This window comes from Lissotriton vulgaris, chromosome 3_1 (assembly GCF_964263255.1).
Source record: "Lissotriton vulgaris chromosome 3_1, aLisVul1.2, whole genome shotgun sequence".
Lineage (NCBI taxonomy): Eukaryota > Metazoa > Chordata > Amphibia > Caudata > Salamandridae > Lissotriton > Lissotriton vulgaris.
This window is the reverse complement of record NC_141689.1, coordinates 1,357,462,885-1,357,534,973: the sequence shown is the minus strand read 5'-3', so window position 1 is coordinate 1,357,534,973 and position 72,089 is coordinate 1,357,462,885.

Here is a 72,089-nt window from a genome sequence, read left to right as displayed (position 1 = left end):
CTTCTCCTCCACACCGCCTTCACGGGTTTCACCTATAGATGACATTTCTACTTTTACTGATGTTCTGGGTAGGGGGGGGCAAAGAAACTTAACATCTCTTTGCATACCCCAGTGGTTCCCACATCAGTCATCTTCGATACCCTGCACCACCAGACAGCTCCCAGACCTCTGCTACCTCTGGTGCCCGGATTCCTAGAACCGGCAATGGCCACCTTTCTTACTCCTGTGACAGTGGGTTCTGTGCCCTCCAGAATCGCCAAGAAGTACAAGGCTCCAGCGGAGGACCCCTTGTTCCTCAGGTCTGATCCACCAGCTGATTCAGTCATCGTGATGGCCGCCATGAAATCCCACTCTGCTTCCACCTCATCCGCTGTACCACCGGAAAAGGATAGTAAGCAGATGGACTCGTATGGGAGGAAGATGTGCAACACTTCTGCTACATCCATGAAGGTTGCCAGTGCCATTGCCCTTCTCGGGCGATACGATCAATCTCTCTGGGACTCTCTTACTCGCTTCACTGAGAAGCTTCCCAAAGAAGACGAGCAGGATTTCACCAAGATCCTACAGGAGGGAGGGCTCGTAGCTAACCAAGTAATCAGCGCAGCAGCGGATGCTTCCGATCTTGCAGCTCATGGTTACTCCCATGGAGTCTGCTCACAACGCTCGGCTTGGCTATGTTTTACAGGACTCAAGCCTGATGACCAAAAGAAGATACTAAACCTCCCTTTCAATGGCTCATCTCTGTTTTGGTCTCACGCCGACGACGAGATGACGAAGATGAAGGCAGAGATGGACACGGTTAAATCTGTGGGTTTGGAGAAACGCAAGGAGTGCAAAAAGCGCTTCCGTCAGGACGACAAGCGGTCTTACCAACAGAGGGTTCAAACCCCTCAATGGTCTTCCCAAACACAGCAAAGATCTCAGTTCCAGCAGAGACGCCCTGGTAGAGGCAGAGGAAATAACAACAAACAACAGTCCACCTCCAAGCTACCTCCCAAACCTTGAGTCGCTGCTTCCTCCTCAACTGTTCGCTACTCCGGTGGGAGGGAGTGTAGCTTACCACCTGGAAGAGTGGAAATCCATAACAAAGGACAAATGGGTGCTAAGTATTGTGCAGCATGGTTACTTGCTGAGATTCAAGTCCCCTCCTCCACAAGTGTCCCCCCAACTCAAGCACTTTCCTCGACCTCAAAGCCAGATGTTGAAGGACGAAGTTTCTACCCTTCTCAAGAAAAAGGCCATCGAGGAGGTCCATTGCATGCAAAGAAATCAAGGTGTACTGCCGCTACTTTCTAGTCCAAAAACGAGGAGTAGCGGCCTATCCTTGACTTACGTCTGCTGAACAGGTTTATCAAAAAAGAAACATTTTGTATGCTAGCCCTGCACCAGATCTTTCCACACCTTCACCAGGGAGACTGGATGTGTGCCATCGACCTGCAGGACGCTTACTTTTACATACCTGTCTCAGGAAAACATCGGAAATCCTCAGGTTTCAGATAGACAGTCACCACTACCAGTATCGAGTGCTGCCGTTCGGCCTCATATCCCCCCCATGGACATTCTCCAAGTGCATGACGGTGGTGGCTGCCTTCCTCCGCAGGCGGAGGATCTTCGTCTATCCCTATCTAGACGACTGGCTCCTAAAAAGCTCCACACCTGTTCTGCTTCAGAGCTATCTATCGTACTGTCTCAACCTGATGCATTCCTTGGGGTGGCAGATCAACTACAAGAAGTCAGTACTCAATCCCACCCAACGAATACACTACCTGGGTGCCTCCTTAGACTCCGCGGAGGCAAGCGTATGTCCTTCGGAGGAGAGGTTGTTATCCATGCTTCTGAAGTGTCGCACCCTGCTAGACACTCAAAGTCCCACAGCCAGGCAAGTGTCGTCTCTACTGGGATCAATGGCCTCGTGCATCTACATCGTGCCCAATGCACGCCTTCACATGGGGCCTCTGCAGCAGGCTCTCGAGGACCAATGGTCTCAGAGATCAGGACACTGGGAGGATCGTGTGTCTCTCAGCCAAGTTGCCAGAGACTCCATAAGATGGTGGATGAAACATTCTTCTGCAGGGAGTCCCATTTCATCAGTTGCCTCCATCACAGACAGTGGTCACGGATGCCTCAATGCACGGCTGGGGTGCTCATATGGACCAGCTTCAAGTACAAGGTCTCTGGTCCGACGTATAAAGAGGCTACCACATCAACTGCTTGGAGCACCGGGCTGTCTATCTGGCGCTCAGATCCCTCTACCCGTCTCTGCGCACCAACCACATTTAAGTTCAGACAGACAACACAACAATAATGTTCTATTTGAACAAGCAGGGAGGCACAAGGTCACGAATTCTGTCCCTGGAAGCTCAATCCATTTGGCAGTGGCTTCTGGCGAGAGGTCTCTCCATCGTGGCAGTTCACCTGCCAGGAATCCTAAATGTTCAGGCGGACGGCCTAAGCAGAGACTTCGTAGAAGCGCACGACTGAGTGCTCAATGAAGAGGTCACGCAGGAGGTTTTTCGGCAATGGGGAGTACCAGACATAGATCTGTTCGCAGACTCAGCAAACGCAAAATGTCCCGTCTTCGCGTCCAGATTCACCCAGCAGAGATCCCGGGGAAACGCACATTTGATCAGCTGGTCTCAGACACTGCTGTACGCTTTTCCTCCCCTACCTCTGATCCCGGCGGTGATACAGAAGTTCCACAGGACCAACACCAGGATGATCCTGATAGCGCCGGAGTGGCCACGCCAGTGGGGGGCCCCGGATCTCCTCCAGCTGTCAAAGGTATGTACTGAACGCCATGTAGCCCCCTTACAAATCTCAGAGATTGGAACGTTACGAAGGAGAGCTGTAGTAGAAGCTTTCCCTCTGGTAGAGTGTGCATGAGGTTTGCCCTGTAAAGCTTTGTTGGATAATTGGTAAGACGATTCAGAAAAGGGGGTGGTGATGGACAGAGTATCTGAATTAAACAGAACACTCGTACCCAGTCAACAGATCAGGGCTTGATCCATCACCTTTTTTTAGCTCACTGCACCATCCCAGCTCAGAACCTGGCTACATGCAAATTAGTCTGTCCCTGGCCCAGTGCATTTTGGGAACATCACCACCCCCTTTTCTGAATCGTTTTTGGCCACTATAGGTGTGGCAGGGTATACTCAGACATGAGTCCCTTGCTCACTGCACCATCAGGATTCAAGCAAGCCGGGCCGACGACGGCTGAAATGCCAGAAACCCGTCCTCGGAAGCTTGTTTCCTTCCCAGTATAAGAATTGGCTTGGTAGTTTGGTTTGCCCTGTTCCCATCATGCACTGGGACAGGAACAGACGAATTTGCATGTAGCCAGGTTCTGAGCTGGGATGGTGCAGTGAGCTAAAAAACGGTGATGGATCAAGCCCTGATCTTTGGACTGGGTAAGAGTGGTCTGCTTAATTCAGACACTCTGTTCATCACCACCCCCTTTTCTGAATCGTCTTACCAATTATCCAACAAAGCTTTACAGGGCAAACCTCATGCACACTCTACCAGAGGGAAAGCTTCTACTACAGCTCTCCTTCGTAACGTTCCAATCTCTGAGATTTGTAAGGGGGCTACATGGCGTTCAGTACATACCTTTACCCACCAGTATTGCCTAGATTCAGATACACAGGCCAATGCCCAAGTGGGACAGGCCTCTTTGAGGAATTTGTTTGCATAACTGCATTATAAATATGATGTTGATTCATGTTTTTTGCTGTATACTTGATTGCTTGTCCTCGAGACTTTGGGTATGGGCTTGCTAATCTGTGCATAGATTATGTTTATTGATGAGTATCCCCTGGATGAGAAGGATTAGTTACTTACCTGTAATCCTGGTTCTCATCCAGGGGTATACTCATCAAAGTCATAAGTGACCCACTTACCTCCCTAACAACCATTATTGCAAAGTTATGATATGTTCCTTATGGATTTACTCAGGTGTTTATGCACCTCCAAAACGAACTGACCTAACTGCCACCTGTGGTGCATCGTGGGAGCAGGGGGTCTCCTTCAGGTCTTAAAGGCACAGTACCCCTATTCTAATGCCTTAATGGCAAGGTGTCCGTTTTTCTTTGTTTCTTTATACTCTACTGCAGCCTACTGGCAAATGCCTCCAATTACAGGTTTTTCTATGGCAATAGAGCATTGTTGTATGATGTATGACAAATGTTTACTGCTCTCTTTTTTCCCTAGGGGTTCGGAGAGTATAGCCTCTACTATACAAACCCATGTAATTTTAGCATCTTTGCCATTTTGGAAATATTTTAGGCTGCATGTATATGTTTTCACATATGTGTATATGTATATATATTACCTACTGGCGGTCGCCAGTAGGTATATATAGTTAGGATTTTTTTGAATAGGGATTTCTGAAAATTCTATGTTGAATAACTTTGGCGTTGATGGACGGACTTGGCTGAAATTTTCAGGAACATTGCACATTTCGTTTCTGAGCGTCCCCTGAAAGTTTGGGGGGGTTTCGTTAAGCGGGGGCCGAGAAAAAAGGGGGGTCCCAAAACGTGTTTTTAACATTGAGTTTTCCATAGGGCGGTTGGACTCACTTTTAGCTCGAACGGCTGAATGGATTTCCACAAAACTTGGCAAAATTGTAGGGACTGGTAGCCCGATGTGCCTTTGCTATGTCTCAAGATATATGCTCCAGTGGTTTTTACGAAAATTAACTTTGAAAAATATATATTGGGCTACATTTGGCTATATATATGATGTAGCCCAATGTAGCCCAATGTAGCCCAAAGATGGCCACCAGAGACAAAACAAACAAATATAGCCCAAATATCAGCCAGATGTAGCCCAACTATAGCCCAGTGACAGAATGTCCCAGAGTGTTCTAAAGAACAACTAGAGCGCTAACAGTCTTACTTATGACAAAAGTAGGGCACACCTGAAGTCATCTTGATTGGAATAAAGTGTTAACACTTAAAACATTTAATTTGCAAAGGAACAAAATGAGGGGGTTCATTTTGCCATAGAAATTATGATTAGTGCTGAAGAAAGAAAAATGAGGGCACCTTTTGAGTGACTTCTCAAATTCTCTTATATTTCATTAAAAAAATTCTGATATGCAGTCTCCCAAAATGGCCACCAGAGACAAAAGAGCCCAAATGTAGCCCAAATATCAGCCAGATGTAGCCCAACTATAGCCCAATGACAGAATGTCCCAGAGTGTTCTAAAGAACAACTAGAACGCTAACAGTCTTACTTATGACAAAAGTATGGCACACCTGAAGTCATCTTGATTGGAATAAAGTGGTAACACTTAATACATTTAATTTGAAAAGGAACAAAATGAGGGGTTTCATTTTGCCATAGAAATGTTATATATATATATATATATATATATATATATATATATATATATATATATATATATATATATATATATATATATATATTGCCTACTGGCGGTCGCCAGTAGGTATATATAGTTAGAATTTTCAGAAATCCCTATTCAAAAAAATCCTATGTTGAATAACTTTGGCATTGATGGACGGACTTGGCTGAAATTTTCAGGAAAATGGCACATTTTGTTTTTGAGCGTCCCCTGAAAGTTTGGGGGGGTTTCGTCAAGCGGGGCTGAGAAAAAAGGGGGGTCCCAAAACATGGTTTTAACATTGAGTTTTCCATAGGGCGGTTGGACTCACTTTTAGCTCGAACGGCTGAATGGATTTCTATGAAACTTGGCAAAATTGTAGAGACTCTTTGCCCGATGTGCCTTTGCTAGGTCTCGAAATATGTGCTCCAGTGGATTTTGAGAAATTAACGTTAAAAAAAATATATATATCTGTGACAGCGTCTCGGTTAGCGCCCCGGTTCGCGTACCAGACGCGTAACAGATTGGCTCTCCGGTGACTGTCAACATTCTAAACAGTCCGGAGCGGCCGCCATCTTGTCTCTCGGTAGGATCGAGAGACAAGAGGTGGAAATAAACGAAGGGGGAAATTAATGAAAGGGGGCAAGGCAGACCCCTCCTGACCCCCTAGGATTGACGTGGGGGCTATTAAAGGGCCCCGCGGGGCAAAAAAATAAAATAATTTTTTTTTGATTTTTCGCGGTGGAAGCGCACCCGGTACGCGAACCGGGTAGCTCACCGGTAGCGTAACGGGAGTCCGCCATCTTGTGTTTCGGACGAATTTAGTCACAAGATGGAGGATAAACAATGTTTGGAATGGGTATAAGGGGGCACGGGAGACATATCCTGACCCCCTAGGTTTTCTGAGGGTGGCTGAGGAGGCCCATATATGCACGATTAGCGCCCGGTCCGTGCAACGGGTAGCGTTCCGGAAAGCGTAACAAGGGGAAAACCAAGGGAAATAGTAAAATAATATTTTAGAGTGCTTTGAGGTAGGGTAGCTCTGAATAGAGCTGTTGTGTTGTGTGGGTGATGTAAGTACCAACATGTAGGTACCAATGAAGAGTTTAAAATTCAATGTACACCGTCTCCTCTGTAGATATTTTGTATGTTCTAATATGGGTTATTTAAATGTAAATGTGTGGAAAAGCACTTCATGCTTTAAAGCAATTGTATTTTTGAAAAGTTTGTTCTTTCCTCTTAGTCCTCCTCTTTGTTTTTTTTTCCCCACACTCTTCTTCAGCATGATAGTTGATAAATTCGTTCCCTCAAAAAATGTATATACATAAATAAATTATATTAAATACATTTAAAATATATTTTTCCTTTAAAAGAAGAATACATTTTACAGCTTTTGATATTTGCTATTAAAAAACTATTGAAATTCACTGAAAAAACCATAGGTTATAGACCATATATAGTTAGGAATTAGCATTTACAAAACCTTGAAAATTCACTGAAAAAACCATAGGTTATAGACCATATATAGTTAGGAATTAGCATTTACAAAACCTTATTTTACTCACACAAAACCATTGAAATTCGCATATATAGTTAGTTGCACTAACTATATATCGCGCACCCGCAATCCACTGCTGATCATGTCACATATTACATCATTCATGACATGGCCAGTGACATCACTGATGACAACATCCAGTGACTGTATGTTTCTGTAAAGTTAAAATATGTCTTACATATTGAAGAATGAGTGGATGTATAAGTGTCTGGATGAAGGATTTAGTAGGTGCATGACTGACTGTATGAGTGAGTGATTAAATGTCTCACTGAGTGCATGGGTTAGTGACTAAACTGTCTTAATTTGTGCATCATTATGTCTGTTGTTCTGTAAACTGCTGCATGTGTGGATCAGTAGCTATATGAGTAACTATATGGGTTATTGATTGGTTGCCCAAGTATTTGTATGGGAGACTGGGTGTGTGTGTGTGTGGGTGGCTGGGAGGTGTATGACTCTGTGCATAGATGTGTGAGCAGTTGATTCACTAGATGTATGGGTTCAAAAGTGCATGTGGAAACAGCTGTGTGGGTGGTTGACTGTGTGCATGAGTGTATTGGTGAGTGAATGGATATCTCAGTGCTACATGTCAAAGTAAGTACATATGTAAAACACAGTACATGTGAGAGTTGACATATATAGATAACTGTGCATAAGAGCCAGTGAATGTGTGAGTGGCTGTATGGATCATTGTGAACTTGTATCAGGGATTGTATAAGAGAGTAAATATGTGTTAGTATATGTTTGAATAAGTAAGGTGTGTATAACTGTATAGTTGAGGAAATGGAGGTGTGATTGATTCTTTGCATGACTGACTAGGTGTGTGAGTAACTCCATGGATGAGTGACAGTCTGTGAGTGTCTGTTTACACTGAGTGTATCTAAGGTTATATTAGAGTCTGAAGAGGTTCATCGTATAATCACATGAATGATGTCATCAGTGATTTCATCAGTGATGTCATTTGAGATGTCATCAGTTATGTCATCAGTGATGTCATTTGAGATGTCATCAGTGATGTCATTTGAGATGTTATCAGTGATGTCATCAGTGATGTCATTTGAGATGTCATCAGTGATGTCACTGACCATGTCATGAATGATGTAATATGTGACATGATCAGCAGTGGATTGCGGGTGCGCGATATATAGTTAGTGCAACTAACTATATATGCGAATTTCAATGGTTTTGTGTGAGTAAAATAAGGTTTTGTAAATGCTAATTCCTAACTATATATGGTCTATAACCTATGGTTTTTTCAGTGAATATATATATATATATATATATATATATATATATATATATATATATATATATACAAAAAAGAAGGAGAGAACTCTGGGTAGTTCTCCAGTTTAGGTGGAAAGCAGCTCCTGTTAGAGCACTCTCAACACCAGCGACACTCTAGATCTGCTCACCTCAAATGTCTGTTTTTCTATCAAAGTTTTTAAGCATAGGGTTAGCACAGTGCTATCCACACGGAGATAGAAATTGACAAAGTATTTTGCCATTCATACAGCAAAGTCTTTAAGCATAGGACTAGTACAGTGCTGTCCTTGCCGAGCTGTAAAATGACAAAGGCCATTTATCACTCCAGGCACAATATTACAGCATTGAATTGGTAAAATACCAACTCAAGCCAACCTGAAATGAGTAAAAGCAACCCCTGACACAGTGTTTCGCTCTAATTAGAGCTCTTCAGAGAGGTATAGCTTTGTCCGGACACAAGGGAGCACCCAGTATTAAGTCAAAACAAAACCCTTTCAGGCATAGAGTGACGCATAAATCATGCAAAAAAGAAGGAGAGAACTCTGGGTAGTTCTCCAGTTTAGGTGGAAAGCAGCTCCTGTTAGAGCACTCTCAACACCAGCGACACTCTAGATCTGCTCACTTCAAATGTCTGTTTTTCTATCAAAGTTTTTAAGCATAGGATTAGCACAGTGATATCCACGCCGAGATAGAAAATGACAAAGTCTTTTGCCATTCATACAGCAAAGTCTTTAAGCATAGGACTAGTACAGTGCTGTCCTTGCCAAGCTGTAAAATGACAAAAGCCATGCATCACTCCAGGCACAATATTACAGCATTGAATTGGTAAAATACCAACTCAAGCCAACCTGAAATGAGTAAAAGCAAACCCTGACACAGTGTTTCGCTCTAATTAGATCTCTTCGGCGAGGTATAGCTTTGTCCAGACACAAGGGAGCACCCAGTATTAAGTCAAAACAAAACCCTTTCAGGCATAGAGTGACGCATAAATTATGCAAAAAAGAAGGAGAGAACTCTGGGTAGTTCTCCAGTTTAGGTGGAAAGCAGCTCCTGTTAGAGCACTCAACAACAGCGACACTCTAGATCTGCTCACCTGTACTAGTCCTATGCTAAAAGACTTTGCTGTATGAATGGCAGAGGACTTTGTCATTTTCTATCCCGGCGTGGATAGCACTGTGCTAATCCTATGCTTAAAAACTTTGATAGAAAAACAGACATTTGAGACTAAATATCTTGCTGAGGGCTATAGACAATTGAGCGATTCTACTTGTTATTGCAAGACTACGAATGATGAAATACTAAGATCTAATGTTGCTTTTAGAGAATATCTAGTGCAATGGAGAGAGAGTGGTTTAATAGAATGGGAGGAATTTTACTACCTATATTGTGCACATCCTAGGGTACCCATACTATATCTCCTCCCCAAACTCCACAAAGATCAAAGCAATCCGCCTGGGAGGCCAATAGTGTCCTCGATTGGCTCACTATTGGAACATACGTCAAAATATATTGACCACTATGTGTGACCCTATGTAGTGGCACTCCCTTCTTATCTGAAAGATAGCACCCATTTTTTGACAGTTATTAATGGTATACATTGGGAGGAGGACTTTATACTGGTCTCCCTTGAAGTAAGTAGTCTATATACTAGTATACAACATACAACAGCTGTCCAACACTTTCTGAAAACAAGATCGATATCTTTACTCAAGCATTCTCAGATGATTTTATCAATGATTGAATTTTGTCTCAAATTTTTTTTTTATCGCGTTGTGGACAGGCGGTCACAGGGCACGGCCATGGGAACCTGCTCCGCCCCCAGCTATGCAAATTTATTCATGGGCTGGTGGGAGGAGCAGGTTGTCACTGAAATGGCCGAATTTACCAACGTTGTCCTGTGGCTGCGGTACATTGATAATATTTTTTTCATTTGGTTTGGGGATCTTTTTTGGGTGAAGGCTTTCATCGATAAGTTGAATTGCAATTTAAAATTGACACAGGACGTCAGTAAAACCAAAATAGAGTTTTTGGACGTCGTGGTGGAAGTACAATGCGACCAGTTAACTACCAAACTGTTTCGCAAAAGCACGGCGGGCAACAGTATTTTAAGTGCAAGAAGCTGTCATCCCCGTAACCTATTGCAGAGCATTCCTTATGGCGAGCTTTTACGCGCCAGGAGAAATTGCAGCAGTTTGATAGCTTATAAAAAAGAGGAAGAGGTGATGTGCAAGAGATTCCTAGATCGAGGATATGATAAACGCATGATCAAAACAGCCATTACAAGAGTTGAGACGAAAACAAGAGAGGAATTGTTATATTCCAATAAAGTACCAGAGGAGGAAAATAACACAAAATTTATCACCACATTTTCAGGCCAGGCCAAAGAGATCTAGAGAATATTCAAAAAGCACTGGCATGTTCTTCCAACAGGTGACCATCTGAAGAAAGAATTAAGTGAAAATCCCCAAATTAGCTCTAGGAAAAGCAGATCTTTGCGGGATGAATTAAGTCACAATTATGTGACTAGCACTGAAGGCGATTGTAAGGACAATAGGGTTGAATTCATGTGCTGCCGAAAATGTAAAACTTGTAAGGACAGTAAGGATGTAAAAAAACTGTTGGTACCTAACTCCTCAAGGGAATTTGTCATCAGAAAAAGACTCTCTTGTAACATGGTATATAGTGTTTTATGTCTTATGCCCCTGCTACAAGTGGTATGTGGGGAGCACTAAGCATGAGGCAAAGACACGGATACTAGAACACTTACGTGCAATACGGAATTGTAACAAACAATATCAGATTGCTAGACATTTTCAGGAGATGCATATGCAGGATGAAAACTTGATTGAGATGGTCGTGATTAACAGTGTTGACATGGGAATAAGAGGAGGCAATAGAGAATTATCCTTAAGGAAATTTGAGTCCCGATATATCATCGATTTTGATTGTTTAACTCCGAAGGGGCTCAATGTTAGCGAAGAACTGTCAGTACATTTATATGAATAATATGAATATATTGTTGGCTGCTATAATTCCGTAATCTGCTTGTTTTTAAAGTATTTTTTTTAATTCAATTTTACAGGATGGGGCACATCTACTTATGACATTGACGGACATTGAGAAAATGTATTGTATTGAAACATTATGGTGATACGTAACAATGGCGACAATATGCCAACTGGGGCGAGATCACAAGAGAGGACATTGTCAAATAACTATATGCCCACTGGGGCGAAATTGTCGGAATCAGTATTAACGTGCAATAGTGATAATATAAGCCCACTTGGTCTATGAATTATATGGGGGCTACAATGACGTAATATTGTAAACCTACGAATACATATTGGTTCCTTAGCAACCGTTGCTCTGTACTTGGAGCCAATCAGTGAACTGGATACATGATCAGGTCTGATTTGACCAATGGTAGCTAAGGTTTCTTGGATTGTAAAGAACACGTGATATGCAACGATTGCATACATGCCGCCAATACATAAATTACATGGTTTCCACACTGTAAATGTAAAAGTTTGCCTTATGAAAGCATTGTGACGAACAGGTTTGACATGCCATGAATTATCAGATCTGCCACAAACGAGTAATGAAATGTTTGTATAATAGAGATTGACAACGATTTTATCAAAGACATATAGTTAATTTATATTATAACGTGAGAGTTTCATATAAGAAAAAAAATGTGGCATACAAGAGATGATTTTCTGAACCTTGCCTTTGTCTCGAGTCTATGCCAATATGTCCGCCATGTTTACATTGAGCACATTGGTGTTTTCACTGGTTTGTTTGTTAAATGGTATTTAAGATGGCGAATCGTGATATATGGTGAGCGTGAGCAAGCCGTAAAGGCGAAACGCATCATTTTCCACTTGCCAGAAGAATAAATTGATTTTTGAAAGTCAACCCGGGTGTCCGAGCCTTATCTCTGCATTGGAGGTAGTTTGGAGAGAGAAAAAATAAATAAATATATATATATATATATATATATATATATATATATATATATATATATATATATATATATATATATATATATATATATATATATATATATATATATATATATATTCACTGAAAAAACCATAGGTTATAGACCATATATAGTTAGGAATTCGCATTTACAAAACCTTATTTTACTCACACAAAACCATTGAAATTCCATATATAGTTAGTTGCACTAACTATATATCGCGCACCCGCAATCCACTGCTGATGATGTCACATATTACATCATTCATGACATGGTCAGTGACATCACTGATGACATCACTGATGACATCTCAAATGACATCACTGATGACATCTCAAATGACATCACTGATGACATCACTGATGACATCTCATTTGACATTACTGATCACATCACTGATGATATCATTCATGTGATAATACGATGAACCTCTTCAGACTCTAATATAACCTTAGATACAATCAGTGTAAACAGACACTCACAGACTGTCACTCATCCATGGAGTTACTCACACAACTAGTCAGTCATGCAAAGAATCAATCACACCTCCATTTCCTCAACTATACAGTTATACAAACTTTACTTATTCAAACATATACTAACACATATTTACTCTCTTATACAATCCCTGATACAAGTTCACAATGATCCATACAGCCACTCACACATTCACTGGCTCTTATGCACAGTTATTTATATATGTCAACTCTCACATGTACTGTGTTTTACATATGTACTTACTTTGACATGTAGCACTGAGATATCCATTCACTCACCAATACACTCATGCACACAGTCAACCGCTCATACAGCTGTTTCCACATGCACTTTTGAAACCATACATCTAGTGAATCAACTGCTCACACATCTATGCACAGAGTCATACACCTCCCAGCCACCCACACACTAAGCATGGGCGAATTTTGCGGATCTCGCGTTCGCGAATTTTGCGGATTTGCGAACTCGCAATCCGCAAAATCCGCGAATTCCCGCGAATTTGCAGATTTTTTTTTTGTGTGTTCGCCCGTGTTTCTGCCAGTTCGCGAGGGTTTTTACAATTTCGCAATTTGCGAACTTACCTGTCGGGTCGCAAGTTTTGCGAACTTGTTGTTTCTACGTGTCCAGCCTGTTTGGGACACTCTTCTTCATCACTGCCACTCTCTGTCACCACTGCCACTCTCTGACTACTCATGCCACCCTCTGGCCCACCCATGCCACCCTCTGTTTCATCACCACACCCTCTGGTTGTCCAGTGTACATTATTTTCGGCAAAGCAAAGCACACCTTCCCTGCCTCAAGTGACCTGAATTAATTTGGGGCTGATTAATGTGTCACAGAATATTTTTTTAGCTGGCACCTGCTTCCTTAGTGCGCCCTGATTAGTGATCTTTCGCACTTGCTAAGTGCTTTCATTGTTGCAAAATTAGTTACAACACCTGCCCTGCCCCAACTGACAATAATGAATTAGGGGCTGATTAATGGATTTTAACTTCCAGCCTGGCTCCTGCTTGTCTCCCTTAGCTGTAATTCAGGACCTTTGTGGCATATGTGTAACTATTCTGAGGTTCAGAGCAGGGTCACATAATAGTTGCAACTGGCAACTGAACTCTGGAGGGGCCCCTCAGGAAGCACTACAGGAAATGGCTACTAATGATGAGCCTGAACTTTTGAACCTGGCAAGTAGTTTCAGTTTTGCTAAGATCGTATTTCTGCAATTTAGCACTTATTCGCGGGGCGCGAAGTTGTACTGGGAAGCCGCGAACTCACGCGAACAGTGCGAGCAGTGCGAGCAAAATCCGCTGCTCGCGGATTTGCGGATTTTGCGGGAGATTCGCGAATCTCGCGGATTGCGAATTTCCCGAAAATCCGCAAAATCCGCGAGCGAAACGGATTTTCCGCCCATACCTACCACACACACACTCAGTCTCCCATACAAATACTTGGGCAACCAATCAATAACCCATATAGTTACTCATATAGCTACTTATCAACACATGCAACAGTTTACAGAACAACAGACATAATGATGCACAAATTAAGACAGTTTAGTCACTAACCCATGCACTCAGTGAGACACATTTAATCACTCACTCATACAGTCAGTCATGCACCTACTAAATCCTTCATCCAGACACTTATACATCCACTAATTCTTCAATATGTAAGACATATTTTAACTTTACAGAAACATACAGTCACTGGATGTTGTCATCAGTGATGTCATCAGTGATGTCATTTGAGATGTCATCAGTGATGTCATCAGTGATGTCACTGACCATGTCATGAATGATGTAATATGTGACATCATCAGCAGTGGATTGCGGGTGCGCGATATATAGTTAGTGCAACTAACTATATATGGAATTTCAATGGTTTTGTGTGAGTAAAATAAGGTTTTGTAAATGCGAATTCCTAACTATATATGGTCTATAACCTATGGTTTTTTCAGTGAATTTTCAAGGTTTTGTAAATGCTAATTCCTAACTATATATGGTCTATAACCTATGGTTTTTTCAGTGAATTTTCAAGTTTTGTAAATGCTAATTCCTAACTATATATGGTCTATAGCCTATGGTTTTTTCAGTGAATATATATATATACATACATATATAAACATATATCATCTGTATATCTATATAAATACAAACATAAATGCATGCATACATATACTTATATGCATACAGATGCATGTTATTTACATGAAAGTTGAAAAAACACTAATAAAAGCAAAGCTAAAAAGCCACCTCATTACAAACAGAATGGCTTTAACTTAAACGAGGGCGAGATCTATTGCATTTTCAATGCTTGTTTACTTTGGTTCCATCAAGAAGGCATTCAGATGTGTCACACATTTGCCATAAAGTCTGAATGTTAGCACTCTAGTTGCACATTAGATCACTGTAGTAAAGCTACTGCGCACCGGGATGTCTGCTGCTGGTATTCAAAGTGCATGTTTCAGTCTGCATGTCAGAATTTTTTTAATGAAATAGAAGAGGATTTGAGAAGTCACTCAAAATGATCCCTAATTTTTCTTTCTGAAGCACTAATCATACTTTCTATGGCAAAATTAACCCCCTCATGTTGTTCCTTTTTAAATTGAGTGTTTTCAGACTTACCACTTCATTCCAATCAAGATGGCTTCTGGTGTGCCATACTTTTGTCATAAGTAAGACTGTTAGCGCTCTAGTTGTTCTTTAGAACACTCTGGGACATTCTGTCATTGGGCTATACTTGGGGTACATCTGGGTGATATTTGGGCTACATTTAGGCTCTTTTGTCTCTGGTGGCCATCTTGGGAGACTGTATGTCAGAATTTTTTAATGAAATTGAAGAGGGTTTGAGAAGTCACTCAAAATGTGCCCTAATATTTCTTTCTGCAGCACTAATCATAATTCATATGGCAAAATATACCCCCTCATTTTGTTCCTTTTTAAATTAAATGTTTTAAGAGTTACCACTTTATTCCAATCAAGATGGCTTCAGGTGTGCCATACCTTTGTAATAAGTAGGACTGTTAGCGCTCTAGTTGTTCTTTAGAACACTCTGGGACATTCTGTCATTGGGCTATACTTGGGCTACATCTGGGTGATATTTGGGCTACATTTGGGCTCTTTTGTCTCTGGTGGCCATTTTGGGAGACTGCATGTCAGAATTTTTTAATGAAATAGAAGAGGATTTGAAAAGTCACTCAAAATGTGCCCTAATTTTTCTTTCTGCAGCACTAATAATACCTTCTATTGCATAATATACGCCCTCATTTTGTTCCTTTTTAAATTAAATGTTTTAAGAGTTACCACTTTATTCCCATCACGATGGCTCCAGGTGTGCTATACCTTTGTAATAAGTAGGACTGTTAGCACTCTAGTTGTTCTTTAGAACACTCTGGGACATTCTGTCATTGGGCTATACTTGGGCTACATCTGGGTGATATTTGGGCTCTTTTGTCTCTGGTGGCCATTTTGGGAGACTGCATGTCAGAATGTTTTAATGAAATAGAAAAGGATTTGAGAAGTCACTCAAAATGTGCCCTAATTTTTCATTCTGCAGCACTAATCATACTTTCTATGGCAAAATATACCCCCTCATGTTGTTTCTTTTTAAATTAAATGTTTTAAGAGTTACCACTTTATTCCAATCAAGATGGCTTCAGGTGTGCCATTCCTTTGTAATAAGTAGGACTGTTAGCGCTCTAGTTGTTCTTTAGAACACTCTGGGACATTCTGTCATTGGGCTATACTTGGGCTACATCTGGGTGATATTTGGGCTACATTTGGGCTCTTTTGTCTCTGGTGGCCATTTTGGGAGACTGCATGTCAGAATGTTTTAATGAAATAGAAAAGGATTTGAGAATGCACTCAAAATGTGCCCTAATTTTTCATTCTGCAGCACTAATCATACTTTCTATGGCAAAATATATCCCCTCATGTTGTTTCTTTTTAAATTAAATGTTTTAAGAGTTACCACTTTATTCCAATCAAGATGGCTTCAGGTGTGCCATACCTTTGTAATAAGTAGGACTGTTAGCGCTCTAGTTGTTCTTTAGAACACTCTAGGAGGCTGCAGTAGAACACAAAGGAATCAACTGACAGTCTCTGTCCTTGTTGGATGTACATGTTTTACTGAGAATGTCAGACTTCATTTTCACATGACTGAGAAAGATAATGTGAATTTACAGAAAATATGCTTTCAGTTTAGCTTATAGATCCCCTTCCAAACCACTGTGGGAAAATTATGAGATATTAGTTTTCTTTCAAACAATATTCATGATATCACAGCAGAAGATTTTTTCACATGGTAAAATCACCTTAGAACCCACCACAATTCCTAAAACGAGTATGGTACCATCAACAAATGATTTATAATGTAACTAAAGTCCTAAAACCCTCTATTAACTACAATGCTTTTTAATGAGGTGCTATCATGTATATTGGTCCCAAGATGGCTGCCAACACTTCTTGGATGAAGTGCTGACAGCCAATCAGATCAGATGTGTGGTTAGGCTCCGCCCAGATATCTATCTTTTTTTGAACCTAAATTACTCAAAATCCACTGGAGCACATATATTGAGACCTAGCAAAGGCACATCGGGCTAACAGTCCCTACAATTTTGCCAAGTTTCGTGCAAATCCATTCAGCCGTTCGAGCTAAAAGTGAGGCCAACCGCCCTATGGAAATTAACATGGGAAAAACGCGTTTTGGGACCCCCCTTTTTTCTCGGCCCCCCCTTGATGAAACCCCCCCCAAATTGTCAGGGGCTGCTCAGAAACAAAATGTTCCATTTTCCTGAAAATTTCAGCCAATTCCGTCCACAAACGCCAAAGTTATTAGACATAGAATTTTCAAAAATCCCATGGAGAAAAAATCCTAACTATATATACCTACTGGCGACCACAGTTGTGGCTGAAACGCGTTGGTGGGGTGAAGTCTAATAAACAGACTTAAAAGTATCCTGGTTGTGCCGCCTCTTTTGTATGACAAAAATATATATATATATATATATATATAGATATATAGATATATATGTATGTATTTTCTATATGCTCCCGGATCCCGCACATGGGCGGGGATTATTCATAAAGATAATGTGGAATAAGCACCCATCAAAAAGTATCATCCATAATGTCTGTTGTTCCTCAATCAAGAATTAAGTTGTTTCCAAATGAACAGGTCCATACTTGAGTGTGGTTTATTTTCAGTTCTTTATTTAATGTTCAACAATAGATAAAAACGTTCCAATGTTACAGCCAGTTTGTCTCTTTTTTTAGAAAAGGGGGTGGTGATGGACAGAGTATCTGAATTAAGCAGAACACTCCTACCCAGTCAACAGATCAGGGCTTGATCCATCACCGTTTTTTAGCTCACTGCACCATCCCAGCTCAGAACCTGGCTACATGCAAATTAGTCTGTCCCTGGCCCAGTGCATCATGGGAACAGGGCAGACCAAACTACCAAGCCAATTCTTTTACTGGAAAGGAAACAAGCTTCCGGGGACTGGTTTCTGGCATTACAGCCGTCTTCGGCCCGGCTTGCTTGAATCCTGATGGTGCAGTGAGCAAGGGACTCATGTCTGAGCATACCCTTCCATGCTTATGGCGGACAAAACGATTCAGAAAAGGGGGTGGTGATGGACAGAGTATCTGAATTAAGCAGAACACTCCTACCCAGTCAACAGATCAGGGCTTGATCCATCACCGTTTTTTAGCTCACTGCACCATCCCAGCTCAGAACCTGGCTACATATAGTTAATTTATATTATAACTTGAGAGTTTCATATAAGAAAACGAATGTGGCATACAAGAGATGATTTTCTGAACCGTGCCTTTGTCTCGAGTCTATGCCAATATGTCCGCCATGTTTACATTGAGCACATTGGTGTTTTCACTGGTTTGTTTGTTAAATGGTATTTAAGATGGCGAATCGTAATATATGGTGAGTGTGAGCAAGCCGTAAAGGCGAAACACGTCATTTTCCACTTGCCAGAAGAATAAATTGATTTTTGCAAGTCAACCCGGGTGTCCGAGCCTTATCTCTGCATTGGAGGTAGTTTGGAGAGAGAAATTAAAAAAAAAAATATATATATATATATATATATACCTACTGGCGACCACAGTTGTGGCTGAAACGCGTTGGTGGGGTGAAGTCTAATAAACAGACTTAAAAGTATCCTGGTTGTGCCGCCTCTTTTGTATGACAAAAATATATATATATATATATATATATATATAGATATATAGATATATATGTATGTATTTTCTATATGCTCCCGGATCCCGCACATGGGCGGGGATTATTCATAACGATAATGTGGAATCAGCACCCATCAAAAAGTATCATCCATAATGTCTGTTGTTCCTCAATCAAGAATAAAGTTGTTTCCAAATGAACAGGTCCATACTTGAGTGTGGCTTATTTTCAGTTCTTTATTTAATGTTCAACAATAGATAAAAACGTTCCAGTTTGTCTCTTTTTTTAGCCAACGCGTTTCGTCTCATGAAAGAGACTTCTTCAGAGCTCATAGGAGTGTTATAAGGAAATGTAGTATAAATGGAAGATCCCTCAGTTCAGATATAATTTTAGAGAATCTGTCAATTCAGATTTTTCTCCTGAAGAGACAATAAGGCATGGTAGCCTACGAGTATTCGGTCATCCGACATGAAGCAGCATCTGAGACGAAACGCGTTGGCTAAAAAAAGAGAGAAACTGGCTGTAACATTGGAACGTTTTTATCTATTGTTGAACAGAAAATAAACCACACTCATTCGGAAACAACTTTATTCTTGATTGAGGAACAACAGACATTATTATACTTTTTGATGGGTGCTGATTCCACATTATCTTCTTGCATTTTGGGCTTTGCCCTGAACGGAACAGACAGGGTTGTGTTCCTTGAGCACCATCACAATACTTCAAAGTCACAGACTGTAATAGGTGCAGGTCTATTGCCTCAACCCTTGTATATATAAGGGGATTATTCATAGATTATGACTTTGATGAGTATACCCCTGGATGAGAACTAGAATTACAGGTAAGTAAAGAATCCTTGTTAGTGAGTACTTTCTTGTATAGCGCATGGCTACCCTAGAGCATCCCTAGAGCATCCCAGCTCTGTAAGACCAAAGGACGTTAAAAGACATTATTGCAACAAAAATGTCTTTAGTCGCTTCCTGAAAGCCAGATGATTAGATTCATGCCTGATGTTGTCTTGGAGTTTATTCCATCCTTTAGCTGCTTGGACAGAAAGTAGGCGGCCGCCCATCCAGGCCAACTGAGATGTATCTGTTGTCCTTGCGACCAGGTAAAAGTGGTAAAATGATTGTACAAGTACCCTTCAGTCCAACCACTGGAACCGGTGCACTATAAGAGGGACTAAATTATTTTTTGTTCTCCAACTTTTCTCGGACCAGATCTCGGACTTTTGGAAGCCAACCGGCAACTGGAATCAGCAGTGCTGCATCAGGGAAGAGTGTAAATGTTCAGTTACATAGTTGTAATCTGTCTGTTGTAGATCCTGTAACACAGTAGAATGATTATCTACGTCAAAGGTTGCTGCAGCTGCCATAATGTCTAGACCCTCAAGGTCTGGTAGAAACATTTTAATACTGAAAGCGAAACCCTCCACAAGAAGGGAAGAATTTTCACCTGCCTATGTATAAACCAGAGCACAGTGCGTCTCTCAATGACTACAGGTCAGTCTCAAATCTGGGGAGCAGAGTCAAAGATACAACTGACATTCAATGATGTGCTTAACAAAAATGATAAAATGTTGTTTAATTTATTCAAAATATAACAATTTTCAAAATGCTTAATGCATTTTGAAATCTTATTTTATATACATGAAAATCGTAGCAAACATAATAACAAAATTCTATTTACATCTCATTGAGACCAAACAAGAACGAATGGACATATGGCTCCCTCCAAAAGGATAAATACCGCACATCAATAAAACATCCTCATACCAATTGCATCTTAACACAAACTAAACAATCAAGCATACCAAAATCACATTCACACTGCTATCTCACTAGCACATACACGCATTAAAAGAATTGCATAGGTTTAGAGATAGAGAAACTTGAATAGAGAACAAAGTGGTATCTTGCACTGTTATTAAGGGTAAATTAGGGAAAGGCATCTCAAATGAGGCAATGGAGTTCTGAAAAATAGTTGGAATGAACAATTAATTAACTGTTACTCAAGAAACATCGTAAACAATTGATAGTTGGTTTAGAAACATCAATTTTGCATTGAAAACTTTGTTCCCAAAGAGAACAATTTCCTCTCAGGAGAAGCCGGTTACCGGGGACATCCGTTGTGGTATAAAACCAGCGTCTGAGAGGTGGTTCTGAGGCAAGATGGCGTCAATGTGATTGGTTGCTGAAGGCAATGCTCCGTGGACCTGGTCCTGCATCTGGCCCTGCATCTGCTGAATCTGATGTATCCCAGGCATAGTCTAATGGAAAAATAATTGGAATACTGGGATGCTGTCGAATATGTCGAATTTGTGATCATGGCTTGGATATGACCGTTATCTGAAAAGAAACGCTCTCTTTCAACTGCTAACGAACCGGAGTGACAGAGTGCTAAGATACCATGAAACGTGAACCGTGAAGCTTACTCACTGTGTGGCTCACTATGTGGCTGATCTGACCTGCTGATCCAGCTTTGCGAAAACCGTCCCCCGCTGGCCTCCCACGTCTGGTCCGGGCTCAGAAAAGAAATACTTGGCAACCTTTATCAAGTTCACCCATGTGGGCTGAATGCTCTCCAGCTCCTGCTCCTGCTCCTCCGACCGGAACACCCCCGGTAACTGGACAATTGAGCGACGCAGGGCTAATCCCTCGACAACCGCTGTTGCTGCCACTGCCGCTGCCTCGAGGGGAATCCACGTCCTCGAGGCTGACGGCTTGATGCTCCGCAGCGCATCCAGCGCATTCAGCGAATCCGGCCCTCCGACCAGCGTTACTCCGTTGCCAGTGACAACGCAAGGGAGACGCTGGTTAGCTGCCGCTGCCTCCTTCTCCACTACCTGCTTCAATCATCCGACGCTCATCAGTATCAGGATTTGTGTATCCTGTGGTGGTGGTTCGTGGACGCGAAAAAGGCCAACGACCTCGAGGAAGATCCAAGTAAAGCTGCAAATAAAAGCTGAATGTGATCGTGATAGAGGGAGAAGCAAAAAATAACCAGGATCTCGACAGAAGCAAAAACAAGCACAAGCACAAGTAAGAATGGCGGGGCAGAGGGGGACAGGATGCGAGCTAGCCAGTCAGGCAGAGGTTTCATTTGAGAGCTCACACGGCGCACAAGCTACACAAAACTTACAGAGCACACAGAGACGACCCGAGACAAGGGGGTCTAAAAAGCAGAGACAGAGAAGATAAAAACAAGGACACCGTCAAAGATAAAGATCAAAATAAAGACAAATACAAAGATAAAATTCTGGACGACATGCAGTCTAGTGACAAGATGGAACTGCTAGTAAAAAAGGCAAAAAAACTTCAAACAATAAAGAACTTGAAGTTGGCCACCAAAATAAGTGGGCAAGTAACCTATGCTCAGCCACGGAATTCTCCATCTTTAGCCCAATGATCAGAGAAGAATGCAACTTAGAGTAAATGGGGGGTCTGGCAAAAAGCTAACCACCAAAACTAAAATACTGGGGGCACCAGGAATAAATGCTTCTGCAAAAACGGCCACAGGGAGACAGGGGGATCAGCTAGACTTGTGAGCAATGGAAACAACAGAGGCAAACAAAATGGCTGAACTCGCAGTAAAAGAAGCAGAATTAGCAAGGAGGTCAGCCGCCTTAGCCTTAGCCTCAGCCGCAGTCCCAGTTCCATCTCTCCTTCGGGAAATCACAGTGGGTATAAAACTAGACACTACTGAAACCGATCCAGGTGTAGTCCATGACCCAGACATTGTGTATTTAATATCAGAGATAAACTCGGCCATGAATATATCAGAAGAAGGCTCAGGGGAGATCACGAACCCAAGTCAAACTCCATTATTCAATCACCTCTCGCTCACTAAGACACCCCAGCCCCAAATGCAAGCTACCTCTAATGATTCAGATTCTGACTCTGAAATATACGAAACAGGCGCGTTTACCTCGAGCGCAGAATCCTTAGACTCTCCAGATCCAGACTCAATGAAGCTGAATGAGTCTATGAAAGATAACTTTGCAAGAAAGAAGCATGAAAAAACTAAAAGAAGGCAAAAAAGACAAATGAAAATAATATACGAAGATACTACTGACCAGGGGATTAATACAGATCAGATCGATCACAGACGGAGGAACCCATCCTCACAACCGACTCCGCCCAGGACCACAATCCATGTTTCTCAGGCAACTCCAAATTGATCGATCATAAAGAATCTGATAAACAGGCAGAACCGTCCCTATGTGATGTGCTAAACTCTATCAAGAACTTTCAAGAAGACGTCAAATCAGACAACAACAAGAACCACATTGCCATCCAGAAACTTCAAGGAGCAATACAAAAAGTGGGACACACATGCCTGGAAATCTTCGACAGAATGGCTTCGGTAGAACTACGTACTGAGAATCTTGAGAAAGATGTCTCCCTTCTCCAAACAAAGGGAAAAGAGCAAGAGGGAATAGTAAAAGATTTGATGCTAAAGGTTGAAGATCAAGAAAACAGAGCTAGGCGCAATAATCTACGCTTTCTCAGAATCCCAGAGGGAGCAGATGGGAATAACCCAGGGGGCTACATGATATCTCTTCTTCAAGAATCATTCCCAGAACTACAATCTTGGGAACGGGAGAGAGAAGTACAATGAATATATACCGATAAAGAATTGTTAAATAAAGGAACCCTTTGTTCTTTGTAGTTCTTTTACGTGTACCACTGTGCGGTTCCTATCAGGCACTGTGTCGACACGCGTTTTGGTGTAACGCTAGGGTCTAGCCATCACCTTCTTCAGTGCACAACGCTAGGGTCTAGCCATCACCTTCTTCAGTGCACAACTAAGATGCAATTCAGCGAGTAAGCCGTGAGGTTCGGGGGAAAAAAGAGGAATATATAAATATGAAATGGAGTCCAAGGCTTCGTTAAGAAATGGCTCTCGACACTGAATAGTTAATCCGTTCTAATTCCAGAGTTTGGAATCTGCTGTAGAGTTCATATCCAGATATGCACTCGAGTGGAGAACAACTTCCACGTAAATGATGAGCACGGTAACTCAAAGGGCAGGTCAATGGAGTAACGGTTCGAGGCAAATCCAAAAAATAAAGATAGCAGGAGTAGGAGGCAAAACCAAGAAGTGGTGCCTATCTAAATGCACTCCATGACCTCGAGACTAAATCTGGGGCGGGGCCCACATAGAAAGTATAGCGGCCTCAAGAACTGGCTCGTCCGTCGCTCGGAAGAGTAAGAAGAAATTTCAATGTGGTTGGCTAAGCGTAGAGGGTCTCAATCCTCAGCATTTTTAAGAAAGTCGTCGGGTAACGATCACTTCAAAAGAGTCACAAACAGTTTAATGCCAAAGAGCAATTCGTATGGGGTTCACCCACCCAGAGATCTTCTAGGGAGATTATTAAGTGCACGTTGAACCACATACAAGTGGGCCAGCCAGTTCCTGCCAGTACCTAAGACTTCAGCTGTCAAGGATTGCTTTAAGTCACGGTTCATTCGCTCCACAATTGAATTGCCCTCAGGCCTGTATGGAGACGAAAACTGCACGAGCATCCCTATTGACTTCATCCCATCCTTGTACACCTTGGAGGAGAACGCTGGACCTTGGCCAGACTGTAAGGTGCCACTGGCAAACATCCCAACAAAGACACGCAAATCCCTGATGACATTTCGAGTGTCAGCACTGCGTTGTGGCCAAACCCAAGAGAATCTAGTGCACAAATCAACTGCAACAAATTTATATTTATATGCAGTATCAGAAGAGAGTGGAACCCAGTGATCAAGATAGACACGGCCAAAAGGTTGATTAGAAATACACAGCTGTGTTTGCGGTAGGTGTATGACCGTAGATGGCTTGATTTGCTGACAAATGTTACTAGAAAAAACATAATTTCTGTTTAAACAAACCACACCACCAATAACTTTGCTGTAAAATAGAGAATGACGACGGCACACCGGCATGTGCTGCGGCTATGCCTTTGTGTGTGGCTTTGATCAAAGGAGGTCTGCGGTCCAAGTTGGGATCCATCCGATCTCCAACAGAAGGAATCAAAGCATAAGGAACTTGTTCTGGAGTGATATGATAAGAATATTTTGAAGGGAAGCAGTTCCCACCCTCATTGCAGCTACCGCTGCCAGAATCTCATTATCTATTTTAGTCATGGACCTTGTACCTGCTGCTGCGGAACATGCGGCTACTGCAGATTTCGCCTCTTTCTCAGCCAAAAAAATTACCAAGAGCATGTGATCCCACATGCTGATGGCCAAGAGTATGTATAACAAGTGTGAGGGGCAGATGTTGTTTAAGATCTGCCACTCGAACCCAAAGCATTTAATGCTAAATAGCGCTGCCTTTAGAATCTCGATAGTCATTCAGAGACCAAAAGAATAAGTTGTCATTAAAAGACTGTACACAGTAATAGGAATCGCACACAATAAGAGTATTTACATATGGATCAGCAAATTTGAGAGCAAGTACAAGAGCATCTAGCTCCGCCAATTGTGCCGCACAGTCTCCAAGTGCCTGACTGTGCACAACGGAAGACATAAACTCTTCATTAACAATTGATCCAGCATCAATTGCTAAAGCCGCTGAATAAGCGTGTTTGGAACCCATGGCCAGTTGAGCCGAGCCATCAGTATATATGATGCAGTCCTACTCATGTAGAGGAAGCAGAGACAAGGAGGGAGGATGAACGGGTTCATACTGTAAAAAATCCTGTGTCTGAAGTGCAGGATCAAAGTTAAACGTAACATCAACCGATGTTAAAGAAGTAGCCCATTGTATACAAATGGGGTGTAGTGCCTTTGAGTTAGGTACACTTGCCTTAGTCACGGCTTCCAAAGCAGGGAAGGGCGTTTCCATAAGAATCCGTTTGCATTGCACCAGTGAGTGTTCGTTCCAGAATCGCCATCTGTACTGCCGTCAGGATTTTTGCAACAGTTGAAAAACGCATTTCAGCAGCAGTGTATAAATGTGATTTGTATGCAATAGGAACTGTGTCTCCCTCATTGAACGTCAAGTAATTGAAACCCATTGTCCCAGAAACGATACGTATTACCAAGTTTGTGGTGTTATCAGGGGTCAACAAGTAGTTAGTTGCAAGCAAGTCAGATTGAAAAGAATTTCTAATGGAGGTATGTCCTGAAAGCCATCTGGCAGAAGAATATGTAGGTTGTATCAATGCATAAAGCAGTTTGAAACGCTGGGCATAATCAGATACAAGATTGTTCACCAGCGCAGAGCTGTGTGTGTTTTGCACCGCTAAAGTGTGACAATGACTATTTAAATTTTGGCAATCCAATACAATCCGATATGAACCATCAGGTTTTGATACCATAAAGAGAAGATAATTCATCGGTGACGTACATGATTTAATCACTCCTTGATACTTTAACTGTGTTCATATATAACAAACGGAAGCCTTTGCTTCACATCTGATTGGATATTGAGGTTGTGGCTGTGGCATAGAGTGTAAAGGTATTTCATGAGCCGGTGAATCAACATCCCAACCCACCTGATTATGATACACTGCTGGGGCAAGGGCCAAAGCCCACTCAGCTGCAACAGCCTTTGCATGCTCCTCAGGGGCATAACGTTAAAAACTTGGAAGTATCACGTCTTACCTTCTAGAAGCGGTGGAGGCCAATCTGCCTCTGCTAACAAAATGTCATATAAGGAGGTTAGATTCTTCCAGAAAACCGGCTTGATTGGATGAGGTATATCACCTTCAATTTGAGGAATAATCTCATAGAGCCTATCCGGGGGGGGGCAACACGGGTTATCACAGTCTCTACTGTAATGAATGTTTCAGCTGCTGTCGCTTCCAGACATGGACGCAGAGCCTCCCTTACTATGGTAACCTCCTCTGCGCTGTCGAGCAGAGTCACAGCCCATGTCCAATCCAGGAGTCGCGTTCTCACCGTCTGAGACATATCTCGCTTTTAAAGCGCAAACTTTTTTCTTCTGAAATGGGGGTTGAAAACGAGGGAGATCCTCTTGTTTTCCTTTGACTTAACCCCTTCGATGCTGGTGACGGAACCATTCCATCATCAGTCACAGTTGAGCTGTGCTGATGACGGAATGGTTCCGTCATGACCACACCCTGTTCTGGAATGTCCACCACCGGGTAAGAATCTGCGCCGCACGGAAGGTGTTAAAACTGTCAAGGCTGATCTTGTCCCTGTAGCGCAAGTTGACTTTTGCCACGATCTTGGCATTCCTCTCCACCGACTTGAGAGCCAGATGTGTCCTGTGAAGAACGAGGAGAACGCTGACCAGGGACTTGAAATTATCCGGAGACTTTAATTTTGAGCGGTTGCGCAAGTCATAAGAGTGCTCAGAAGACTCAGGTGTCCATGAACCAGCACGCAAACCTTGCTTCTGTTGTTGCTGCCCCTGTTTATTATTCTTCCAGTTCTTCTTAGGAAAGAACGGACGCCCATCTTGATCAGTCTGGGCTTTTTTGGAGTTTGAGATTGAATTTGTGTAAAAGGCTTAACTCCCAGACTATTGCAACCTATGGTCTTACAAGCTTTTGCAATAAACTTTGGTAATTTGCGTGGCTTGTCCGCATCTTGGTCAGCCTCCGAGCGATTTACCACTCGAAAGCTTACCGCATCGCCCTTGACATTGGCAAGGATCATATCAGCAACCACGTCGAACACCCCCACCAGTCTCATCCCCAGCTCTACAGCCACTTTGGCATTGTTTATCTTGAACAAGCTTAATCACAGAGGGGAGTACAGTCATTGAGGGAGTGCCAAAACACTTTGAATATACAGCTGCAAACACTTTGCCCCTGGTGTTACAATCAGCTAACTCGGGAAGTAAGTCTTTAAACTAATAGTCAATATCTTCTGTTTCTCCGCGGGAGAGGTATTTGGAAAAACAGCCTCTAGTTGTCCAAATAGGGTAACTCATCCTTATTCTTAGGATGCTTGCCCATCACTGTATTAAACATAACTGGACTGATAGTTACACCCCCAGGTCCAGGAGGTTGCGCAGCAACGCCAGGTGATCCCACCTGGAAGTTGAGCTACATGAATTGTATAACCGCTCTATGCATGCATATTAAAGACGTATGTAACACGCAGAGTTCTCAGACGACGCGGGTCGATAAAGGGCCTTAAACCTACCGGCGTTATTGGGTGAGGAAGGGCGCCATTAAACGAAATTTGGAGTTGCCTAACTGTGAGCCGAATCTCAAGAGCCCTGTAAGGCAGACAAGCTTGAGTAGGGCGTGACAGTATGTTCATGAAACAGGTTATCCATTACATTCACCACCAGAAAGGTGACCCAAAAATAAAACACCTCAAAATGGTTAGCAGCATCCGCTTCTACTACAAAAATGAGCGCAACATCAGCATTCAAGACTACATTTTCAGTCAAATAAGCCGTGAGTGCAGCCCAATTAGTTGGAGGAATTTCGGCCGCCATAATGTAAAACAAAGAACGACAACCTAAAGCGGGGCAGTGCAATAACGTGTCAAGAACAAAGAGAAAGAACCTTTTAAAACTTCAAGCTTTAAAGAACCTATAAAATATCAACATAGGAGGTTACACCGGCACAGCTGTCTCTGGACACAGAAGTAAGGGTATTGTGGACAAGCACAAGCACTACTCCAGCATTTCGCAGATAAGAACCAGACCAAACGTTGGCGGTGCAAAGTTGCATGGATTCTGCACATACACAGAACTTTGTGCCGGCAAACAGGACCTCAGTGAATAGGGGTGTACTAACCTACCACATTAGTACCCAAAATCCCAAACCGACTAGCTATAGTGTCGCATTAGTACTCCTCCAAATATCACGGAGCTACAAATGATTATTAGAGAGCCCAGAACACAACACTCCCGACTCTCATGAACCGCCGGAGCAAGACATACTCATGTCTACTCAATTGTACTTGTCCACAATAGGAATATGCAGTCATCTAAATAGTTCAAAATATTTATTTTAACTATTGTGCTCTACAATGCAGTATACACGCCACAACCAGCAGCAAAATGCATAATATTAGCACAGTTAGCATGTCACAATTCCATAGAATACAAAGGGAGAAGTCATTATATAAAGACTCTGGGAAAAGGGTATTTAGGACTAACCACCCTCCCCTTGACTAGAAGAAGTTTATTTTGTATAAGGTAAGATCTCTGGGCTTTGACAGCAGACCCCATACCTTAAAGCCTGGATGTAAGGTTTACATCATAGGAACAGTGGAGCTCTTCTCCATGAAACAGCTTTCTCCAAGTGTGTTAAAACAACATTCAACAACGTACTATCAAAGCACGAGTCTTCAGTACTGCAGCTATGTGTAGCACGTTATGTCTAGATGCTAGGGACTGACCAGAACAGAATAACAAGGGGCATTGTTTATCGACCTTGCACATCGTGTTCAGACTAGACTCCAGGAAAGGCAGAGAACGCGAAAAGCAGCCTGTTCTCATGTGAAAGGCACAAACAGAGTCTGGCAAAACAAAGTCATGTAGTAACATACGCAAAAGCAGCATCACAGCAGCAAAGCTCATCCAAACTTAGCAATGTCGACAAAGTCCCCCAGGGCCATAAAACCATGCCACTGCATCAGAATGTGCAACATATAAGGGATGTGTCTTTGTTGATGAGATAGCTCAGTGAGTTAATGCTGAGTGTATGGACATTTGCAGTAATCTGAAGGTTGTAAATCTAAATCGGGACAACAAGCATTCCATCCTGGCAAGGTTGGTTAATTGAGTACCATCAAACAGGCTATTAGTAAGATTTGTGTTTTACAGTTCTTGGAAATTGCACAACTCTGGTATGAAGTGCTATATGCCAACACTTCAATATTATTGTTGTGCTCACTTGTTGTACAGTGTGGCTAACCAAGTGTTTTTTATACTCTATGAAAACAGCTCGGGCACTAACGCTTATTTTATATAATGAAAATGTTCTTTTATCATGGTGAAAACACTGTATCCATTATTTTTGCGGGAAGTAAAGCTCTGACACAGAACTGGCAATTACAATCCATTAAGTAACAATAGTTTATTTCACTAATTCTGTTGCGCTGATGAGGACCCAAGGTACCGAATTTCCCAAGGCCAACACTTTTGGTAGCTTCTCTGTATCCTATCTGTAATAGGCAAGTATACTTTCTAGGCCCAAGCAAATAACCAAGTTGATGATTTTTCTGCCGAATAGTTTTTTGTTTTAAATTGCACTACCCTCTGCACTTTGCAATGCTCCATGTAATTAACACGAACGTTTTTTGTATCTGTCTGAAAAAGTGTCCCTGAAATATAGCCTATTTCTCTCTATTTTGATACAACAAAATTATATTTTTAGTACTTTGTAATGTTCTACTTTACATGCTATAACCAAACTTCCCGGTTTGATTTTGTGTGTGGCCCTTGTCTGTTACTTGCATTATGTGGCTTCATTACATTTCAGTGGGTGTAATACCACCTTCTACAGTTTAAAATTGCTTGCATTGTACCTGAAGGTCCTAGACTGTATCAATATGTCAGCCTGCCTGCGTCTTGTATATATCTGCATGTGTGGATCTGCATGTATGGGTGTGCCTTTATATGTCTGCGTGGTGCAGTATTTATGGACCCTATGAATGAATTGAGGAGTGGCTTGCTAGTATTAGTATCGTAACTTCCGGCCTAATTTTGTCATTATTGCTAATGTTGCGTGAAGCAAATTATTTCTGTTCCTGTCTTGTAGTGCTCATTAGGAATCCTGGTTGATGGCTGTTCTCATTCTAATTCTGCATTGTTAATTTGCAGAGTAATTATTGCTAGTAATTGCTTCATATGATCGTTATTACACATACTTTCATGATTTAGTAACTGGTATATTCCTACTTCCTTCCTGATATCATGTATATTGCTAGTTTATGTCTTATAATCATTAATGCTACTTTTTTGAAGGGTGGTCAATGTATACGTGCTTAACCATGTCAGACGAGTTCCAGGGTACAAAGGCTGAGGGGACCCCAAAATGAAACTTTCTTTAATATAGAAAAACAATTGCACATGGACTTTGGTACAGAAAAACAGCAGCGGACCTTACAGTGCCGCACCTAAAATCCAGTTCCAAATTTTTAGTCCTATTTCCTTTTTATATATGTTTTTTTTTTTGTGCTGCCAACCCCAACACCAGCTGCTGTTTGGCGTTGCTGTGCTCTCCAGATCAGTAAAAGGTTTTTTCTATGTTCACGGGGGCGCACCATAACAGAAGTCCAAAGAGAAGTTATATAGAAAAGTTCTTTATTTATCTTAGTCCATTAAAATACAAATACAACAAATTCAGCCAACGCGTTTCACTCCCACCAAGGAGTTACTTCAGGGCACTAAGAAAAACTCCCCTGTCTCCAATTAGATTTTCCAGTCAGTCCTGTTCCTTTGGTTAGTTATATATTTGTCTATTTCTTATATCTGTACAGTATGTGTCTTCCCTTGTATATTTCCACGTTCCCAGTGATTACGGTTATTAGTACCCAAAGCGATTCAGAAAGGCCACGTTGCCCTGAAGAAACTCCTTGGTGGGAGTGAAACGCGTTGGCTGAATTCGTTGTATTTGTATTTTAATGGACTAAGATAAATAAAGAACTTTTCTATATAACTTCTCTTTGGACTTCTGTTTTGGCGCGCCCCCGTGAACATAGAAAAAACAATTGCACATGCCCTGGTTATTTGCTCCTTTGTATCATTAATAATGAGTGAAGCATAGCTAAAAGATGCTCACATTTCAATGCTTTATCTCCATGATCAGTTCCTCGGTTCTTATTGGACTTGTGTTTAGCTCCGTGAAGTTGGCCATCATCACCCAAGTTTTAAAGAACCAACTACAAGTAACCCTAGCTTACTACCGTTTAGTAATCTACCCAACCCCAGCAAATCATGGAATAGGAAGTAACGAAACAACTTCAAGCACATGCTGGACTAAATCATATTTATGGCCATCTGTTAGGATTTCGGCTTATAAAGATCACTGTGACTTCCATCTCAAATTTCAAAAATAATTTTTCCTCATCTTGATTAAAGACAAGAAATCCCTGTTGAATCTCATCAATTGTGCAGTACCTTGCAGCAAAGGGGCCAATGGCATACTTCTCGGAAGGCTGCAAGAATAGAGGACTGTTTTAGGTCCTCAGTGGAATGTATCTAATCTTTCTTATCCACTGCGGTCAACATGTTTGAAACCCGTCATCCGAGTCAACCTCATGGTGGAAAACATTATATACAAGGTGGTGTTTGGCCACAATATAAACGTTTTAATATTAGGCTGAATTATATTGACTCCACAGTATCGACTAGCAACATTTTGTCAAAGTAAGTACATATAATGTTAAGAATGGCACATTTATACTTCACTATATGTGCTTATTTTAATGATAGGTTGGTAATCAATATAATTGAGCTAATATGTGTGCAGGTCAATGTTACTGGCCCCAACATTGTGTCATACAACCCCTAGGATTAATCCCTATACTGTCTACTGTACAACATCTAGGTTTAGCCACAAGTGCAGCACTTAGACCAGAGCAGGAGTCTCTTTGAAGAGTGCAATGATCACACAAACTCCATTTCAATGTATAAATTACCTTTGGGGTCCAAGCTCACATCAGTTCATGCCCAACATGAATTTGGCTGCATGAGGGAGAAATCAGTGAGAACCATGGTTCTGTTGCTTGCTGAAGTGGGGTAGATTCACCACATTGATTTATTATTCCCACTTCAAAATAATGAGACGCAGGGAAAGTGTAGGACATTTGATGGGCTAGATTGACTATGCTCACTCCAGCCTAAGAAACAGGCAGGAAATTGTTGGACTTTGAAGGGGTTAGATTTACTATTCTTACTCAGTCAAAGAATCTTTATTCGATTTAGTTAAAAATCATACAAAGAGCATAAAAACATTCATGTACAAGTAAAACACAAATTAAACAATTTCATATCAATCGAATTCATATGGCGAAGTATATCAGCTAAAACAGGATTAAAAAGGAGTATAAAAAACAATTCATACGGGGAAGTCTTATAACGTCTTGCGTGTTCTCGATCTAGCTGCCGGTTAGATTTACTATTCTTACTCCAATCTAAACAATAGGGTGTCTGTTGGACTTTGGAGTGGTTAGATTTACTAATTCCACTCCAGTCTAAGCAACAGTAGGAAAAGTACTAGAATTTGAAGTCTATTTAATATTCCCTCTCCAACATAGGCAAAATCAGGGAGAGTGTTGGACTTTGGAAAATTTATATTTCCTATTCCAACTCCAATCTAAACAAAAGTAGGGAAAATATTGGACTTTCATGGGTTTATATTCACTATTCCCACTCCAACGTAATCAAGGTCAGGTAAAGTGTTAGACTTTGGTGGAGCTAGATTTATTATCCCCACTCCAATCTAAACAGTAGGGAACGTTTTGGACTTTGAATGGTTTAAATATACTATTACCACTCCAACATAGGCAAAATAAGGGAAAGTGTTGTGCTTAGATAGGGTTACATATATCATTCTAAATCCAAATATTAAACAAACCTGTTAAACCTAACAACATACAATTATTAAAGCATATTCAAAATAAAAAATAAAAAAATACATAAATAAATACATAAATAAAAGTGCATGTGAAACAATAACAATAATGTAACAAATAAAAAAATACATTGAACAAAAACATTTCCAAAGACAACCTCCCCAAAATATAATAAACTATAACTACAACAATGATAGCATTACAGTATTAATTAAAAACAACATTTAAACCAATAATAAATATAAAATATAATTTACCAATGTTGTCAATAAATACAATAATGAATCAATTAACACTCAATTAAAAACACAAAAGGAAACCAAATAATCAATTTAAACTCAGCATAATTAATTACCAATTAAATAATTACAGAAAAAAGTTTTGATTTAAATAACTTCCCGCACTATTCCCCTACAAACCCCATAACATTCAACTGAAACATAAATTACTAATTTAACTATACAAAATAAAATACACACAATTACACAATACAATTCTATGATTAAAATAACAATCAATCAATTATTCAATTTGAATAATTATTCCCCAAATAATGTTTAAATATCATAAAAATAATTGCAAATATAAACAGTAGTTTATATAATTTAAATCCCTTTTAAATATTTAAATAAAACAAAACCTTTGATAAAAATCTAAAATTTAAATAGCTCCTCTCCTTGTTGCAGAAACTGAGTCTCTGGGTCAGCTCTACAAGGCCTGTTTTTACACCCACAGGTGACATGAGTAAACTTAGTTCAATATACCAGCACTAAATATGAAAGACATGTTATTGTAGTCCCACGGAATATCACCCAATACATAACAGAGGTGGTGTCAAGGCTTGTGGGTTACTAACAGGGAGCAGTGGTAATACAAACCATAATTCATGAATAATGTACACACTCAAGAGCAATAGAAAAGGCATATGCATTTCAACATATTTATTTTAAATAGGTATTTCAAAATGCCAGGATCTAGTGCGCACTATATTGGTAACATCACAAAAGATGAAAAGCAGCGAAGCTTTTCAATAATAGTGAAAAAAGGGACATAATCATAACATCACAATTTATAGCCCCTAACTCCTTCAAATGTGCTTTCTCTAATCACTATGCTAGTTCGACCAGATTAATAATGAATAAGCCTGAGTTGCAGAGGTGGTGCGCATACCTGGACAACAGGGTTTGTTGTCTGTTTGCAATAGCTTGTCAGCTATTTCGAGCACAAGACCAAGAGGTAAGATATTACGGCTGCGCAAGAACACAATCCTGGTATCAGTTCTCGAAGACAGAATGGAAGGATTCAAAGAGCCTCAGAGAGTCCTGCTGGAGGCTTCTTTATTCAAGCTGGAATCTGGTGCTGTGCTCATCTGGATCTGCGATGTGCGTCTGTGACCTGGGTGAAGTTTCCTCTCCAAATGGTGAAGTGCCTACTCTTTTATACAGTGTCTTATCAAAGATGGAATTTCAACCATTACCTTTGGAATGTCTTAACATAATCAGATAATAAGGTAAAACTATGTCAATATAGACTACATTGATATAGGTATGGTTGTTATTTGACCTTGAAAAAGGCACCTGTCCCAGATTGATGTTGCGCTGGGTGTTTTTAATTGAAAATACTTTATTTCAGCCGTAGGCCATAAAGATTTCACAACAATAAAAAAGACAATAGCCGGTATAAAACATACTACATGGCTCGCTCGAAATACGGTGGATATCATGGCCCCAGCAACAGTCGCTATATCACGGAGGGAATCCCCCTCCGCCCCTTGGTTCTCTACTGAGCTGAGGGAAAAAAAGCGACTGTAAAAGGCTTGAGCGACTGTGGCGGGCAAACTACTGCAACTCAGCAAAAACTCGCTATAAAGAAGCCCTCCATGGTCTCCACCAAGCCATAAGGAAAGCAAAAAAGATATTTTTTGCGTCTTCCATTCAGCGAGCGGAGCAATCCAGCAAAGAAGTCTTCAAGATTGTTCAATCTTTTTTTAAGCCCTCATCTATTGAGACTGAAGTCACTCCGTCGGAGAAACTCTGCGAGGATATCTCAGATTTTTTTGTTAAAAAAATTGAGAAGGTTTATGCCTCTTTCATTAGCCCCGAGCCCACAGTATTGACGGATATGACCGACATAGTGCTGCCCTCCCCCTCCCTAGCCCATTTTTACCCCATTCCCATGGCCGAGGTCCTGATGGAAATAAAAAAAAATGTAAAGCAGGGGCCCCTGACGACCCCTGCCCGCCTACCGCTCTTACACATATGGAACACGTCCATTGCATCAGGCATATTTCCGGATTGTTGGAAACACGCCACTCTCCTTCCCCTGAAAAAGAAGCCAAATGGCGCTCTGGATGATCTAAGTAATCTCCGCCCAATCTCCCTTCTAACAGCCCCGGGCAAAATGCTCGAAAAATTGATACATCAATTGAACAGATTTATCGAGGACAACGAGATTCTGCATGAAACTCAGTCAGGCTTCAGATCGGGATTTAGCACCGAGACTGCCCTCATTGAGGTGGCTGAGTCCATTAGATGGTCTTTAGATTCAGGAGCATCAGCCATGCTGGTACTCCTGGATCTATCAGCCGCATTTGATACAGTGGATCACAACAGATTGATCTCACGGCTGAAGGATATAGGTCTGAAAGACAAAGCATTGGGCTGGCTACAATCCTATCTTACAGATCGCTCCCAGAAAGTAGCGCTGGGCACCTTCACCTCAAAACCAAAAAACACCTCAAGTGTGGCGTCCCTCAGGGGTCGGCTCTCAGCCCATTACTTTTTAATGTTTACTTAGCCCCACTCTTTACCTTGATCTCAAAATGGGGAGTGAAGGCAATTTCGTATGCAGATGATACGCAATTAGTCTTCCCTTTTTCTGACGTATCTGAGGCCGCCTTCAGCAAATTGAGGGGATGTCTTCGGGATATTTCCAGCTGGATGAATACTAACAAATTAAAACTGAATGCTGGCAAAATGGAGGTTGTCTTTTTTGGCAAACATAATCGCCCTCCCTCTGACCTGTGGTGGCCTCCTGAAATGGGTCCCCCCCCTCCTCCTAGCACCTATGCGAAGAACTTAGGTGTCAGATGGGACGAGGGTCTCTCCTTTTCGTCACACATACAACAAGTCACAACTGGCTGTCTTTTCAAACTTCGGAACCTTCGGAAGTTCCTTGCGCTTTTGCCATCAGACTGCCGAAAAATAGTAGTCCATGCAACAGTTACATCCAGATTGGACTACGCGAATGGCCTATATCTTGGCCTACCCAAATATTTGGTACATCGCCTGCAGATCGTGCAGAATGCGGCTGCGAGACTGCTAAAACACATCCCTTTTAGACAGCATGTCTCTCCGCATCTACACGACCTGCTCTGGCTCCCTGTGGCTAGTAGAATAAAGTTCAAAGCTCTAACCTTGGCGTTTAGAGCACTTAAGGGGTCCTGTCCTGATTACTTAAAACTTAGACTCCCCAGGTATCACCAGGAGAGGCACCTGCGTTCTAACGCTCGGCTTCAGCTTCTCGTCCCTCGCGCCAAAAAAGCCAGACTCGGTGGCAGGTCCTTTTCTGCTAACACGGCAATACTTTGGAATACCCTGCCGGTCGCCATCCAAGCTGCCACGACTGAATCCTTTTTCAAGAAGCTACTAAAGACCTGGCTATTTGCCCAGAAAAGATAAGCACTCTCCCCCCTTTTTGTTTTCCTGCCTAACAAGAGTTGCCCACTTAGCGCCGGGACACCTCCTTGTGAGGTAGCTGATCGCGCTTTAGAAATGTCAGTATTATTATTATTATTATTATTATTATCAGCACCCAATAAATTACTCTTGTAGCCCTCCATATTTGGGCAGCATTACATGCAGTAATGCTTTACTTGTATAGTTTTCATAGAAAAATGGAGGCACATGAACAATATTCATAGACAAAAACCTATAAGGCCTGCCATGCCTAATGGTTCGATCTCAGTCTGCGCTACAGCTACATCTAAATCACAAAACCATATTGTCCAGTCAAAGACAGGGCCACAGCCAAAGTAAGGGTCATCAGCAGTGCATTGCGGGGGCACCAGTTATAGTTAGGTCTACTAACTATAACGGCTGAATTTCTATGGTTTTGTACAAGTGAAATGTCCAACTAACTATAACGACCCGGAAACCTGTGTTTTTTTCAGTGAATTTCAAAGGTTTTTTAAATGCTAATTTATAACTATAACATGCCTGAAACCTGTGTTTTTTTCAGTGAATTTCAAAGGTGTTTTAAATGCTAATTTCTAACTATAACATGCCTGAAACCTATGTTTTTTTCGGTGAATTTCAAAAGTTTTGGAAATAATAATTTTTAAATAAAATATTCATTAAACCTATGGTTTGTTCAGTACTTTTTTTTATTATTTTTATATTTTGTAAGTTTAATATCCTAAAAATAGTTTTTATTTTTTGTTGTTGTTACTAACAGAATATATATTTTTCTGTTTTCTTACATATTTTTTTTTTTTTTTTAAAGTGGAGCCGCACACCCATCGTGTACCTATCTTGGTGGGTGCGTGGATTCAAGCCGCCATATTGGCATAGTCGTGAAGTAATCGTGTTTGGTTAGCGACAGGTACGCGGTGCCTGACCCACACGAAATGTCATGTACATATGGGATCGCATCCTGTGCATGTTTGGTATGCAACAGAAACGCGGTTTCCAGCCCCGCATTACGTAATGAACGTGTGCGGTCGCGCTGGGTGCGCGACTCCCGCAAAAAATGTTTTATGTTAAAAATTATATGTATACGATTTGAATATGTATATTAGACCAAGAGATTATGTAAACTAATTATTAAAATGATGTATGTCTAACTGCAATAAAGATAAATGACTGTTAAATATACATTAGCAAAGTCGCATGGGGTGCGTGCTGGGTGCACGACTCCCATGTGACTTAAAAAGAAAGCATTTAATTGGTTCATAACGTTTCCCATTCTAGAAGTTGGAGGAACCCTCTCATTTTTCTCATTCTTTCTACACATCCCAGGAGACACACTTGCTGGGTTTTTTGAGCTAGGTTGTAGATTTTTGTTTTTTTCTTCTGTTTTTCTGGATATGGCTTCTTCTACTCCTGTGGTGAATATTTCTTTGGAAGAAGAGGAAGAGGACATTCCACTTCGACAGAAAAAAGAGAGCATTGTGTGGAAATTCTTCACACTTCCACCTGGAGAAAAGAAAGTGAATGCAAGAAAGGTCACTTGCATTCTATGTTCAAGAGTTCTCTCATGGGGCAGTGACAAAAAATACTCCTGCGGAACATCCAGCATGTATAAACACATGCAGACCATTCATCCTCGTCCATTTGCACGGGAACAAATGCAACGTGCACAAGAACAAAGGCAGCACGATGACCAGGGAGCTGGCCCAAGCATATCTGGAACCTCAACCTCCTCATCACGAGGCCCGGACATTCATCCTGAGTTCCGAAATCTTAAGCAACTTTGCATCAAGTGCAACACTCTTGTTTGCTGTGGGGAGCAATCCGTTGATGCTGTGGTTTCTGCGGAAAGAAACCACCATTGTTAATTTTTTTCTTCAATTGTTGCAATGAATGCTTAATTGCAGAGTTGAAACTTACTTCTTTTGTTTTTCCTGTTAAAGAAAATACCAAAAAAATATACAAAATTGTTTAAAAAAAACAAAAAAATTATAAAATAAAATAAATTATTTTAAGAACTACCTTATCTGGTTAAAAAAAGAAAACTAACCATGCTAATGCATGGCTGATTGCATGAGTATATCTGTAGATGTTGATTGATTCAAATAGTGCATGGGTAGTGCATAAATAATTGTATGACTGAATGAGTAGTGTTTATTTAACTGGATGATTACAGTACTGCAAGGAGAGTGCATGGTGAATTTATAACTGCTTGGGTTTTGGCGGAGTGATTGTATAAGTACATACTGCTCGATGGGTGATTGGAGAAGTGCATGGCGACGACAGGGTGATTCCTAGACTTCGAGGGTACTACCAGGGTAATTACAGGAGCGAATCAGCTGTATGTAATTGGTTAGAGGTCTGCATGGATAGTGTACAAAGGATTGTGGCAGTGTTTGTGCTAGTGCTGGGTCCATTGTATGAGTACGCAAGCAGTGACTAGATGATTACATTGCTGTAAAGAGAGTGAATGGATAATTTACAGGTGCTTGGGTATTGGCGCAGTGATTGGATAAGTACAGTGTGCTAGATGGTGATTGGAGAAGTGCATAGGGAGTGACAGTGTGTGCTAGACTGCATAGGTAGCACATGGGTAATTAGTGGAGTGACTCTGTAGTGTGTAGCTAGTCGAGATCTGTATGGATAGTGCACAGTGAATTGTAGCAGTGCTTGTTAGTGTCTGCACCATTGCATAAGTACGTAACTAGTAACTGGATGATTAGAGGGTACACAGACAAAATATCGAGTTTTAAATTTCGATATACAATTATATCGAAGTTTAAATATCGATGGGACATAATATAGAAGGTAAGTAATATCGACAGTCTTAATATCGATATTAGTATGATATTAGTAATATCGAAGTTTTAAATATCGATGTCAATAATATCGAAATAAATAATTTCGATGTTACTAATATCAATTTTTAAATACATTTTGTGTATATTATATTGTATTTATTATGTTTTATTATTTATTTTTAATGTAATTTAATTAAATATTGTCTTTTAGTACTGTAGCGGGTTGTGGGTTTATAGGGGAATAGGGTGGGAAGTAATTTAATTATGTTAAATTAATTATCAATTAGTAGGAATTATTAATTAATTAATTGAGAATTAATTTTTAATTAATTTTAATTAATTGATTAATTGATAAATATGTTCTGTAGCGGGTTATGGGTTTATAGGGGAATAGGGTGGGAAGTAATTTAATATTAATTAATTAATTAATATATGTTTGTAAATATGTTTAATTAATAATTAATTGGTAATTAATTAATATTAATTAGTTAATTAATTAATATAATTTTGTACATATTTTTCATTATGAATTAGTTGGTAATTAATTAATATTAATTAGTTAATTACATTAATTAGAGTAATTTTTTTATATATATAATTTTTTGTTATTCTTAATTAATTAATTGGGAAAAAATAATATTAATTATTAAATTAAATTAATTACAGCTAATGTGCTAATATATGTACTTTATTGTTATTTTTAATTAATAATTAATTGGTAATTAAATAATATTAATTAATTTTGGGTAAAGGGGTATTTTTAGGGTTCAGGGTCAGTTTGGGGTTTTTGGGTAAAGGGGTATTTTTAGGGTTCAGGGTCAGTTTTCAGTTCTTGGGTAAAGGGGTATTTTTAGGGTTCAGGGTCAGTTTTGGGTTTTTGGGTAAAGGGGTATTTTTAGGGTTCAGGGTCAGTTTTCAGTTCTTGGGTAAAGGGGTATTTTTAGGGTTCAGGGTCAGTTTTCAGTTTTTGGGTAAAGGTGTATTTTTAGGGTTCAGGGTCAGTTTTCAGTTTCTGGGTAAAGGGGTATTTTTAGGGTTCAGGGTCAGTTTTCAGTTTTTGGGTAAAGGGGTATTTTTTGGGTTCAGGGTCAGTTTTCAGTTCTTGGGTAAAGGGGTATTTTTTGGGTTCAGGGTCAGTTTTCAGTTTTTGGGTAAAGGGGTATTTTTAGGGTTCAGGGTCAGTTTTGGGTTTTTGGGTAAAGGGGTATTTTTAGGGTTCAGGGTCAGTTTTGGGTTTTGGGGTACAGGGATATTTTTAGGGTTCAGGGTCAGTTTTGGGTTTTTGGGGTACAGGCGTACAGGGTAAAAATAAAATACATTTAAATTAAATCAATTAAATGAAATTTAAAAAAAAATTACATTAAATTATTAAGTGTTTAATTTATTTTAAATGTATATGTATTAGTTTGAATTTTTTAATTATGTTTTAATATTTTTATTTAATATTTGTAAAATTATATGTATTTTAAAATTATTTTTACATTATTATTAATACATTTAAAAAAACGATATTTTTAATTTCGATATTTTTGTACTACAATATTAATTTCTCGATATTTTTGTACTTACCTTTATGAAGATATGACTCCGATATTTTTGATTTCGATATTTTTGTGCCGATATTTTTGTATGTAGATATTCTGCCTGTCGATATTATGTCAGACATTCCACACGAGTGCTGTAAAGAGAGTGCATGGTGTATTTATAAGTGCTTGCGTTTTGGATGAGTGATTTGATAAGTAGATACTGATAGATGGGTGATTGGAGAAGTGCATGGGGACTGACAGGAGAATTGCTAGAATGCATGAGTACTACCAGAGTATTTAGAGGAGTTAATCAGTAGTATATAGTTGGTTAGAGGTCTGCATGGATAGTGCACAGAATATTGTAGCTGTACTTGTGGTAGAGGCTAGGCATTCCATAAGTACAGGACTAGTAACTGAAATGATTACAGCGCTGCAAAATAGTGCATGGTGATTTTATAAGAGCTGAGGTATTGGCGGAATGATAGGATAAGTAGGTAGTGGTGGATAAGTGATTGGAGAAGTGCATGGGACTGAATGGAGGATTCCTAGGCTGCATGGGTACTACCTGCGTATCTACAGGAGTGTACCAGTAGTATGTAGCTGGTTAGAGCTCTGCTTACATAGTGCACAGAATTTTGTAGCTGTACTTGTGTTAGTGGCAAGGCCACTCTAATACTACATGACTAGTAACTGGAATGATTACAGTGCTGCAAACAAAGTGCATGGTAAATAAGTACTTATGTATTAGCGGAGTGATAGGATAAGTAGACAGTGCTGTATGAGTGATTGGAAAAGTGTGTGAGACAGACAGGATGATTCCTAGACTGCATAGGTACTAACTGGGTATTTACAAGAGTATCAATAGTATGTAGCTGGTTAGAGGTCTGCATTAATAGCACACACAATATTGTAGCTGTACTTGTGTTACTGGCTAGGCCATTCCATAAGTACATGACTAGTAACTGCAATAATTACAGTGCTGCAAACAGAGTGCATGGTGAATTTATAACTGCTTAGGTATTTGCGGAGTGATAGGATAAGTAGATAGTGCTGGATGGGTGATTGGAGAAGTGCTTGGGACAGACAGGGGGTTTCTAGAGTGCATAGCTACTAACTGGGTATTTATAAGAATGTATCAATAGTTTGTAGCTGGTAATAGTTGTACATGCATAGTGCACAAAATATTGTAGCTGTACTTGTGTTAGTGGCTAGGCCATTCCATAAGTACATGACTAGTAACTGGAATAATTACAGTGCTGCAAACAGAGTGCATGGTGAATTTATAAGTGCTTTGGTATTGGCGGAGTGATAGGCTAAGTAGATAGTGCTGGATATGTGATTGGAGAAGTACATGGGACAGACAGGAGGATTCCTAGACTACATGGGTACTAACTGGGTATTTAGAAGAGTGTATCAATAGTATGTAGCTGGTTAGAGGTCTGCATGGATAGTACACAGAATATTGTAGCTGTACTCGTGTTACTGGCTAGGCCATTCCATAAGTGCATGACTAGTAACTGAAATAATTACAGTGCTGAAAACAGAGTGCATGGTGAATTTATAACTGCTTAGGTATTGACAGAGGGATAGGATAAGTGGATAGTGCTGGATGGGTGATTGGAGAAGTGCATGGGACAGACAGGAGGACTCCTAGACTGCATGGGTACTAACTTGGTGTTGGACTTGGCCCTTCTGGCAGGTTCACCCCTAAACTTTTTGCTTTTTAAATGTGAATTGGTGGTAGTGATTTTTGGTTTCTTCGCACTTTCACTGTGTCCCAGTGGAAAGTGCGTGCGCACTCTGAGCGCGTGGAGTGAGGTTGGCCTGCCCTCCCATAGGAATGCATGGGGAATGTCTGTGTCCCTGGTAGTTCCTGATGCGTGAGGTGTGCATGCTCGAGTTTGGTATGTGCGAACTCGTGTGATTGAATGAGTCGTAAAATGTATGTGGCATGATTGTATCTTGTGCGGAAGTGCCACTTCTAGGAGTTGGCATATTAGTGTAAAATATGCCTGGTGTGTGATTGGCTGGAGCTGGCTGGTGAGCCTGGCTCCAGGAAGTCTGTGTGGGTCTGCCCCGGTGGTGAATAGAGAGATTAGCATGCTGATGTGAGGGAGGGGCTGCACCTGATTCCTGGATGGGGCTGGGCTTTCCCCACACAATGCTGGCTCCACCCCCTGTGGTGGGTCTAACGATCCTAGCCTCCCTAGTGAATGAAAGTTGTGGTTGAGCCATCAAGGGTGCTCCAAAACCAGCTGCGACTGGTTTCTCCCCCACCCTGCACCTACAGACAAAGATTTACTAGTATAAGAAGGGGCTGTGTCCCCTTACAAGTTGTTCTCTTCCAAGGATCCTGAGGGGGCTGCTGCTGTTGCCAGGAGGACCGCCACTTGGAATGTCTCCCTGACTGGAGACCCAGTGAGCTGGCTTTGGGCCCAGCCTTGCCCCCCACCTTCTTGAAGGACGTGGTTGCTGACATTTGGGGGCCTGAACTTTCCCCTGGCGCTGAGGAACGCTTTGCCCTTGCTGGGAACCCTCTAAGCGCTTGGTAGCGCTTTATTTGTCCTTTAGCGCTTGGGAGCGCTGTACTGGCCTTTGTAGGGCCTGGGAGCGCTTTATCTGCTTTCATCGCGCTGGTAGTGCTGTATGTGCGAATATAGCGCTTGGGAGCGCTTTTGTTGTAGAGGCCGGTGCCCACCCGGCATATTCCCCGCCAGGGACCCTGTACCTCCTAAGCGGCTGCCCACGCCGCACATGTGCCGGTATTTAAATATTTAATTAACACGGGAGCCCACCCTGTGTTGAAATCACTGCAGCAGCCCAGGTGCGTGAAAGAGCCACCGGGCCGCTGCGCTGCCAGCGACGACCGGGAAGCCGAAGGTGTCCCCGGAAGTCCCGCCCTGCGGCTGCAGAGCGAGAAAGCGCCGGTGCCTGGTCTTCCCCCCCGGAGTTCCTCCCAAGAGCGAGGGAGTGCCCCGGAGAGAGAGGGAGACGTGTGGAAAGAGAGCCCCCGAGGAGCGGGAGCTCTCGTGAAGAGCCGCTGAAGAGTCCCGCCCGCGGCACCAGAGCAACCGCCGCAGGAGAGCCGGTGAGTGCAGGAGGGCGGGGACCTCCCGAGTGAAAGCAGAGAAGCCCCGGTTGTCAGCGGGCCGCTCCACCGACAGGAGCAGTGTTCTTGAGAGCCCGAGAGGCTTAGAGGTGGCAATCAGTGTGCTCAGAGCGGCCCCGGTTGGCAGCGGGCTGCTCCCACGATCTCCTGGGGCATTTCCGTGTCAGTAGAGCCTCGAGGCTCTTGGGGCCACCGAGTGCTTTTCGAGTCCCCCGTGAGGGACTCCAACACTGCCCCAGCTGTTTGATGAGCCTGAGAGGCTCGAGGCGCCCTATTGGTCTCCAGAGCCCCGATAAGCTCAGAAGCGCCGCAGTTGTATTTCGAGCCCAGAGAGGCTCTGGGGGCATTTCCGTGCTTCACGAGCCCTGAGAGGCTTGAGTGCCAGTTCTTGTTAGAGAGCCCTGAGAGAGGCTCACCGCCCACAATTGTCCACGAGCCCAGGGAGGCTCTAGGGGGCATTTCTTGTGGCCAGAGCCTGCGAGGCTCCAACTTGTGGCCCCATTGTTTGCACCAGTTGCCCAGCATTTTGTGGGCAACTGCTACGTTTAGGCCCCTGACACTGGGACACAGGGCGTCCTAGCCCCAACAAGGCCAGTTGGCCTATGGACAGTCACAGGTGGTGACTTATGTGAGTTTGGCGCAATTGTTCTTTTGCTGCACCTCTGAATGTGTTTTTATAAGTCATGTGCCTTGTTCTTACACCTCTGAATGTGTTGTTGATGCATCATGTGTTTTCCGTCTTTGTTACACCTCTGAATGTTTATAGGCATCATGTGTTTTTCTTTCCTGCACCTCTGAATGTGTTGGTTATGCATCATGTGCCTTGTTCCTTACACCTCTGAATGTATGTTATGCATCATGTGTTATGGGCTTATACCCCTACAGGTATTGTGATACTTAGGTGGTTGTTCTTGCTAGTACAGGTGGTGCTAGTGAGGTCCTGTTTCCCTGTGTGACCTGTTCCTAAGGTGGTTAGGATTGCGTAGGTGGTACTTAACCTTTACCAGTAGTTACTGGTTGTGTGCTTTATGTTCTATTGGACGCTAAAGCGAATATTATTCTATGTGCAAGTGCTAATTCTACCTAGTGCTAAGTTCTAAAAGTGCTGATTCCGGACAGTGGTCCATGTGGCCCTGTCTTGTACATATCCTCTGTAAATTCTGCCCGTGCCTGTTGGCACATTGTAAAGTGTTTTTTTTTTATCTAATGTGTTTTGGTGTAATACAAATGCTATTTTTATATATAACCTTGTGTGGAGTTTCCTTTGTGGTGGGCCTTGGGTGTTGTTGCTGGGGTGCGTGCGCAAATACTTAACTCATATCGCCTCCAAGTTTAGCCTTGCTGCTCGCGCCACGTTACCTAGAGGGTGAGCAGGGGTTATCTTGGCGTGTAACTCCCTTGCCCTGACTTAGGAGTGGTGGTCTCCGAATGACTTTGGCGCAAGCCCTGGCCAGCCAGGGATCCCATTTCTAACACTTGGTATTTTGAAGAGTGTATCAATAGTATGTAGCTGGTTTGAGGTCTGCGTGCATAGTGCACAGAATAATGTAGCTGTACTTGTGTTAGTGGCTAAGCCATTCCATATGTACATTACTAGTAACTTGAATAATTACAGTGCTGCAAACAGAGTGCATGTGGGTGATTAGAGGAATGCAAGTGTAGTGCATGGCTATTTTATGAATGTTTGAAAAGTGATTAGATAAGAATTTGGTTATGTCAGGATGATTGCAGGAATGGACAGAGAGTGACAGTGTGATTGAGGCACTGCATGACTACTAAATGGGTTATTGCAGTAGTGAATCAGTAGTCTGCAGGGAGTTAGGGTACTGCATAGACTGTGCACATTTGACGGTAGCACTGCGTGTCTTAATGCCGGAGTCATTGTACACGTGCATGGATAGTGACTGAATAGTTAGAGTGCTGGTAGCTGACAGCCGGGTAAGTGTATAAGTGCTTGTGTTTTGGCACAGTGATTAGATAAGCACATAGTTCTGTCAGGATAATTACAGGAGTGGACGGAGAGGGACAGTGTGATCTCTGCACTGGTTGGCTACTACCTGGGTAATTGCAGGAGTGTGGAAGGGGTTAGGGGACTGCATAGATTGTGCACATTTGACTGTAGTACTACTTACCTTAGTGCCTGACTCATTGTACAAGTGCATGGATACTGACTGGATACTTAGAATGCTGGTAGTTAACAGCATGCTGGATTTATTACTGCTTGGGTGTTGGCGCAGTGATTAGTTAAGGGCATGCTTCTGTCAGGATGATTGTAGGAGTGGATGGAGAGACAGTGTGATTGCTGCACTGTATGGCTAGTACCTGGGTAATTGCAGGAGTGAATCACTATTCTGGAGGAGGTCAGCGGACACCATGGATAGTGCACATTTGACCATAGCACTGCATATCTTAATGCCTGAATCATTGAACAAGTGCACAAATACTGACTGGATACTTAGATTGGTGGTAGTTCACAGCAGGGTGAGTTTATAAGTTCTTGTGTTTTGGCACAGTGATTAGATAAGGACATGGTACTGGCTGAATGGTTATAGTATTGCAAGGAGATTACCTGAGGAAATTGATAAGTGCTTGTGTACTGAGAGAGGTATTGAATTAGTACATGCTACTGGTAGATGAGTCAAGAACTGCATTGTGAGTGACAGAGTGATTGGTGGACTGTGTGGTTAGTACCGGAGGTATTTAAGAAATTAATGAGCAGTGAGAAGGTGGTTATAGGTTTGCATAGATAGTGCACAGGTGAATGTAGTAGTGAATGGATAGTGTTTTGATTACTTAATCTTACCTTTACAGTAGTAGATATCAAAATATTCTAAAACATTTTTGCAATTGTTTTTTAAATTTTAAAAACTTTCAAAGTGAGCCATATCACTCAGCATCTTCAATCGGACTTTTTTTTAGAAAAAGCGGGTCCCCATATTTGTATAAGAAACCCTGTAATCCCCCTTGGATTCCTGTCAACATTTCCTTGAACATTATGCCTGCTTCCGATCCATCTGGGCAATTGAAAAGCATGATCCCTGCTTTGAGTAATAGAGTCCATGCATAACGCTTCAGGTCTGGGGCGCACAAACCACCTTGGCTTTTTTCCCTATGCAGTTTCCTCCATGAGATCCCGATACCCTTTGAGGCCCATATAAAGGAATTAAATTTGGCTTGAATTTTTCTAAGCTTATCTTCTTTGAAAACTAGAGGGATATTCAGGAATAGGAAAATTAATTTGGGCAGAAGCATCATTTTTATGATATTAACTCTGCCAATTAATGTGAGAGGAATATTACCTCCTTCCTCAAAGATGGAAGAGAACAATCTACAGAGGATTGGGGCAATAACTGGCGCTAGAATATTATATAGTTCTGCTGGCAGCCCGTCGGGGCCTGGTGCCTTGCCTCTCTTGCCAGAGTTGATTGCACAGACCACTTCCTTCAGATTTATGCTTCCATTTAAGTTATTGGATGCCTCATCCTCAATTCTCAGGACTGCATATTGCTCAAACCATGCTTGAATTGAACTATCCTGCGGAGATAGGTCTTCATTATACACCTGCTCAAAATTATTAAAAAAGGCTTCCTCTATATCAGAAGCGTTCTGTTATCTCATCAGTTATGTCAGACAATACTCCTTTGATCCTATTCCTAGATTGTTCTTTTTTTGTTTTCCACGCTAAGAGCTTCCCGCTAGCTGGCATCAAGCACCTCTTCTAGTTGGGATTTACATATTGCTAGCTCTTGAAGGACACTTGGTTCAGAGTGATGGTTTTGAACTAAGAGTTAAGCTTCTAGCCTAGCAATTTTTGCTTATATTTTGAGTACTTTGGCCCTAAATCTTTTTTGCCTCGTGGATTGAAAGGCCAGAATCACCCCCATCAGTTAGGCCTTATAAGCATCCCAAACGATTTCGATTGGGGCGGTTCCTAGATTCGATTCAAAGAAACCCTCTGAGTCCTCTAACAGTTTTTTTACTACATCATCTTCGAGCAGAATACTTCGATCCAGAGTCCACCTCTTAATACTTTGCTGTCCCGAGAGCTTTAAGACTAGAGAGACTGCCGAATGGTCTGAGAGATGACCACCTAAATGCTTTACCTCATTAACCTTTCCCCATAAATCCTCTGCAATCAAGAAAAAGTTGAGTCTTGATTTATGTCCTAGCTTCCTATTATGGAATGTATACTCCTTTTTTGCCCCACATTTTTTTCTCCAGATATCCATCCAACCCAACTGATGCATAGCATTCACCAAGAGAGATCTTGTTTTAGAATTATATATGGATCTATCCCTATACGTTTTATCCATTTGGGCATCAAGAACCAAATTAAAATCTCCCGCTAAGATTAGAGCGTCTTTGAAATCTAAAAGTTCTTCAATAATTTCTCTAAGCAGGAGGGGATCATCCAAATTTGGACCGTAATACCCCGCAACTGTGAATTTATGAGAATTATATTTAATCCTTGCTATGACCCATCTACCCTTCTTGTCGACTCTAGACTCTTCTACTGCTAAAGCTGGGTTTGATTTAACCAAAATAGCAACTCCTCTTATAGTTAGTTGTTGAGAGGCACATACAACATCATAGATCCATTTTTTCGTAATACAAGCCTCCCTCAGTTCTTTGTCTGTGAGATGGGTCTCTTGAAGTATAAAAATCTGCTCTGGTGCATCTTTCAGGTATTGGAATATCCTTTCCCTTCTATGGGTTGCCCTCAGACCATTTATATTCCAATTTAAGACCTTCAGGTACATATCCTAGGCTAGCTTAAGCTGTGACATTGCTTCCTTGATGGATGGAGTATATAATTGAATAAGCAAACTTGGCGACTCAGACTTTTTTTATTTTTTACCTACATACTCCCCACCCTGTGCCCAACTTCTGTCCTCCCACATCCCACCCCTCCCACTGCCCCTCCCTAGTGCTCCCCTGGAGAACCCCCCTTCTTCTTCTTCGTCTTGGCCCTACTCTGGCCATGAGGCTCCCCCTCCTGACATCGGACGGCCTATTTACATATTTACATTGCGAAATGTGGACAACATTACATTTTTCCCTTTATAACCCCTTTTTTTTGTAATTATTTTTTTTGCACTTGCTGTATGGCCTGTGCATCCCAGACCAAAATAAAAGAAGGAGAAATAATTGAAAACTAAAAAATATATAGGTGCTAACCCGTTGGGGTGAATAATAAACATATTAAACCAGGAGGCATAATGATTTGGAACTATAATGAAATCTATAATAGAGTTAGCTCCTCTCCCAATAAAAGTTGGACCGAATTCTACAGGAGGTAAGCACAGCTTATTGACAAAACCAAGATCATGACAAACCAGGATCTTGTTACAATTTACCCCGCTGTCGGTGTGAACGAAGTGATGCATAAAGGTATGGTCATCTACTTAGTTTTCCCCTGGCCTACAAAGCTCCTGCGCACAAATTCCAGTGTTAAAATCCCCCCCCAAATGATAACGTCCAACCCTGTCAACGTACACAAATCGCACAAATCCTCATCGAGATTTCTTAGAACACTATTAACGTTTCCCTTACCTATGTTGTTGTATAAGTTAATAACTGCTACAACAACTGTTTTAGACAAATTAATGTTTACTATTTGATAGTAGGTACAAGTCCTAAATACTTTGATCTTCCTAACCTTCAACAAGTTCGAGATGTATACACAAATCCCCCCTTTATTCCTACCATGAGGTGAGTATTGTGCTGGTATGTGGAATGTTTTAAAGCCATCTATATGCAATTCGGCCATTAACCAGGTTTCCTGGAGACATAATGTATCAAAATTCCTAATAAAATCATTCCATTCACTATTGGAGACCTTCGGATTGAAGCCCTGAAACAGTCCAAAAAATTACACTCACCAGCTCATGTGTTAACTATATATGAGGTTCCAGTGCCTGTGCTTGTACTATCGGGTTAAAGATTGTCCCTTCTTGTGTATCTGTAGCGGGAGAACCTATCACCTTTGTTGAAAAGGGATCAACACCAAGTGTTTGACCACCTGACTCAACACTACAGGCTTCATTCTCCGTATCAACAGTCACTACAGTCTCTGGTTTGTCAATATCCTTGCAGGCATTAAGGTGTGCATTGCTACAAGGCACAAAAGGTAGCTCTTCTATTACCCTCCCTTCTGGAGTAATCCTTCCTAATGATTTTCCTGTGATGAACAAAGGGTTCTCTAAAGTAGAAAACTGCTCTATTACACTAGATTGATTGCCCCTATTATCCTCAAGTCAATCGACCTGCTCTAAGGAATATAGGGGACGATACTTATTTGATACTTCCAAATTATAACTCCAATTATTGTTCAACCGGGAGGTACTCAGATGGCCAATGTTTTTCTACTGCCTTATCGGATTATAAAAGAACCCCAATTTGTGAAGTATCTCTAAGGGCTTGAAAAAGAGATTGCCTCCTGCTGAAGTCTCAGGGACAACAGACTTCACTCCCCAGAGTTCTTTTGGAAGTGCCTGTTGCTGTTTTGGGCCTTCTGAGGAACTGCGTGTCGCAAGGAGCTGGAAGCACGACTCAACGAGAAGAAGCGTGTCGCCGTCACTGGGTCTGCCGCCGCAACTCCGGAGAAAGGAGGGTGTCGCTGCTGGAACTGTCGCACTGCACCGCATCGGAGAGAAGTGTGCCGCAATGAAGAGGAAGCGTGTCGCTGTCACTGCTGCTGCCGTTGCAACTCCGAAGAAGGAGGGTGTCGCCGCTGGAGCTGTCGCACTGCACCGCATCGATCAAGAGCACCGTGCATCCCCGAGAAGCGCGCCGCTGTCGGAGCTGCTGCCGTCGCATCTTGGATGTCGCCACTGTAGTTGTCGCCTCAAGCGGAAGCTTCACGCATCGTGGGAGAAGAGCGTCGCATCTTGGATGTCACCGCTGTAGTCCACACATCAGACCAAGAACTACTTGCATCCCCGAGAAGCGTGCCGCATCTGGAAGATCTTCACGTCTTTATTTCTTTGTATATGAACTTTGCCGCATTTCCCATCGCTGCGACATTGCTTGACGTGGAAGCGCAACCAACTTAAGGTACTTTGACGCAGAGTGTTGCATCTAAGAACTGTACTGAACTAAGCTTAATCCACCATCTTAAAGTAATCATAGTGTGTATTTTTGTTGTTTATGGTCTTGTGGTAACTCTATATAAAGTCTACTTATTTTTTATATAAAACCTGTGTGGTGTTCATTTGTAGTGTTGTCACTGGATTACTGTATGTGGTCACAACTGCTTAACTTACAACACCTCTGAAATAAGCCTTGACTGCTCGCACCACGCAACCTAGAGGGTGAGCAAGGGTTATATTACATGTGTAATCCTCTTGTCCTGACTAGAAGAGAGGGTCCCTACTTGTCACAAGTACCTACCTGTGCCAACTAGAGACCCCCAAAATCTAACATTGGTGGCAGCGGTGAGGATTCCGAATTTGCATTTGTGACTCATGTACAGTGACTGGTGAACACTACTTAGTGAGTGCAGACTATAACGATACTGCATACTTTTAGGTAGATTACTTTTTGGATTTTTTGTTCTATTTTTGAAAGATGCCTGATTCAGTTATCATGGGAGATACAGAATCCATAGCCTCTATTGATTGTGAATGGGAAGAAGAGAAGCTAGAGAGCTACAAAAAGTAAAGCAGCTGAAGCACTTTTGCAAAAAGTTCAATGTTTCCACCTCTGGGTTCAGAGTGAAGGGAGAATTCTACAAGGCGCTGAGGGCCTAGGTAGAAGCAAGGAAAACTCCTGAGATTGAGGAGGATGATAATGCAATTGTGCAACAGGAAGAGCCATTGGGCTCAGGGGGAAGGAAGGTACCCTCCCGTGCAGGTAGCATTGGCTCTAACAAAAGTCTGTCGCAAGAAGAGTTGGAAGACAGAGAGATCAAGAAGGCATGAAATGGAGATAACCATGTTCAAGGTGAATAGACAACGAGAAATAGAAACTAGAAGATTAGATCTAGAGGAAAAGAAAATACAGTTTGAGCATGAAAATGTTTTGAGGGAGTTGGAGTTAAAAGTTAAAAGTTTGGAAATTACTCCCTCTGGTGGCAACGTACAGTCAGTACATACAGAAAGTAGAGTGTATATTCCCAAGGATGTGGTGAAGGAGTTTTACAAAAATTATGGTATTGGTCAGTGGTTTAGAGCCTATGAGGTAGCCATGTCTTCCCACCTGGTCCCTGAGAGAGAGATTGGGAAGCGGAGTTATGCGGAAGGCTCCTTAGTGAGGGGCGGGATAGATTGTTGGTCCTGCCTTCTGATGCGCACAACTCATACAGCCACATGAAAGAAGCATTGATGTCTAGATATGGTTTGACACCTGAGCTCTATAGGCAGAGGTTCAGGAAATGCAAAAAGTTGGAAAACAGTACTTGAGATGAATATGTCACTTTCTTTTGCAGAACATTAGATGGTTGGGTAAAAGGCAGCAAGGTTAATGATTTTCAAGGTCTCTTTGATTTGATTGCATGGGAGCACTTGTCTGATAATTGTTTTCCAGAGCTGCGCCAGCATCTGATAGATAGCAAGCTGACTAACCCTAGGAAGCTTGCTGAGGAGGCGGACCGCTGGGGCAGTACCAGGGTCCACAAGGGTCACATGGGAGACTCAGCCAAAGGTGGGCAGGGTCCCCAGCAGAAGAGTAGGGGGACAAGAGTAAACAGAAGGAGTTCCGCAAAGTGCCCCAAAGTAGTCCCCAAGTGAACCCCGTGAAAGGTTCCCAGCCGCCCCCTGAGAGACAGCAAGGGGCCCGACAGGTAGTCCGGTTCCCTAGGGACCCCTGAAGTGTTACAAGGGTGGTGATCTGGGTCACAAGGCGAGTGATCCCAGGTGGCACCGGTTTGGTAAACAAGCACCCACTGGTGCACCGACCCGGCAGATGGCTAGTGTAGCCTTGGGGAAGGAGGTGGATGTCCAAGGTGGGTGGGGTCCTGCACAGATGACCCTTATCTCTTTAGGAGACTGTGAGACAGTCTCAGAAGCTCAGCTACCAAGGAACACTAAGAAATATGGGCAGTGAGTGACCGTCAATGGCCAAAAGGTGGAGGCTCTTAGAGACACAGGAGCCAGTGTGACAGCTGTCAGGTGTCACCTGGTGCCTCAAGAGCAGATTGTTCCTCATGCATTTTGACGAGTTGTTAACGCCGACAACACAGAGAGTCATTGTCTAATGGCTCAGGTTCCCTTTGAAAGGGGGGGGGTCTCTGGTACTCTTCAGGAAGCGGTGAGGCCCGCCATGCCTGGTGACTGATTGTTAGGAAATTATTTGGAGAGCTCCCCTTGGGAAAAGGTGGAGAAAACAACTCACTTGAAGATGGTTGGACTGCCTGACTGGGCGTGCGTGACCACCTGGTCAATGTCAGCCAGTAGGTGTTCTCAAGAGGACCTGGAGCCTGAGAGGGAGACCAAGGAACCTGCCGAAGAGAGAAGTGGAGAGGGGCACGGGAAACCGCCCCTGAAGTTCCCATGGCCTAGGAAGAGGTAGACCCTGAGGGGGATGCCCTGGAGCCTACAGGGGAGCAGATAGCTGAACTGGGAGACCTGCCTGAGCTGACCCATTGGCAGCAAGGAGGTCCCTCGAGGGGAGACTTTTGCAAGGAGCAGAAAGAATGTTCTTCTCTTGTGGGATTGTGGCAACAGGCTGTAAGCCAGGCAGCAGGTGATCAGTCAGAATCACATTGGATCTACTGGGAGAATGGTCTCCTGTATAGTGAGCCTAAGGTTTCTGAACCTGGGTCATCCCATGTGCTGGTGGTACCCCAGAAGTTCAGAGCCTTCCTACAGGGGCTGGCCCATGATGTGCCATTAGCGGGACATTTGGGGCAGGACAAGACCTTTGAGAGGCTTGTCACCCACTATCATTGGCCCCAAATGCGCAAGAGTTCTGATACTCATTGCAGGACTTGTCAGACTTGCCAGGCAAGTAGAAAGAGTGGGAGGAAGCACAAGGCTCATCTCTAGCCATTCCCTGTGGTCAGTACCCCCTTTGAGTGGATGGGGATTGACATAGTGGGGCCACTGGACCCCAAGACAGCCATGGGCAACAGGTTCATCCTGGTCTTGGTGGACCATGCCACCCGGTACCCGGAAGCCATACCTCTGAGGACAGTGACGGGCCCCGTGGTGGGACGAGCACTGATGGGAATTTTCTCCAGAGTGAGATTCCCTCGCGAGGTAGTGTCTGACCGGGGAACCAACTTCATTTCCAAGTATATGAAGTCCCTGTGGCAGGAGGTTGGTGTAACCTACAAGTTTACCACTCCTTACCACCCCTAAGGAAACGGGTTGGTTGAAAGGTTCAACCAGACCCTGAAAGGCATGATAATGGGTCTTGAGGAACCCATGAGACGTAAGTGGGACGTCCTCTTACCCTGCCTACTGTTTGCATACCGGGAGGTGCCACAGAAATCTCTAGGGTTCAGTCCCTTTGAGCTTCTCAATGGACACCCGGTCAGAGGACCTCTGAGTCTGGTTAAAGAAGGCAGGGAGCAATCTCCCAGGAAACCTCCCCAGGATGTATATAGCTACATGCTGGCCTTCAGGAACCAGACCAGCTGCTTCAGTGAACTCGCTCAGGCAAAGCTGGAGGCCAGCCAGAAGGAAATGAAGCACTGGTATGACCAGAATGCCACTCTGCTAGAGCTTCAGCCTGGACAGAAAGTGTGGGTCATGACCCCAGTAGAGCCCTGTGCGCTCCAAGATAAGTGGACCGGACATTTTGAGGTTGTGGAGCGCAAGAGTCCAGTTACCTATTTGGTGGACTTGCGGTCTCCTAGGAACCCCTTGAGGCTCCTACATGTCAACCGCCTTAAGCCCCACTTAGAGAGGTCTGAAGTGGGCATGCTCTTGGCAACAGATGCTGGGATGGAGGAGGAGACTGAGCCTCTTCCTGACCTCCTGTCAGCCTCAGAGCAAGATGGGTCAGTGGAAGCTGTTAACCTCTCTTCCACCCTGAGCAACAGAATGACTGCCGCCAGTTTGCTGGGACAGTTTCCTGATCTGTTCTCCCTGGTTCCTGGAGTTACAGCTTGGTGCGTCCATGATGTGGACATAGGAGACAGCTTACCTGTAAAGCAGAAGTCTTACAGGGTAACTGACAGGGAGTGGGCTAGCATTAAAGAGGAGGTCTCAAAGATCCTTGCACTTGGGGTGATTGAGTCATCTAGCAGTCCTTGGGCCAGCCCAGTGGTCTTGGTATCGAAGGCTGCAGCACAGGGTGCCACACCCGAACTCCGGTAATGTCTGGACTGCCGAGAGCTCAATTCAGTCACAAAGACTGACGCGCACCACATACTCTTCTTTTGGTATATTTTCGTTCTTTTAAAAGACCTTACTTCCAGAGATTTTGTACCTGCAATTACACATAGTTTAGCTTCTATCTTCTCCTGTTTTCTACTGTTCTCTCTTAATATCTTTATCTTCTTGCTCTTACCTTCTCTAGAACTTGGTCTCGCTTAACTAGAATTCTTCTTTCTAATCCTTTTTGTAGTTATACTGGTCTTACTTAATTGTTAACTCTACTTCTATTTTGTCTTTCAGGGCTTCTCGTATTTTCCCACAACTGAGGATTAATGGAGACTGACTGGTAAGTATTATTTACTCCTTACTACATGTATCTGCAAGTTCTTTAGGCTTTAAGAACAAGGGCCCACATGCATCATTGTTACATTTTGCACTTCCTAATTTGCGAAAAATAAGGAATCGCAAATTAAGAAGTGCAAAATGCTATGCATCATTGTTTTCGGTATTCATTTGGGATTCGGTAAAAATCGCAATTTTTACCGAATCCCAAATGAATACCGAATTCTTAAGTGCATTTTCGCAATTCCTATTGATTCCTATGGGCCAAAAGGCCCATAGGAGTCAATGGGAAGGCATCAGCAAATTGCGAGTGGCACTTTGAAAATTTCATGGGTGCAGGGGGGGGGTCCAAAGGACCCCCCCATGCACCCCTGAAATGTATTTTTCGCATCATGTTTCACACACACATGTCCTAAGGACATGTGTGTGTGAAACATGAATGTAGAAAAAAAACCATTTGCAGCATTTTAAACACTTTTTCCAAATTTACCGAGTGGTTCAACCACTCGGTAAATTTGGCACCCTAATTGCGACTTTGCACTTGTGAAAGTAATGATGCATTGCTTTTAAGAAATCGCACATCTGCGACTTCTTAAAAGCACCCGCAATTTTAGAACTCGCAACAATGTTACGAATTCTAAAATTGCTTCATGCATCCCAAAAAGCACTTTTGCATTCGCAAACGGCCGATTTTAAGTAATCGCACCGTTTGCGACTACAAAAATGCTTGATGCATGTGGGCCAGAGTCTCTGACACAGTCTTAAATATTTCATGCACTCGACTTCTCAGCGTTTTTTACGACTTATCTGTATTTTCCTGTCTTCTCACTCTCTCCAGCTCTGTAGGTGGCAAGAACTCCAACTACTTGACTCTTCAGAGGGTGCGAGGTAATTTAGCTCTCTGGTGCTCACTTCGATGAAAATACTCTGGTGCGAACTTTACTGGAAGGGGAAAGGAATGTGGAAAAGGTCTAGGTAGGGGAATAGAAGATCCAAGTTCTAATTCAGACTAAAAGGTAAATCGACGCAAGGGGGGAAAAAGGTTAAGGGACAAGAACAGGAGCTGCTGCGAAACACTGCTGACTCTCCTAATTACTCAGGTGAAGTGCGCAATCAATTTGCAGCACGCGCCTCACCCAAGGACTGGCAGCTGTGGAGATTACAAACGACTAGACCGCCGACTCGTCTCGCGAGTCGGCAGCCATTTTGAGATTCTGCTGATGTGTTAGGGCTCCTCAGCAAGGGCTCAGTGTTAACCCCTTCGCTGCTAGGCCTTTTCCCCTCCTGTGCTAAGCCTTTTTTTGGCTATTTGGGGTAGTGCATGCTTAGGCCCGTGTAACTCTTTGGCCACATAAGGTATCCACGCCAATTTTGAGTCCTTTTCCTCCAACATCAAGGGGATTCTAAAGGTAACCAGGGTTTGTGTATTCCCTTCGAGGGGTCCCAGAAATTAAGCAAAATACAGTAACATTTTTGTTTTTTTCAGAAAAATTGGAAAAACGGGCTGCAAAGGAAGGCCTCTGGGTTTTTCCCTGCAAATGTTATCAAAAAAGGTTTGTGGGGCTGAAATCACCATTTTCCCAGATTTTAGGGAATGACAGTCTTTTGTCAGAGAACCAACATTTTTCACACAGTTTTGGCACTTTTCTGGGACATAGCCTATTTTTGCTATTTTCAGTGCTTCCAACCTCCTTCCAGGTAATGGTAAAAAGGAGTATGAAAGCAATAATGGATCCTGGAAAGCTATACATTTTATTGAATTAGACAAAATTATGAATTCAGAAAGGGGTCATTTGTCTAAATCCATGAAGGTTTCTTTATAGACACTAACAGTTAAATATAGGGACCGGCAGATCTTAGTTCCCAGATCACACACATCATGTGTGTGTCCAATCGCATTGCTGGGAGGCCCGACAGTACCCCCCAACAAAGGAGGTCCTTTCACCTTTGGTTTCATTGGGAACTTTTTATGAAAAGATTTCACCAGCCGAGGGGCGTGAACATCTGAACTTACCTCCCATGATTGTTCTTCTGGACCATATCCTTTCCAGTCCACCAAGTAATTCAGTTTTCCATTCTTAAACTTAGAGTCTAAAATTCCCTTTACTTCAAACTCTACTTGGATGGGTTTTGGTGGTGAATTCTTTCGTAACTCTGGTGATGTCTTTTTAACAGGGAAACATGAAAAACTGGGTGGATTTTCATTTTGGCAGGCAATTTCAAGCGATAGGTTACTGGAGTTATCCGTTTTTCAATTGGATAAGGACCAATAAATCTTTGGAGGAACTTCCTGTTTCCTTTTAGTCTCAAATTTGTTGTACTTAGCCATACTTCTTCTTCTGACAAACAGGGACTTTCTCTTATCTTTTTATCTCCATACATTTTATATCTTTCTTTTGCCAGTCCTAAGTTCTGGGACGCCTCTTCCTGAATCTTTTTTAAATGGGTAATTAATTCTTGGACCCCTGGGACTGAAATGTCAGTGTTTTTTACAGTAGCATTTGGGGGTCTGCCATAATTCAGATAAAACCGAGAGTAACCTGTTGAGACATTCCTAGAGTTATTGTGTGCAAATTCTTCAGCCCACAAATAATCTGACCAATCTCCGCCCTGTTCTAATAGGAACAACCTTAAATACTGCTCTAATTCTTCATTTACTCTGTTTGTCCATCAGTTTCGGGGTGGAAACTGGTAGAGTATCTGGACTCTATTCCCAACACACCCAAGAAGGCCTTCCAAAAATGGGACAGAAACTGGGAACCCCGGTCGGAGATTATAACCTTGAGAATTCCATGTGCCTTGACTATATGTGCACTGAAATGATTTGCTAGTTGTTTAGAAGTTGGCACCTCCTTTAAGGCCAAAAAGTGTGCCATTTTTGTGAATGCATCTACCACCACCCATATTGTATCATAGCCTCGACTGGGAGGTAAATCAACAATTAAGTCCATTGTGATGGTATGCCATGGACCAGGAGGAGTGGGGATAGGTTGTAACAATCCTTTTGGGGCTTGCCATTCTGACTTTCCCTTAACCCAGATTTCACATGATTTCACATATTTTTCTATATCCGTGGTCATGCAGGGATACCAATAATGTCTTTTCACTAATTCCTTGGTCTTCGTTTCTCCTTTATGACCGGCCAGTAGATTATCATGGCACTCAAAGCATCTGATTTTGCAATTCTTTGGTTGGAATGTACAATGCTCCTTTGTGATAAGGTAATTGAAGTTTAATTTCTCTGCCTTCTTCCAGACTCATAGCTAGAGTAATTTGTTTTCCAAAGGTGATCAGTGTAGTAGCACTGACTATCCTTGAATTGGGTATAATGTTTTGATTTTCTTCTACAGAATTTTGGACATTTGTTCCAATCCTTAATAGGGCATCAGCCTTCCCATTTTGCGTACCCGGTCTGTATGTAATCACAAAATCGTTCTCAGCAAAATACAGGGACCAACGCAGTTGTCTTGGCGTTAAGGTTTTGGTGGATTTGAAGAATTTTAAATTTCGATGAACGGTAAAGACCATTACTTGGTGTTGGGCCCCCATCAGATAGTGGCGCCACTCTTAAAAGCGTCCTTAATGGCTAGTAATTCCTTCTCGGTAATCATGTAGTTCTGTTCAGCAGGGGTTAACTTTTGTGACCTGTAAGCTACCAGGTGTAGTTGACCAGTCTCTTTGTGTCTTTGGGATAACACCCCACCTATTGCTTGGTCGGAAACATCCGTTTCCACGTAGAATGGTACAGATGGGTCTGCGTGTAAAAGTACTGGGGCTGAAGTAAAACTTTCTTTCAACGATTTGAAGGCCTGTTCAGCTTCTTTTGTCCATTCAAAATGAACTCCTTTCCTTAACAACTTGGTGAGTGGAAGGATCTTCCTAGAGAATTCCTCGATGAACCTCCTATAAAAATTTGCAAAATCTATGAAGCTTTGTACCTCTTTTACACTGGTGGGGGACTTCCAATCTACAACCGCCTGAACCTTGCCTTCATCCATATTCACTCCTGTTGGAGTAAGGATAAACCCCAGAAACTCCACCTTGGAAATATTAAAGGCACATTTTTCCAGTTTGACAAATAGTCGATTCTCTCTAAGTTTTTACAAAATTCCTCTCACCTGTTCTTGGTGTTCGTGTGTATTGTCGGAGTAAATCAAAATATAATCGATATAAACAATTGTGCACTGATCGATATATTCTCTCAGAATATCATTAATGAAATGTTGAAAAGCCACCGGGGCATTACATAGGCCGTAGGGCATGACCTGGTATTCAAATAGTCCGAATCTCGTCCGAAAAGCAGTTTTCCATTCGTCGCCCTCCTTCATTCTGATTAAATGGTAGGCTCCCCTCAGGTCCAGTTTGGTGTATATTTGTGCATTTTTGACTTGGTCCAATAAAACATAAATAAGAGGGAGCGGGTAACGATTTTTCTTTGTAATCTTGTTAATTGCGCGGTAGTCCATACAAGTTCTTAGATCACCCTCCTTCTTCGGCACGAAAAATAGAGGCGAAGACACCGGGGATTTGGAAGGCCGGATGAAGCCGTTTGCCAGATACTTATCTAAGTATTCCTTTAAGTGCTCATGTTCTTTTTTGGTTAATGGTAGATTCTACTGCAGGGTAGGTTGGCACCGGGCTCCAGCTCGATTGCACAGTTATAGTCTCGGTGAGGAGGTAGTTGTTCAGCCTGTTTCTCACTGAAAACATCCTTGAAGTTTTGATATTCTGGAGGTATTTCCTGTGAATGAATGACGCACACTGATTCCTCAATCAAGCACAACGAATGAGCTGGATTACTCTCATGATTCTTGTCTTTTCTTCCCACACAATTTTCCTGGCAATAATCTGAATTCATTACAATTGTTCCGGTACTCCAATTGATTGTGGGGTTGTGTTCTGTTAACCACAGTAGCCCCAACATGAGTTGAAATTGGGGTGCGTCTATCAAATGAAATTGGATGACTTCTTCATGCCCGTCATTGGAGATCATCTGTAAAGGTTCGGTGTGGCTCACAATATGCCCAGACAAAAATGTTATGCCGCCCACTGCTCTCACTGGTTCACATGTAGTTTTTGTGATAGCTCTCAATCCAACCTTCGCGGCGAACTTGAAATCACAAAAGTTCCCAGTAGCCCAAGAATCCACAATTACAGACACATTATTTAGAATTATCTCTCGAAACTTAATCACCATAGACAAAATCAAATAGGGCGAAAAGGACTGAAGCGTATTTGCCAACTGGTGGTCTCTTGGAGTGGAGTCTTGATTAGCATCCACTGGTCCAACTCCTCCTACTGCCTACTGGTGGTGCTGGAAGTTTTCCTTCGGCTTTAACAAGGTCTTCGGTTTTCTTGGGCAATTCCTCACAAAATGGCCACTCGAACCGCAATACGTACACAGATTTCCAGACCTTCTTTTTTCCTTTTGTTAATGGGCCTCTAATGGTTCCTATTTGCATCGGTTCAGAACTTGGTTATCCTTACGTTGTTCGCTTGTACTAGGTCCGAACTCTATCAAACCTAGGCACTGTTGGCTTGAATGGTTTTCTTTTTTCACCCTTTCTCTCTCCTTGACGTAAGTCAATTTCTAGCACTAAATCTACTAGTTCAGAAATTTCTGTTTGTCGGTTAGGTATCTGGGCTAGCACATCTTTCAATTAGTCTCATAGTTCACGATAAAAGACTGCTGCTCATTTACTTTCAGGCCAATTGGTCTCTACCACCAACTTAATAAATTGTGCTAAATAGGCGACTAAGTCTTGGTTGCCTTGTCGTAGTTCTAATAGTTCGTTGTCCACTGCTTGCGATATTCTTCTTCTGTCGAATATTCAAAGGAATTCTTTCTTATACTCATCATAGTTTTGCAGGATTGGATCGTCTCTGGAGACCAAGGGCATCGACCACGATGCTGCATCACCACTTAAATATGACAGGGCAAACGCCACTCCAGACTGCGCATCAGGGAAATTAGAAGGGTGACACATAAAGTGAAGGGAACATTGTGTGAGGAATATTTGAGCCTTTTGGGGATCTCCACTAAATCGTTCGGGAGGGGCCAAAGGAATAACTGGGGATAGAGAATGTATAACTTGAGTTGTTAATCTATTTGAACCTTCAGCAGAGGCTCCTAAATTTTCCCTTCCCGCACTAAATGGTTGTCCCACTCTTTGAGCCAGTTCAGCAGTTTCTTTCCAGGATTTAACTACTTCCTGTTTTAGGTTTTGATTTTCCTCTCTAACAGCTATTAGCTCTTTTTGTATGGCATCTAAAACGGAACCCAAGGTTTGTAGGTTAATACCTTCCGCCATCCCGCTCAGGTGCTGTTTAAATACGTGGGCACTTCACTCTTTCAAAGACTAAAAGTGAACTCTTACCACGACTTTCACGGGAGCTGGATGTTGCTTGATTCCCGACTCCACCTCAAGAATACCCAAGGGTCAACTATAGATACTCAACCCTCAAGGACTCTATAAGGGGGAAGGGGGAAATTGGATACAATAATAAACAAGAAGAGACTGCTCAGGTTCTATTCTTCTGCTTCTCTTGACCTTCTCTGTTGCACGGTAGAAGTCTTGAAGTTCTGATGCACCAAAAGAAATAAACAGTTACTTCTACTCCTACGCTCGCTAAACTCTTCTTTTACTCAAAGATGCTGTCTATTCTTACCTACTTTCTCCTGAGACTGTCCTACTCTTCTTTTGGTATATTTTCATTGTTTTAAAAGACCTTACTTCCAGAGATTTTGTACCAGCAATTACACATAGATTAGCTTCTATCTTCTCCTGTTTTCTACTGTTCTCCCTTAATATCTTTATCTTCTTGCACTTACCTTCTCTAGAACTTGGTCACGCTTAACTAGAATTCTTCTTTCTTATCCTTCTTTGTAGTTATACTTGTCTTACTTAATTGTTAATTCTACTTCTATTTTGTCTTTCAGGGCTTCTCGTATTTTCTCCAACTGTGGATTAATGGAGACTGACTGGTAAGTATTATTTACTCCTTACTACATGCATCTGCAAGTTCTTTAGGCTTTAAGAACAGTCTCTGACACAGTCTTAAATATTTCATGCACTCGACTTCTCAGCGTTTTTTACGACTTATCTGTATCTTCCTGTCTTCTCACTCTGTCCAGCTCTGTAGGTGGCAAGAACTCCACCTACTTGACTCTTCCGAGGGTGCGAGGTAATTCAGCTCTCGGGTGCTCACTTCGATGAAAATACTCTGGTGCGAACTTTACTGGAAGGGGAAAGGAATGAGGAAAAGGTCTAGGTAGGGGAAAAGAAGATCCGAGTTCTAATTCGGACTAAAGGTAACGCGACGCAAGGGGGAAAAAAGGTTAGGGGACAAGAACAGGAGCAGCTGCGAAACACTGCCGACTCTCCTAATACCTCAGGTGAAGTGCGCATTCAATTTGCAGCACGCACCTCACCTAAGGACTGGCAGCTGTGGAGATATCAAACGACTAGACCGCCGACTTGTCTCGCGAGTCGGTGGCCATCTTGAGATTCCGCTGATGTGTCAGGGCTCTCCAGCAAGGGCTCAGTGTTACCCTTTCGCTACTATGCCTTTTCCCCATCTGTGCTAAGCCTTTTTTTGGCTATTTGGGGTAGTGCGTGCTTAGGCCCCTGTAACTCTTTGGCCACATAAGGTATCCATGCCAATTTTGCGTCCTTTTCTTCCAACATCATAGGATTCTAAAGGTACCCAGCGTTTGTGTATTCCCTTGGAGGGGTCCCAGAAATTAAGCAAAATACAGTAAAAATTTGTTTTTTCAGAAAAATTGGAAAAACGGGCTGCAAAGGAAGGCCTCTGGGGTTTTCCCTGCAAATGGTATCAAAAAAGGGTTTGTGGGGCTGAAATCACCATTTCCCAGATTTTGGTGAATGACAGTCTTTTGTCAGACAACCAACATTTTTCACACAGTTTTGGCAGTTTTCTGGGACATAGCCTATTTTTCCTATTTTTAGTGCTTCCAACCTCTTTCCAGTTAATGGTAAAAAATGAGTATGAAAGCAATAATTGATCCTGGAAAGCTATACATTTTATTGAAGTAGACAATTTTGAATTCAGAAAGGGGTCATTTGTCTAAATCCATGAATGTTTCGTTATAGAAACTAACAGTTAAATATAGGGAAAAATTAAAATTAATTGAAAAAAACAGCCTTTTGTGTCAACATTTTTACCTGTAACTTCTTATAATTATGACAGTTCTTTGCAAGCAATATACCGTTACATTTTCTGGACCTTCCTGGTTGTGGGGATATATAGAACTTGTAGGTTCACCAAGAACCCGATGAACCCAGAGCCAAAAACTGCGTAGCAACTTGCAATGGAATTTATTGTGTACCGGGTTTAGAGCAATTATTAAAAAATGTATACATGGAAAAATCGGTATGAAAGACACCTATGTATTTCTGAAATGGGTACAAATTATAGAGTTTAGAAACAGTACATATTAGCACATTTTCAAAATTGGGAATACTCATACTAGCATGAGAATTATTGGTCATTTTTCAAAATTACCTCTTTTTTATACAATGTCTTTCATTTGAAAGGCAGAAATGCATCAAAACTCAACAGGTAATAACAGTTGTTTTACAAATCCGAATTAACCCAAGTCTCCCGATAAAAATGGTACCTCACTTGTGTGGGTTGGCCTTGTGCTTGCGACAGGAAACTGTGCAAAACACAACGTGTTTACACCTCAATTTTGGCTGTGAAAAATGACCCTTTTTTGGCAGAGTGTCTAGCTATAGTTTTTGACCCTAGCTCGGCCGGCACCTATAGAAACGTAGCAAACCTATACATTTTTTTAAAGTAGACACCCTGGTAAATCCAGGAGGGGGTGACTTGACTGCTTCCCACCAGGTTCTGTTACCCAGAATCCTTTGCAAACCTAAACAATTGACACAAAAAACACAAACCTAAACAATTGACACAAAAAACACATTTTCCTCACATTTCTGTAGTGGAAAGTTCTGGAATCTGCAAGAATCAACAAATTTCCACCCACCCTGCGTTCCCCAAAGTCTTTTGAGAAAAATGGTACCTCACTTGCATGGGTCGGCCTTGTGCCTGCGACAGGAAAGGGAGCAAATCGCAACGTGGTTGCACCTCAATTTTGCAGCGAAAAATTGCCCTTTTTTGGCAAAGTTCCTACCTGTAGTTTTTGAATCCTAGCTCTGCCCGCACCTAGGGAAACCTAGCACACCTATACATTTTGGAAAACTAGACAGCCTGGGGAATCCAGGATGGGGTGACTCGACTGCCTCCCACCAGGTTCTGTTACCCAGAATCCCTTGCAAACCTCTGAAATTGACAACGAAAAATGCATTTTCCTCACATTTCTGTGGTGGAAAGTTCTGGAATCTGTGTGGATCAACAAATGTCCCCCCACCCCGCATTCCCCAAAGTCTTCTGAGAAAAATGGTACCTCACTTGCGTGGGTCAGCCTAGTGCCTGCGACAGGAAACGGTGCAAAACGCAACGTGGTTGCACCTCAATTTCGCAGTGAAAAATTACCCTTTTTTGGCAAAGTGCCTACCTGTAGTTTTTGAACCCTAGCTCTGCCGGCACCTAGGGAAACCTAGCAAACCTATACATTTTTGAAAACTAGACACCCAGTGGAATTCAGGATGGGGTGACTCGACTGCCTTGCACCAGGTTCTGTTACCCAGAGTCCCTTGCATACCTAAAAAATTGATTTAAAAAAATAGCATTTTCCTTACAATTCTGTGGTGGAAAGTTCTGGAATCTGCGTTGATCAACAAATTTCCACCCACCCTGCATTCCTCAAAGTCTTCTGAGAAAAATGGTACCTCACTTGTGTGGGCCGGCCTAGTGCCTGCGACAGGAAATGGTGAAAAACGCAACCTGGTCGCACCTCAATTTCGCACTAAAAAATGGCCCTTTATGGGCAAAGTGCCTACCTGTAGTTTTTGAACCCTAGCTCTGCCGGCACCTAGGGAAACCTAGCAAACCTATACATTTTTTAAAAGTAGATACCCAGGGGAAATTAGCAAGGGGTGACTCGACTGCCTCCCACCAGGTTCTGTTACCCAGAATCCCTTGCAAACCTAAAAAATTGATTTAAGAAAAAGCAATTTCCTCACAATTCTGTGGTGGAATGTTCTGGAATCTGCGTGGATAAACAAATTTCTACACACCCCGCGTTCCCCAAAGTCTTCTGAGAAGAATGGCACCTCACTTTCATGGGTCAGCCTAGTGCCTGCGACAGGAAACGGCGCAAAACGCAACGTGATTGCACCTCAATTTTGCAATAAAAAATTGCCCTTTTTTGGCTAAAAGCCTACCTGTAGTTTTTGAACCCTAGCTCTGCCGGCACCTAGGGAAACCTAGCAAACCTATACATTTTTAAAAACTAGACACCCATGGGAATTCAGGATGGGGTGACCTGACTACCTCCCACCAGGTTCTGTTACCTAGAATCCCTTGCAAACCTACAAAAGTGATGAAAAAATGCATTTTCCTCACATTTCTGTGGTGGAAAGTTCTGGAATCTGCATGGATCAAAAATTGCTATGCCCCCTGCATTCCCCTAAGTCTTCTGAGAAAAATGATACCTCACTTGCGTGGATAAGCCTAGTGCCTGTGACAGGAAATAGCGCAAAACACAACGTGGTTGCACCTCAATTTCGCAGTGAAAAATTGCCCTTTTTTGGCAAAGTGCCTACCTGTAGTTTTTTAACCCTAGCTCTGCCGGCATCTAGGGAAACCTAGCAAGCCTATACATTTATGAAAACTAGACACCCAGGGGAATTCAGGATGGGGTAACTCAACTGCCTCCCACCAGGTTCTGTTACCCAGAATCCCTTGCAAACCTAAAACAATGACCAAAAAAACACATTTTCCTCATATTTCTGTGGTGGAAAGTTCTGGAATCCCGGTGGATCAATAAATGTCCACCCACCCCTCGTTCCCCAAAGTCTTCTGAGAAAAATGGTACCTTACTTGTGTGGGGCAGTATAGTGCCTGCGACAGGAAACGGTGCAAAACGCAACGTGGTTGCACCTCAATGGATGTCCAAAGCAGAACTGGCCAAAAATTGTATTTTTAAAAAAAAGTCGCGTTTAGAATTCTCAGTGCTATGTTGTAAATACCACTGTTTTGGGCTCTTCCTAGTCACAGGCCTTTGGCCCACCCACACAAGTGAGGTATCATTTTACTCGAAAGAACAAGGGGAACGCTGGGTGGTAGGACATTTGTGCCGGCACGGAGATCCCAGGCAAAAATGTATGGAAAAAGTGTTTTCTTTACCTAAATTTGAGTTTTGCAGGGAATTCTGGTTAGGAAAATGTTGGGGGACCCACACATGCCATACCTCGATGGACTCCCCCGGGTGTCTAGTTTTCAGAAATGTTTGGGTTTAGTAGTTTCCCATGATGGCCGCTGAGCCCAGGGCAAAAAACTCAGGCCCCCCCAAAAAACAGGTAGTTTTGCTATAGGTAATTTTTAAGTCTCCACCGTACGATTTGGGCCTTTTCCAGTTGCAGTCACTATGCCTACCGACGGAAGTGAGGTGCCATTTTCAGCGGGAGACCTGGGAGAACGCTGGGTGGGAGGAAATTCGAGTATCCACGCAGATTCCACAACTTTAGAAATGTGAGAAAAATGTGAATTGTTTTGCGAAATTTGAGGTTTGCAGTGGATTCTGGGTATGAGAATGATGAGGGACCCACGCAAGCCATACCTCGCAGAACTCCACCGGGTGTCTACTTTCCAGAAATGTGTAGGTTAGGTAGGTTTCTCTAGATGGCCGCCGAGCCGCGGGCCAAAAACTCATGGGAACCCCCTTCCAAAACCAGGTTAGTTTGTGATAGGTAATTTTGATGTCGCCTCATTAGGTTTTGGGCCCTTGCCTGTTGCGGGTCCTTGAGGCACCCACGCAAGTGAGGTACCATTTTTATCGGGAGACCTGGGGGAACGCTGGGTGGGAGGAAATTTGTGTGAGCCCAGTGATGCCACGCTTTCCCCACACAAAAATGTGTGAAAAAACTGATTTTTTCAGCTAAAATTGAGGTTTGCAAGGGATTCTGGGTAAAGAAGCGTTGGATGATCCACGCAAGCCATAGCTCCTTAGAAGCCCCAGGTGTCTAGTTTTCAGAAGTGTATGGGTTTGGTAGGTTTCCCTAGATGGCAGTCTAGCACAGGACCAAAAACCCAGGTGACCTCCCTTGCAAAACCAAATTGTTTTGACTTAATTATGTTTTCAGTTCTACAGCGTGAGATTTTTGGGACAATATTGCATGGAAATTGTGACAGACATTTTCAAGTTTACAGGACATTGTGGATAAAAAAATAACTTAGAATTCACAAGAGAGACATCACCATATACTCCCATGGTTTAACAATAATATCTTCATTTAGTAAGCTATTTATAGCTGTAATGTACACCTTAACAGAGTTACTCAAAAGTAAAACATTCCGACACAGCTATCTATTCCTCAAACACACACACATACTAGCTGGATTTGGCACGAGGGCAAGTGATGGTTCAGTACATAAAATTTTATTAACAAGATATCTCACAGAAATGAAATGCTCTGTCAATAAATAAATGCATAAAAACCGAACCAGCGACTCGCAACTCGTGAGCTGTAAAGCCACGACAAGACACCAACCGTTTTACAGGCCATTCACGCACCATTCACACCAGATACACACCAGACCATTCAGACCATTCAGACCATTCACACCATCCCGGAACAAAAGCAACACATTACAACATTCATAAAAAGGGACAAGGTACACCCTGCTTCAGAAAGAGAAAAAAGACAAATATTACTGCACAGCCATCTAATCCGCAAGCACACACATATACTGGTTGGATTTGGCACGAGGGTGAGTGATGATTCAGTATATACAATTGTATAAGTAAGTTATTTCACAAAAATGAAATGCACTGTTAATAATTCAAAAGACAAGAAACTGAACCATTGATTCACAGCTCGTGAGCTGTAAAGCCACGTCAAGGCACCAACCTCTTTAGAGGCCATTCATTCACCTTTAATACGTGTGACACATACAAAACATTCCCACCGCCAGCCGCGGACCCATCACTTTATAACATTCACATCAGCAGACAGCGCCATTCAAGGGTCCAACACTTTCACACGCCCACTTTACTGACACAGCAACTACACAAAGTGATGGCCTGCGTGGAGTGGCACTCAGCTAGCAGTGTGTGTAGTGACCAACAGAAAGTAAATACTCACACACCGCCAGCGAGCGCCAGTTTACCCACACCGCCATCCAAGCACCAGTCCACACACACCGCCTGCCAAGCACCAATCCACACACATCGCCAGCCAAACACTAATCCTTGCACTCTGCCAGCCAAGCACCTGCAGGGAATAGACAGACAGAGCAGCCAGGGCACCGGAGCTAACATTGGTACAGACTTTAGGGCACAGCGGAACAGGGCAACCAGGGCACCAGAGCCAACATTGGCACAGACTGCACCGCACAGCTATACAGAGAAACCAGAGCACCAGAGCTAACATTGGCACAGGCTGCTGGGAACAGACAGACAGAGCAACCAGGGCACCAGAGCTAACATTGGCACAGACTGCAGGGCACAGCCAGACAGAGCAACCAGGGCACCAAAGCTAACATTGGCACAGACTGCAAAAACCAGTTAGACAGAACAACCAGTTCCCAGAGCTAACATTGGTTCAGACTGCAGGGCACAGACAGACACAGCAGCCAGAGAACCAGAGCTAACATTGGCACAAACTGCAAGGCACAACGAGACAGAGCAACCAGGGCACCAGAGATAACATTGATACAGACTGCAGGGCACAGACAGACAGCTGCCAGGGCACCAGAGCTAACATTGGTACAGACTTCAGGGCACAGCTGGACAGGGCAACCAGGGCATCAGAGCTAACATTAGCAGAGACTGCACTGCACAGCTATACAGAGCAACTAGGGGACCATAGCTAACATTGGCACAGACTGCAGGGCACAGAGAGTGAGAGCAGCCGTGGCACCAGAGCCAACATTGGCACAGGCTGCTGGGAACAGACAGACAGAGCAACCAGGGCACCAGAGCTAACATTGGCACAGACTGCAGGGCACAGCCAGACAGAGCAACCAGGGCATCAAAGCTAACATTGGCACAGACTGCAAAAACCAGTTAGACAGAACAACCAGTTCCCAGAGCTAACATTGGTTCAGACTGCAGGGCACAGACAGACACAGCAGCCAGAGAACCAGAGCTAACATTGGCACAAACTGCAAGGCACAACGAGACAGAGCAGCCAGGGCACTAGAGCTAACATTGGTACATACACTTTCCGAGCTCCTTTGCAGCCAGGTTCAAGAATCTGTTTCCGTTTCCGGTAATGACCGCCGGCAGTCAGGCAAGTCAGGCAAGTCCGGTAGTAGAGGAGCGGAGCTTAGTAGCACAGCGGCAGCTGCGGCGAGAAAACCTGCACAAGAAAAACCACAAGAGAAAGCCGTGTAGAAGCCGGTGTTTCTGGCTCACTGGCGCTTCTCTGCCCGCATCATAATGCGACGCCTTGCAGTACCGCGAACTCAGGGGGAGGACTGGAAGCAAGAAGCAAGAAGCGGATCCAGTCTCAGTCAGGGTCTCAGTTTCAAGGATTTTGTGCCCCTCACGGAAGGAATTGAAGGAGTTAAGCATCACTCTTGTGGCATTCTGCGCCGTTCTGTTGTTCTGGTGTTCGTCGCGAGGTGAGGTGAGAGGTGGGGCAGGAGGGGAGGACACAAGCACGGCCGCCGATAGGGGCGGTTGCAAAGTAAGAGCCCGGGAAGCAGACCGAGGGAGGCTGCGTGACTAGGTTTCTCAGCCTGCGGTCAGCCCTGTGCGCTCCGCTTGTCGGTCCTCCCAAAACCAAAGAGCTGAGTTTAAACTGACAATCGGCGCTTGCACCCCCTGCTCTGCAACATAAGCCGCCCAGAGCCGCCAAAGCACTCAAGCCCTCAAAGTAGTTACCCCGTGAGGGGTCAGCAGGCACCTCTCAACCTGTGAACTGCAATTAGCAATTTGACTAGTAAATCTACCCATTACACATCACAAAGTATTACAAAGTAAAGAGCAGGCTAGCTCCGGTACATCGACGGAAAGCTTTTTTGCCAACTAAAGGTTTAATTGTTTTGCCGAACCTGAAGCATTGACACAGACTGCAAAGCACAGCTAGACAGAACAACCAGTGCCCAGAGCTAACATTGGTACAGACTGCAGGTCACAGACAGAGCAGCCAGGGCACCAGAACTAACATTGGCACAGACTGCAGGGCACAGCTAGACTGAGCAACCAGGGCAACAGAGATAACATTGATACAGACTGCAGGGCACAGCCAGACAGAGCAGCCAGGGCCCCAGAGCTAACATGTGTACAGACTTCCCGGCACAGCTGGACAGGGCAACCTGGGCACAAGAGCTAACATTGGCAGATACTGCAGGGCACAGCCAGACAGTGCAACCAGGGCACCAGAGATAACATTGATACAGACTGCAAGGCACAGACAGAGCTTCCAGGACACCAGAGCTAACATTGGTACAGACTTCTGGGCACAGCTGGACAGTGCAACCTAGCACCAGAGCTAACATTGGCCGAGAATGCACCGCACAGCTATACAGAGTAATTAGGGGACCATAGCTAACATTAGCACAGGCTGCAGGGAACAGACAGACAGAGCAACCAGGGCACCAGAGCTAACATTGGCACAGACTGCAGGGCACAGCCAGACAGAGCAACCATGGCACCAAAGCTAAAATTGGCACAGACTCCACCGCAAAGCTATACAGAGCAACCAGGGCATCAGAGCTAACATGTGCACAGACTGCAGGGTACAGACAGACGGAGCAGTCAGGTCACAAGAGCTAAAATTGGCACAGATTGCAGGGCACAGCCAGACAGAGCAACCAGGGCACCCGAGCTAACATTGGTATAGCCTGCAGTGAACAGACAGACAGAGCAGCCTGGACACCGGAGATAACATTGGTACAGACTTCAGAGCACAGCGGAAC